Consider the following 70,126-nt stretch of genomic DNA (forward strand, 5'->3'; position numbering starts at 1 on the left):
AGGCAGCTCTGGGGGGTCACAGGCAGCTCTTGAGGGGGTCACAGGCAGCTCTGGAGAGGTCACAGGCAGCTCTGGGGGATCACAAGCAGCTCAGGGGGGTCACAGGCAGCTCTGGGGTGACCACAGGCAGCTCTTGAGGGGTTACAGGCAGCTTGGGGGGAGCACAGGCAGCTCTTGAGGAGTCACAGGCAGCCCTGGGGGATCACGGGCAGCTCGGGGGGACGGGGGGTTAAAGCCCCTCTTGCTGTTCCAGGGGGGATTTCCCATCCCCTCCAGGCCATTCCACAGCAGCTCCTGTGTGAAGCAGGGAAGGGCAGACCTGGAGTGCCCAGTGTGGCTTTTCTCCAGGAGACCCCAGAATCTGAGATTTCAAGTGAAACACGACCCAGTTTTCCCCGGGATCCCCGGAATCCTTTCCTGTTCAAGGCCAGGCAGGACCGTCCCTGCTCAGCCAAGGGACAGATGCTCATGGATACGATGCCACAGGAAGGGGATGGTGGGGACTGGGTTATTCCCAGGTTTAAGGAATGCCTCTGGCAGCTGCTCCTGCTGCCGAAATCTCTGGATGTCCATAAAGGATCTTCTCCCTCCATAAAGCACAAGCCGTGTCTGGAGTGTTCAGAGCTGTGGTTTGAGCTGCAGGATTAATTCACTTCTCCTGGGGGAGGAATTGTTGCCTCTTCCTGATCTTGATCAGGGGTTGTTCTGCTGGAAATACCCCCTGCCCAGAGCTGGGGGCCCCATTCTCATGGGGGCCTCCCTGGGGCAAACACTTGGACCCAAAGAGAGGATCCCAAATCAGTGGGACTTGCTGGGCTTAACCCAGAACTGCTGCTCAGGCAGAGAGTGAGGAGAAATCTGTTTTCTCACCTCGAATCCTGGACTAAAACCACCCTTTTTCTGGGTATTTTTTTACCAGTGCTGGAGTTTAGGAGCAGGGAGGGGAATCTCTGCTCCTTTCTGCAGGATGGTTCCCAGAAAATATCGTTATACATTTGTTTATTGAATTAAAACACAATGCAATGCTCTCCTAGGCAATTCCTGCGTGAGGGCAGGCACAAATAATGGGAACCCATCTTGTGCAGTTATTTGTCTGAGGAGAAATGCCTAATGCATTGTGATATCCCACTTGAACTGGAGTCCAGGATCCTGCATTCAGTGCATTAGGCTGTAACTCAATTATCCCAGAAACTGGAGTCCTAATGAAGATCTGGAGCTGCAGGAATCAGTGGGAAAAAATCGTCTTTGTTCCCTGAGATCTCAGTCTGAGCAGGGTCTGTCCTGCTTTTGTGGGGGCAGAGAGGAGGAGCTGTTGTGACAACAGAGGGGGTGGTTTTAAACTCCAGGAGATTGATTTAGGTGATAGAAGGAAGAGATTTTTTACACTGAGGGTGGGCAGGCCCTGGCACAGGTTGCCGAGAGAAGCTGTGGCTGCCCCTGGATCCCTGGAAGTGTCCAAGGCCAGGTTGGAGCAACCTGGGCTGGTGGGAGGTGTCCCTGCCCATGGCAGGGGGTGGAATGAGGAACTTTAAGGACCCTTCCAACCCATTTTGGGATTCTGTGTAGCAGAAATGGTGTTTTCCTGCCAGGCAATATCCCATAAAATCTAATATTTGATGGGAGGGAAGAGGAAAGGAAAAGCTGCAGCAACACCCTCGTGAGATGGGGCAGTGGGGCACCTGAAATGCTTCCCAGCAGCCCAAATCAGCCTGGGCAGAGGAGCCCAGATCCATCGGGACGACACGGCCCAAACTCGGGGTCAGGGAAAAGATCTGCAGGAGGAACTGGGGTCTCAAGAGCTCTCGATACAGATCCTCTTCCCCAGCTGAGCTGGGGAGCAATCCCTGGCCCACTTGAAGGACAAGGACCTGGCTGGTTCCCAGCCCTGAAAAATGTACTGCAAAGATCAGGAGGAGAGCAGAGATGATCCTGAAAGCTGGAAAAGCTGATCTCTGCTCTGCCTGCACCACCCAGCCTGTTCCCTCCTCCCTGGAAACTGGGATTTGTGCCCGGAGAGCGTGTGCACATCAGCTGCTCCTGTGGCAGCAGCCCTTTGGCCCCTTTGCCAGAGCTCAGACCCCAGAGCAACAGCAGCAGGACCTCGGTGCCCCTTCCAGGGATATCCACGTGGATCCTCGGGATTCTGCCTGATGGGAGCTCAGGGGGAGCTCTTGGATATGCTGCTGTTGAGCTGCTGTCCCAGGGTGTGAAGGGACCTCAAAGCTCATCTCATCCCACCCCCTGCCCTGGGCTGGGACACCTTCCACTAGCCCAGGTTGCTCCAAGCCCCATCCTTGAACACTTCCAGGGAAGTGGGGAAGTTTTCAGACACTGGGACAGCCAGAGCAGGTTCCTGATCACACCCTGAGGCCACTTCCAGCCATTCCTTTCTGTCTCCTCCTCACCTTCCACACCAAAGACCTACAAGAACCCCCCACTCAACACTCTGCCTCCCCTTCCTAAGAGTGTTTAGGCCAGGCTCACACTGCAGGGGGAGCAGGGGGGGTCCTCTGTCAGGCTCCTTCTCTCCTCTGCAGCTCCCCAGGCTTCCCAGGCTCGTTGGAACCCAGCTCAGACCTCGGGATCAAACATCCATGTCGGGATCCATCCCGGGCACTGCGTGGAAAACAGCTACAAGGATGGTGTGGGAAACATTCCCAAGGATGGTGTGGGAAACATTCCCAAGGATGGTGTGGGAAACATTCCCAAGGATGGTGTGGGAAACATTCCCAAGGATGCCATCGTTCAGAGTGTCTTTCTCCAGGCTGGATGCTCTGTATCCCAAAGCCTCAGGGAGGTGCTCTTCCAGTGCCTGCTGTTGCTCCTCGTGTTGCTGCTCCAGCTGGAGAAATGAGATGCTTTATTGATGACTTTTTGTTTCCTGTTGGGGTGGCATAAATATGGATACACTTGTTTGTACAAGTGGAAATGGTTGCTAAGCCCCAGCCCGAGGACGACATTGAAACGAAGCTGGAGTTGATTTTAAATAAAGACCTAGAGGGCTGACATTCAGCTGCTCCAGGATCTGCCTCTATCTGCATTTTTAATCTGTTTCTAAAGTCCAAATCCAGAGTCTGGACTGGTGACAAACTGGAAAACCGTCCCTACACGTGGTGCTCTCCACACTCCTGTTTGGCTGCTGTGGGAGAGGGGACACGCTGGGCTGGGCTGTCCTTGGAGCAGGTCTTGTCCTTTCTCTTTTTGGCTGTTGAATTCACACCAGTTTTGCTTCTTTCTGGCCAGTGGGGTGGATGTTCCTGGAAAGGGAGCTGTCGGTGGGATTCCCACGGATGGACCCTTCCTGCCTGCACCCGACCCGTGTCCCCTGGGCTGCTTTCTGCTGTCAGCACGGCTTGACTGGCAAAATGACCCCTCTTGTTGTGCAGAGAGGAGGCCACGGTGCCTTGGCCGTGTAATCATGTCAGCCTGTCTCTGACAGCAAAGAGGGCAGCAGGGATCAGCTGGAAAAGCTGCCCGTGGTCCCTGAGCCGGACCCATCAGCCCCTCCTTCTCACAGCAGGGCTGCAGTGTGAGCCTGGGGAGCTGCAGAGGAGAGAAGGAGCCTGACAGAGGACCCCCCCTGCTCCCCCTGCAGTGTGAGCCTGGCCTAAACACTCTTAGGAAGGGGAGGCAGAGTGTTGAGTGGGGGGTTCTTGTAGGTCTTTGGTGTGGAAGGTGAGGAGGAGACAGAAAGGAAAGGCTGGAAGTGGCCTCAGGGTGTGATCAGGAACCTGCTCTGGCTGTCCCAGTGTCTGAAAACTTCCCCACTTCCCTGGAAGTGTTCAAGGATGGGGCTTGGAGCAACCTGGGCTATTGGAAGGTGTCCCAGCCCATGGCAGGGGGTGGAATGAGGTGATCTTTAAGGTCTCTTCTCCCCAAACCATTCTGGGATTCAATGATTTTTATGATTCTTGAATCCTTGGAATGCTGAGACCTGCCTTGTTTCAGGACTGAGGCCTCCCTGCTCTTCTCTGATATTTTGGGTTGTATCTTCTCTCAGAGCAAAGCCACTCTTAAAGCACAGAGAGGCTTCTCTAGGGCTCTCCTCCAGGATTTTGTGAGAGAGGTTTTCTGTGCAGGTGGAGGGAGCTGTGACCCGGCTGCCAGCAGCTTTTTTTTGGGAGAGTTGTTCCTTGGGGACAGACTGACCCCTTCCAAACGTGCCAGGAGCCTGAGAAAGGGAGGGAGCAACCAGAGCTTGCTGAGATCCCTCTGCAGCATCAGCCAGGAGGGGGAAAGGCTTGGGAGAGAGGGAAAGCATAAGCAGTTATCTGGTTTCGCAGATAAATCTGTTTTAATTTTTGTCCGGCGTCATTCAGGGATTTTTTTACCATGAGGGTGGGGAGGCCCTGGCACAGGTTGCCCAGAGAAGCTGTGGCTGCCTCTGGATCCCTGGAAGTGTCCAAGGGCAGGTTGGAGCAACCCGGGCTGGTGGGAGGTGTCCCTGCCCATGGCAGGGGGTGGAACTGGATGATCTTCAGGGTCCCTTCCACCCCAACCCATTCCATGTCCTTGCCCATCTCTGGCAGCTCCAGCTCTGTCCCACCAGCAGCACGGGGGGGTCTCAGACCCTCAGCAGCTCCAGCCCAGAGGCAGCTGCAAGACTTGGGGTTCAACTGTCAGTTTAATGGATTTAAACTGCCAGGGAGTGGGTTTAGATGGGATATTGGGAAGGGATTCTCCCCTGGGAGGGTGGGGAGGGGCTGGGATGGAATTGCCAGAGAAGCTGTGGCTGCCCCATCCCTGGGAGTGTCCAAGGGCAGGTTGGAGCAACCTGGGCTAGTGGAAGGTGTCCCAGCCCGTGGCAGGGGGTGGCACTGGATGGGCTTTAAGGTCCCTTCCAACCCAACCCAATCTGGATTCTCTGTGGGCACAGTCACAAGGGTCTACTTGGGTGAAGGGCAGAACAAGGACCCAGGAGAGCCCACCCTGTGCCCAGGGCCAGCCCTGCACAGACTCAGCCCCACAAGCACCAGGAGAGTGAGAGGAAAGCAGAGGAAAGCACAGAGAAAAGCCCCTTTGTGCCAGAGCTCTGGAGGGGAGGTTGGAATGCAGCAGCTCCCTCAAAAGCTCCTTTGAGGCTCCATCTCGCTCAGCTGCCAGTTGGTTTTCAGGCCATTCACATCCCTCTCCTCCGAGTGTCTCCCAGATATCCCTGAGCAGAACAAAGCTGGGCACCTTCCTTGCCAGGGGACATTGCTGGCACTGGAGCCAGAGCAGTGCCACACACACACAGCTTCCCTCAGTGTGCACAGCCAGAGCCCGGGGCAGATGGGAAGCCAGGGAAGGGCAGCAGCCAGGATTTACCCCCTGGAACTTGTTCCAGTTCAGACAGACAGACAGACAGACATCAGTGAGCCCCTGACATCCTTCAGTCGCTTCCTTTCATCTGTTATATCATTTATTATCATTTATTATCTGTCATTTCTCCCTTCTCCTGCCCAGGATTTGCAGGATTTGCCTGTGTCACCATCCCAGCAGCCTGAAAGGGCCCAGGAAAGTCGGGATTTTCCCTGAGCTGCTCCCAGGGAGGTGGGTTAGAGCTGGGCTTGGCACTGCTGGGGCAGCAGTTGGACTCTGTGAGCTCACAGGGCTTTTCCAACCTTAATTCTTCCAGGATTCCATGATTCTGTGACTCCAGAATCTCTGCTCTCCAGCCCAAGCCACCCCAGCACAGGAACCCTCTGCTCCCAGGTTTATCCTCCCCAGGGGCCCACCAGGATTCACTTCCAGGCAGGAGCCTCATTCCTGGTGTTCCCACCAGGAGAAGGCAGGGAAGGTTGTGGGGAAACCCTTCCCACGTCCTCCAAGGTGTTCTTGTCCGGGTTTTAGGGCTGTGCAAGGGGTGGAGAAGCATCTCCTCTGCTTTTCCCTCCTCTCCATGGCTTCAGAGATGCTCCCTGAGCCTGCAAATATTTGGAATTTCAAGACTCTTCCTGCTGGAGGCACATCTGGACCTCAAATGTGGATCCCCAGCTTTCTCTCTGCCTGTTTTGTTCATGGTAATTCAATGCCATCAACAAAACACTCCCATTTTACCTTAAATCTCCCATTCCCACCTGAGAGTCTGCAGGGGAAACACACCTTGCCATGCTCTAAGCAAACAATATTCACATTTTACAGTTCCCAACCCGGCAGAATGTGATCTCCTGGAGTCCCCTGGTGAGATAAAGTAACCATTTGCTGTTCACTCCTGACCTGAACTCCCATTTATTCCACTGAAATGTGGTTATCAAGCTCTACAGAACAACTTTCATGCTAAAAATAATCACAGTTTTCCAAATGTATTACAGAATTTCTTAGAAGACAGAAGCCCAGGGAGGATTCCCCAAAGCAGAATGCAAGGCTGCAGAAATGAAAGAATAATTTAGAGCCTTAGAAAGTGGATCATTTATAATTTTTTTTTTCCCCCTTAATATTGCAAAATTCATAAAATCAATGATTCATGGGAATATTTGCCTGGCCATCGAGGCAGCTTCGTAACAGGGTAAATAATTGAGATGCCTTTATTACATTATTTATTGGAAAATTCACAGCATAAATAATTCAAAATCAGCTAATTATGTGGAAACTGAGGGCTAAAGGGGGGCAACACAGTCCATTAGTTATGGCCACACAGTGGAATTTAATTCCCTTTTTCCAGGAGCAGGGAAGAGCAGGGACAGTGGGGAGGCAGCTCCTGAGGGCACGGGGTGATGGGAGTCCTGCTGGTGCTGCTTCCAAACTGAGTCCAGAGGGTGTAGGATCCCATCCCTATCCATGGGATCTCTGGGAATCACATCCTGAACTGGTTGCAGGTCAAGCTCTGCTGCCTGGGCTGGGTGATTTCATACCTGCATGGAATCATGGAATGGTTTGGGTTGGAAGGGGACCTTGAAGAGCATCTCAATCCACCCCCTGCCACGGGCAGGGACACCTTCCACCAGCCCAGGTTGCTCCAAAACCCATCCAACCTGGCCTTGGACACTTCCAGGGATTCCAGGGGCAGCCACAGCTTCTCTGGGCAACCTGGGCCAGGGCCTCCCCACCCTCCCCGGGAAGGATTTTCTCAGAATGTCCCATCGAAACCTTTTCTCTTTAGTTTAATCCCAACCCCCCTTGTCCTGTCACTCTGCCCTTGTCCAAAGTCCCTCTCCAGCAGGAGGAGAGTCCACCTTACAGGCAGCTCTGATTCCCTCTGGAATCCAGGTCTCCCTTCCTGGTTTTGCTCATGGTCTGCCCAGCAGCCAGTTGTCCCAGAGATGGGCAAACTTTGGAATAATGAGTGGAAAGCAGGAGCCAGCGCCTTGCTGGGCACGCAGGGATGGGCCCTGGAGATTGGATGTTCCTGGTTTCGTTGTCACCTTTGGCTTTTTTGGGGGTCTCAGCCCGTTTCCCAAGAGGATTTGCATCCATCAGCTCAATTTACAGGGCTGAAACCACCTTTCCATTACCTGCAGGACAAGCTCTGCTGCCTGGGCTGGGGGATTTAATTCCTTCATGGACCATGGAACAGTTTGGGTTGGAAGGGACCTTAAAGCCCATCCAGTGCCACCCCCTGCCATGGGTAGGGGCACCTTCCACTAGCCCAGGTTGCTCCAAACCCCATCCAACCTGGTCTTGGACACTTCCAGGGATGGGGCAGCAACTTGTTCCAGTGTTCGAACCCCCCCTTCCTTTATGTGATCTAAATCTCTCCCCTTTGGTTCAAAATCATTCCCTCTTGTCCTGTCACAGCAGCCTCGGGTTTTCTGAGTCTTCCTGGAGCATCTTTGGGTCATGGAATGCCTGGAGACACTTTTGCCTTTGGTCTGAGAGCTCCAAAAAAAGAAAGAAAGGAAGAAAAGAAAGGAAAGGAAAGGAAAGAAAGGAAAGAGAAAAAGAGAGAGGAAGAGGAAGGAAGGAAGGAAGGAAAGGGGAAAAAGCAAAAGGGAAGGCAAGGGAAAGGTTTGGGAAGGGAAGGTTTTGGGAAGTTTTGGGAAGGGAAAAGAAAAGGGAAGGGAAAGGAAAAGAGAAAGAGAAGGTTTGGGAAGGGAAGGTTTGGGAAGGGAAGGGAAGGGAAGGTTTGGGAAGGTTTGGGAAGGGAAGGGACTGGGCCTTCTGGGAGCTCACACCCCCTTGCAGTTTGATCAAAATAGAACACCCCAAACACACATATTTTTCTTTATCAGAAAAAAAACCCAAAAATTTTTAAAAAGGGGTGAAATCTGGGTATTTTCCACTCCCTTCCTGCCGGAGTTTTGCCATCAGTAGCTGAACACACCTTGCAAAATGCATTTACCACTGTGTGAAATGTTGACTATGTAAGAATAGATTATAAACACAAAATTAATTTTTCTCTGCCTCTTCTGATGCTGATTTTTGACTCGCACGAGCTTCATTATTAAAAGCACAACCTCTTCCCTCCCTCTCTCCCACCTCCCCCCTTTTTCCAACCTATAAAAGCATCAGCAGCCTGAGAGCTGCTTCCAAAGCCTGGACTTCTTCAGGAATTTGGAAATAAGCAGCTTCCTCCTCTCAGCTCTGCCTGGCAGCTCAGGGAGAGGGGAATGTCTGGGGTGCAGATACAAACAGGAATTGTAATACAGGATTATGGCTCTGGTTTGGAAAAATGCCACCCAAGCAAATGAAGAGTTATGCACCTCCTATGTATAAAACATTATTTTTTTGCCACGTTGTTGTAATTGGAACAGCACAGCAATTATTCTTAATTCTTCCCTGGGAGGGTGGGGAGGCCCTGGAATGGATTTCCCAGAGAAGCTGTGGCTGCCCCAGCCCTGGAAGTGCCCAAGGCCAGGTTGGATGTGGCTCTGAGCAGCCTGGGCCCTGGAAGGTGTCCCTGCCCATGGCAGGGGCTGGAACGAGGTGATTTTTAAGGTCCCTTCCCACCCAAACCATTCCAGGATTCCATGATCTGGAATAAAGTCGTTGTGTGCACACAGAACCCCTGGGGGGGCACAAAGCTCAAACAGGGGGAAATTTGGGACCCCGTTGGAAAGAGCCAAGTGGGTTTTATCCAAGTCACCATCCTTGGAAGTGCTAAAACAACACTTGGATGTGGCACTCCATGATGTGGTTTAGTGGGAATGGGGGGATTTTTGCTGGAATTGTCCAAGGCCAGGCTGGATGTGGCTCTGAGCTCCCTGGGCTGGTGGAAGGTGTCTCTGCCCATGGGATGGGATGGGTTTTAAGGTCCCTTCCAAGCAAAACCTGGTGGGATTCTGTGTTTCTCAACCTGCAGAGATCCCACCTATGTCCAGGAGCTGCTGGGAATCCCCCCAGTCCCACCTCAAAGCCATTCCTGCAGGGCTGGCTGGAGCTCTGGAGCCAAAGGATGGATCCAGCTGCTCCTGCAAGCCAGGCAGAGCTATTTTTGCTGCAAACATGGTGCTGAATTCAGCACAGGGGGGTTAAACTGGGGGTTATACTGGTGATCATCTGCTGCTCGGCTCGGGAGGGGTGACAAGCCCAGAGAGGGGGGGCTGCAGGTGTTGCAGGTTGTGTTGCAGTTTTGCACTGTCCCTCTGGCTCCACTTCTCCCTGCCCTGGAGCACCCAAAGAGTGCCCAGAGCTGGCCTGGGACACCCCAAGGAGCCCTGTGGATCCCAAAGGTGCTCCCAAAAATAGTGGGACTGTTGCTTTGGATGAAGCTCCTGGTGAGGCACAAGTGCAATCAGGAACCTTGAGAGGGCTGGGGAGAGGGCAGGGCCACCCAGCTGGGGATGGGACAAGGGACAGGACAAGGAAATGGCCTCAAGGGGCATCAGGAGAGCTTTAGGTTGGGTATTAGGGAGAATTTCTTCCCTGAAAGGGTTATCCAGACCTGGCACAGCTGCCCAGGGCATCCCCCCATGCCCAGTCCCAAGTGTCCCTGCCCCGTGGGGACCCTGCCAGGCAGGGGGTGCTGTCAGAGCTGCCCTGCTCTGCATCCTGCCACCCACCCCCGTGCCAGGGGGGCAAAGCTTTGGAGGTGTTTTCCTTGCCAATACCTTTGGAATCTCCGCTCTGCTCAGCATTCCAGGCCGTGCTGCAGCCAGCACACGTCCCCTGGTGCTGTCCTCTGCCAGAACACTCCCCCTTCCCCCTGGCCCTGCACAGAGCTGCCTTTCAGCTCCAGACCTGCTTCTGGCTCAGCCTGGCCCGTCCCCAGAGGGGTCATTAATTCCAAGTCGTGGTTGATTTGCCACCAGCAGCACGAGGCTGGTGGGACAGCCCCTGATGGACCTCGTGGGTCCCTCCCAGCTCAGAATATTCTGTGAAAAAGAATCTGTGATCACTGAACCCTGTGGGTCCCTCCCAGCTCAGAATATTCCGTGAAAAAGAATCGGTGAAACTCCGACCCCTGGACCTCGTGGGGCCCTCCCAGCTCAGAATATTCCGTGGAATGAATCCGTGGAGCTCTGAGGGCTCAGCCTTCAGTTCTGCAGCTTTTGGGGATGTTGGCTGTTGGTTTTGCCTAAGCCAGTTGTGTCTGGGACTTGTCAGCCCGAGCAGTGCTTCCATCTGGGTGCAATCCAGACCTCGTGGCACCCTCAGGAAGCTGAGAGGAAGCCGCTGGTTCTGGCAAAGGAGGAGCTCAGTTATTCCAGGCTGGCTTCTCTGGGATGCTTTCCACCTCCTGGGAACTGGGAGAGTCAGATCCTGGCCCCTGGCTTGTCCTGCTCATGGAGTCTTTGCCCACCCACCACGTCTCCATCTCAGCGGGGTGAGAGCCCACGTAGGATCTCGGGTTTGCCTCTCACCTTTCAAGCTTGGACTCAAAAACGTGCCTTTGTCAGGCCAAGGGACTCCCCCAGCCCAGGGGGAAGGTGCAGCCAGGAGGGAAAAAACAAGATGTGGGAATCCCTGGGAGACAAAAAGGTGCTGGTCCTGCAGCACTGGAGCAGCCCGAGGTGTCCCTGAGGTGCAGGAAGGATGTGGAGAGATGCAGCTGAGCTCCCACAGCCTCTGGAGAAGGCACCACCCTCTCCTCAGCCCAGGGTGGGCCTGAGCACCCTGCTCTTCACCTGCCCCTCATCCAAGGGTGCTGGGAGCTGGGAAGGTGCTGGGAGGGAAGATGACAGTTGTCCCTGCTGAAGACAGGGCTGAAGAACTGGGTTGGCAGTGGTGACCGAGCTCCCTGCTGAGCTGCCTCCCACCCTGAGTTGCCTGTGCGGAGATAATAAAAGAAATAAAATAAAATAACATAAAATAAAATAATATAAAATAAAATAACGTAACATAAAATGTGATTGTGCAGCTGAATTTGACAGCTCTGCCCATACCACAGCCACCTGCCCACCCTGGCCCAGCTCAGGCTCCTGGCACAACCCAGCCTGCTGTGGGGAAGGAGCTCCCCCAGAATCCTGCTCCTCCCAGCACCCCAGGAACAGCACCCCCATCTTCCCTGGGCCTGGGTGTGGCCATTAATCTGGGCTAAAATTCCCTCCAGACCTCACTCCAGGAATCCCAGAGTGTTCCTTTCCCTCCCTGCCGAGGTGGGCAGGCTGCACACCAGGCTTTGGAATTGGCTCAGCAACCCCTTCCCTGGCCAAGAGCTCCCCCTAAAACCCATCCCAGGTGATGTGTGAACCATTCCCACCATCAGGATCACTTGGAAGAGGGATCTTTTTCTTTATCCAATGGCTCCACGTGGTAATGGATGCTCTCTGATCCTCCTTGGAGGGTTTGTTGTGCTCCTTCCACCACAGATGGGGAAAAACTGAGGCACAAAGGGTTGGAAAAACCCTCTAAAATCATCATCCCACAGACTGGGGGGAGAGTCAGGTGTGCTCTGCCTGACCTTGTGAAAATACATCATTTTGGGGGAATAAATCCCTTTTTTTCTGACAGGTTTTGTGCTGAGTGTGTGTTTTATTTCCTGGGTTTGTTGGGGTTTTTTTTCAGGCAGGAAATCGTGGATAATGAATTGGGATTGAAACAAATCGCTCTGAGCTGCCTGGCCAAGACCAAAATGTCCTTGTTTGTGGGGCTGAGTCAAGAGTCCAACCCTCCCCAAGGCCACCCCTGACCCCAAGTGCCACATCCACACATTTTTTTGAACCCTTGATGCAGCCAGACAAAGGCACAGCCTCTCCAACCTCTCTTTTCCTGGAGAGCAATTCAGAGGGGACTGAAAAAAAAAATAAAACATGGCCAACTCCATTTATTATAATAAACCAAGCCTGTTGAGCAGCCCTCCCCAAATTTACAGCCGGCTCAGAGCTTCACCCAGACATTTTATGAGCACAGTGTGACACTCTCCATGGAGACAGGAATGTTTATTTAGCCCAAACCCGAGCTGCCCCTGCTCAATGGGCTTGTCAGGGGTTTTTTCAAGCAGCCCTGATTTATGGAGGAGCCAGGGAAGAGCTCAGTGCTCCCAGCCCGGCCTCCCTCGCCCTCTCAGGGGGAGTTTTCTCCCCCAGTGCTGGGTGTTGGGAGCAGGGCAGTGCTGGGAGCCCTGCCCAGGGTTGTGGAAGCACCAGAGCTCACTCAGTTGAAAGGTCAAGGGATAGAAATGGAAACATGCCCTAAAAAACCCCAGAATTCCCAGGAGTGGGCTCTGGGCGAGCAGGGATTGTTTGTCTGGGGCTGTTTGCAGGGGGCAAAGCTGTCGAGGTTCCCACCCAGCCCCGGCCAGGGCAGAGGGTTTTACAGCCTGTGCCTGCAGTGACCTCCTGGTTGTGACCTGCCCAGGAGATTTAATGTCTGGGGGAGGCCTTGCTGCCTCCCCTGCTCTCCAGCACTCCACTCAGCCCTTTCCCACGTGGGAAATCAGCATCTCCTCAATGCTAAAATCTGAATGTTTGTGCACCAGAGTATATAGGAGTTTAATTCGAGTGACAATGGCACCTTAATTAGTAGTCTCTGCTAGACCCTAGAATCTTTTTACTATGTCTGCTTATTAAATAGTTCTTTCCCTACCTTTTGATTTATGGATATACTCAGGTCTCTGATGTTTGGCAACTTGGATGATATTTCAGTATCTACAGCAAGAAAAATATAAGCAAAAAACAGAGAATGATTTTTATTGTGTGATATAACACAGGGATATTTACAAATAGAACAGATCTTTCTTCACTCCTGGGTTTTATTAATAGGTTATCAGTATGGTAATATCCTGAAGTTAACGGCTGCTGGCATTGAATTATCAGTGTCCATCAGGTTTTCTTCAAATATACACTGTTTAACAGCTTCCAGGTACATTCAGCTGTTCCTCAGTTCGTTTTAGGGAGATCCTCTCACTCAGTTGTCTGGAACTGAGAGGGTATCTGAGTATTTTGGGACAATCATGGCTAAGCATAGTTTTTATAGATTTTACTGTCTATAGTAGAGCAGGCCCAGCACAGGGGCTGGGGGGGTGTTGGCTGTGAGCAGCATGAGGTGGGGAGGAGGGGAGGAGGGAGAGGTTTTCCTGCCATCTCCCAGTCAGCCCGTGCTCCTGGAGGAGCAATCCCTGCCCCAGCCAAGGAGGAGCTGCCCTGGATGGGGGAGGGCAAACTGAGTTGTGGGGATGGGGCCCAAAGAGGGGTTTTGGTGCTTCCCTGGGATGCTTCGAGGAGACTCTGCCCTGGATCTTGCAGGGGGAGAGGTGAGCTGGCTCTCCTTGGCTCCAGCCTGGCTCTGCAGCAGGACGTGCTCCAGCCCCTGGGGTCCCTCCCAGCCCCACCTCACGCACCACTTGCTGCAGATTTGCAGAGGTCTCCCTCCCAAAGCAACCTCTGCAGCTCCTTTCCCAGGTCAGACCTGCCTGTGGGTGGAAAGCAATGCAAATTCGGGTTCAGCTGAGCCAAAGGTTGAGCTCTGGAGCATCCACTGGAGACAGAGGTGATAAGTGAGGGAAATGAAGCATTAAACCCCCGTGGTGTGGAACAGGATGTTCCCATGTGGTTGTTTTGATCCCTTTCCCCTCAAATCTTTGCAAAACACACCCTTTGACACAGGGTGACAACTCGTGTCCCAGCAGGGCCACTTCCACCCCAGCCATGAGCAAACCTGATTCCCGAGGGGGGAATTAATTCACAAATGTGCAGTGGGCTGTGGGTCATTCCTTGATGGATTCACAGGCTGGAAACATCCCCTGGCTCAGTTTTTGCAGATGATCTGATTTGCTCGTGTGGGTCAATGAAGAGAAGCAACTCAGCAACCTGAGGAGCTGTGGGAAATGAGGGCTATGGGTTTTCCAGAGAAAATGGGTTTTCTCCTGATTCACCTGTGCTAGAGCAGGTTGGGAGCAGTGCAGGTGTGGGGCCATTAATGGGAGGCAGAGCTGGCTCCAGACACCAGGAAAGCCCCTGGTTTGGGGAAACCTGGAGTCCTGGGTGATGGAGAGCTGGCCAGGAGTCAGCAGTGCCCTGGCAGCCAGGAGGGCCAACCCTGTCCTGGGGCAGCAGGGAGGGGATTGTCCCGCTCTGCTCTGCCCTGGGGGGGCCTCACCTCGACATTGGGGCAGTTTGGGGGGACACAACGGAGGGAAGGGATTGAGCCATTGGAGAGTGTCCAAAGGAGGGCAAAGAGATGGGGAAGGGCCTGGATTTGAAGGCGTGGGAGGACACTGAGGGCACTTGGTGTGTTCAGCTGGAGCAGAGGAGACTGAGGGGAGACCTCAGTGCAGTTCCAATTCCTGGGCAGGGGCAGAGGAGGGGCAGGGACTGAGCTCTGCTCTGGGGGAGCAGGGACAGCAGCCAGGGAACGGCTGGAGCTGTGTCAGGGCAGGCTCAGGGTGGATCTCAGGCAAAGGTTCTTCCCCCAGAGGCTGGTTGGGCACTGCCCAGGCTCCCCAGGGCAGTGGGCACAGCCCCAAGGCTGCCAGAGCTGCAGGAGGGGTTGGCTGATCCTCTGGGGCACAGGGGGGGACTCTTGGGGCTGGGCCTGTGCAGGGCTGAGGGTTGGACTCCATGATCCTTGGGGGTCCCTTCCAGCTCAGCACATCCTGGGATTCTATGATTGGATTTTTAAGCCATTCCCCCCCATCTCCTCTGCCACACTCCCATCCATGCTGTTAATGGCTCTGTTGCTCAGCTGGCCCAAATTTTGGGCTGTCCCCGCTTAACCTTGACCTGCAAAACCCTCCGGGGTCCTCGGATGAAATGCAGAAGAGCTGCCCAGGGAGGGGGGAAAAGCCGCGGCAGCCCGTGCTCGGGTGACAGGGGCATTCAATGAGCAGACAGAGAAGGGGATGATAGCCCAGCTCAGGAAACAATATCTCCCCTAACCCCCAAATTGTGTCTCCTGGGGATCGTTAACCAAATATCTTGTCCACAGCTTAATTGTAGCCAATTATGCCAGCAGGGAAGAGTTCACCTTCATTGTGTGGGCACAAAGAGGAGCTGAGCAGGAGAGCTGGGATCAGTCTACTCAGAGAAAATTCAACAAATGAGGCTTTGTGAATAGCTTTCCTCGTTCTTTTTTGCTTTTATTTTCTCTCTTTTTTTTTTTCCCCTTCTTTTCTGGCTTATTGCCATGTAAAAAAAAAAAAAATCAATCTGGGGCAAGGGGTGACGAGGAGACTGAATTTAGGTCAATCAGAGGGAAAAAAACCACCAGACAAATTAAAAAGGAACGGGTTTTGTTCAGATTTGAAGTGTTCCTTTAAACTCCTTAAAAATGAAAGGAAGAAAAGCCCTGACTGGGAAAGGTCATGGTGAATCTGCAGAGCAAACAGCAGGGTTTTTCTTTCACAGGATTTAGGTGGGGGAGGAGGGAGGTGTGCTGGGGGCAGGTTGGTGTCTCAATCCATGCTTTTACGAGGAGAGCTCCTGGAATGGCAGAACAGCCTTCAGGCTTCCCACTGCCTCACATCCCAGTGCATCCCAGCCCATCCCAGGGCCTGGTGGCAGCTGGCCCAGCCCCTTCTGTATATGCATATATCCATGTCTTAAGTAATTTATTATTATATACAATCCCATATATACATTTCTTAAGTCATATTTCTACCATCTGAACCTGCCCTGATAGGAGAAACTCAGATTTGGGGAGAGCAAAGAATCCAATCTCCCCCCCAAAACGCCCCTAAGGTCACTTGGTGACGTGAGGGAAAGGGCAAGAGGGTTTGGGTTAGGAGCTAAATATTTACAATTGATGTCATTCCTTCAGAAAGCCTTTGGGAAGCTCCAGGAATCTGCTCAGGCTGTGTGTGATGAGCATCCAGCCAGGAAATCCAGCACACCCAGTGTCCATGCCCTTGGATTTGCCAGGTAACTTTTCAGGCCTCGGGAAGCAGATTCCAGTCTGGCTGATGCCCATCTCACCTGCCCGGTGCAATGGGGGATTTATTCCAGGCAGGAACCACCTTTTCCATTGTTTTCAGGTGGCTCCAACCCCTGGCAGCTCTGAACTGGGGCTCAGATGCCACACTGGGACCACTGGTTGGATGCAGAAGGTATCGGAGAAGAGCTGGAGTGGGTCTCCCTCACTGGAAGAGGAGGAGTCTCCATCTGATCCATCCATCCAGGAGGATCTGGGAGAGGAACTCGTGGTCCTGAACCTCTAGATCTCCCCAAGAAGCTGCAGGTCACCAGAGCACGTCCCAGGCACTTGGAGCTGGTTTGCAGAGCAGCTGGAGCTGCTGGCACGGCCTCGGACCTCCGGGCTGAATAAAGGGAAACACAGAGGGAAACTTCTGGAACAGGATGAACAAGAGCAAAAGAAATAACAAAAACGTGTCTAGAAAGAGGAAAAGCAGACTCTGGAGCAGCAGAGCCAGAGCCCAGCCAGGCCAGCGAGGGGAGGAAGTGTCACAGGATGAATCTCCGGGTGTTTTCCATCCAGGAGCTCTGAGAGGCAGAGGATCCGTGTGTCTGCCTCATCTCCCACCCCAATTAATTCAGGAAGAGCAAATTCTCACACACGGACTCATCAACCTTTCCTGACTGCTTTCCATCAGCTTATACATATTTAAAATATCCCTGCTCTGGGTTGGCAGCACTGAGAGAACTCCCTGGAAAAGGCCCACACCAGGAGTCCATCCTTTAACTCCGTGACAAGGGACAATCTGAGGTGGTTTGCAGTTCACATCCAACCCGGGCTGGTGGCAGCCAAGAATCACCATTTTCCTACAGGTTTTTTTAATATTTTTTAACATTTCTTACAGGTTTTTTTTTTTTTTCCCATGAAAGGGTTGAGGAATAGGGTGGGATATTTTAATCCAAAAAATCACCCTCCCTGGTGGATCAGTCCATGGTGGCACAGCGAGTCTGGAACCACAACGGGCACGGAAAGGGGTTTGTGCAGCTCCCAGGCAGGAGGTGATGCTGAGGGAGGTCCTTGTGCCCGGCAGGATGCACACAGAGAGCAGCCTCCTCCCTCTGGAGCTGCCAGATTCCAGGGATTTCCAGTGGAACCAGCAAATAAACCAAGCCACCCATCGAGGGGGGAGCTCTGAGTCCTGTGTTGGGCAAGTCCTGAATCTCCAGCTGGAGCTTGGACCTTCAGGCAGAATCCAGGGAGCTGCCAGGAGGGATGTCAGCAGGTGGTGCTGTGCCCCGGAGGGTGGATTGAGGGAATCTCCTCGGGCTCCGGGCATTCTCCGTGGTGCTGAGATGGGAAGTGGAGCTCGGGACCACTCCTGGCCGTGAGATGCTCAGAGAGGGGACTGCAAAGAGCACCCGGCTCAGCAGCTCCAACCACTCTGGCATGTCCAGCCATGGACAGAGGCTGGATTGCTTTTAATCCCAGAGTCACTGAGGTTGGAAAAGACCTCCAAGGTCGTCAAATCCCCCCTGTGCCCGATGCCCACCTTGTCCCCCAGCCCAGAGCACTGAGTGCCACGGCCAGGCCTTCCTTGGGCACCTCCGGGGGGGGGACTCCAAACCTCCCTGGGCAGCCTCTGCCAATGCTTAACAACCCTTTACAGGGAGAAATTCCTGCTGATGTCCAACCTGATACAACCCTGGCACAGATGGAGGCCGTTCCATCTCCTCCTGTCCCTTGTTCCCTGGGAGAAGAGGCCCATCCACAATTCCCACACAGGGAACTGGTGGGATGGATCTGATTCCCTGGGAGAGAAGAGGCCCATCCACAATTCCCACACAGGGAACTGGTGGGGTGGATCTGGTGTCCTGGGAGAAGAAGCCCATCCACAATTCCCACACGGAGAACTGGTGGGGTGGATCTGGTGCCCTCCTGCCAACAGGAAAACAAACGATCCAGTTGGGAAAGGGGGAGCAGGTGCCTGCCTGGCCTCTTTCCCAGTTGTTCCCAGCTCGTTGCTGGGTCAGCCCCAGCTCCCCAGCACCTCTCAGCTGGTGCCTCCTGAAGGCACTGACACCGTGCAGGTCCCGAGGCTGGTGTGTGTGTTCCTGCAGGGAATTCCATGGCCGGAGCAGCGGGATGCCCCCGGCACTCCTGTCACATCCCGGCTGTGGGGAGCAGCAGTGATGCTGACAGGTGGAGACAGGCAAAAACCAACCCTGCAAACCCAGCCTAATTGCTCTGGAGCTCCTGGGGAGGTGGGAATGGCCAATCCTGCCAGTGGCAGCAGCGAGGTTTCCTTGGGAAGACTCCAGAGCTCCGCATTCCAGGCTCCGGGGGGGTCAGTGCTGCTCTCGGATCTGCCCAGCTGCTCTTTGAAGGTGTGTCCACCACAGCCCCAAACCTGAATTTGGGGGCTCTGCAGACCAATCCTCAGCTGGGATTTGCCCAGTAGGAAGCCCTGGGAAATGTGCTGCTTTTTCCCAGATTTCCAGACCCACTGCTATCCCTGGCCTGCTTTTCCAGCCCCCTCCTGGCCAGCTGACACCTTTTGTTCCCGGGTAGTGTTCAGCAAAGGGAGGGTGTCTATTGATGTTTGATTAGGATTTAGCCAAGGGGTCAAAAAAATGTTATTAAATAAAACTCTGTATTTATTATAGATATCTACTTATTATAGGAAAGAAAAAACTACACTGCTCTCCAATATAGCCCATAGAGAGAGAGAGAGATCTCCAATATAATAGAGATATATCTATCTATATATCTCTCTCTCCAATATAATAGAGATAAATATCTATATCTATCTATCTATCTATATATCTAATATAATAGAGATATATTTCTATATTTCTTAAGTCATATTTCTACCATGTGAACTTGCCCTGATAGGAGAAACTCAGATTTGGGGAGAGCAAAGAATCCAATCTCCCCCCCAAAACGCCCCTAAGGTCACTTGGTGACGTGAGGAAAAGGGCAAGAGGGTTTGGGTTAGGAGCTAAATATTTACAGTTGATGTCATTCCTTCAGAAAGCCTTTGGAAAGCTCCAGGAATCTGCTCAGGCTGTGTGTGATGAGCATCCAGCCAGGAAATCCAGCACGCCCAGGCTCAGCCAGCAGGATTTGTGGGCTGATAAAACACTGTTTTCACCCTCAGAGCAACACTCAGGGAGAAAATGGTGTCACTACATCTTTTTTTGGGGGGGGGGTACCAGCATCTGGGGATGTGCAGGAAGCCTCTGCCAGGAAAAAAATTAAGACCAAGAGCTCAGTGGACAAAGTAAAAACTTTGCTTTTTGCTCTGAAGAGCCGAGATGCTCTTTGCCTGCTCTCCAGACACTCTGTATGGACTGTGCAGTGCCTCCACTCAGCGAAAAAAAGGCAATTTCCACGTGTCTTTATTACATTTATAATTAAGAGGCACCAGCAGCTGAATTGCCTCGGTGGCTCAGGGCTTTGAAGAGGATGCTTTGAAACGAGGCCTATTAGTGTTCAATTGGTTATTGATCATCAGCCCATTGCCATTCCTCAGGAAAGGCAGGCACTGAGACAGGAATCTGGGATCTGAGACCTTCCAAAGGCTCTCAGAAAAGCAGGGATTATTTATGGAAGTGCTGGGCCGGTAAAAGCACTGATGGTGTCTATTGATCTTTGATTAGGGTTCAGCCAAGGGGCCAGAAGAATGTTATTAAATAAAACTACTGCTTATCAGAGGGAAGAAAAAATAACATTGCTGTCCAGTGTGGCCTAGAGAGAGAGAGATACCCCATATATTTATATATCAGAGAATTATGGGATCATTTAGGTTGGAAAAGCCCTCTAAGATCGCCAAGGCCAGCCAGCACTGCTGAGGCCACCACTAAACCATGGCCCCAGGCACCACATCCACGTGTTTTTGGAACACTTCCAGGGCTGATGGACAGCTGTGCCAGTGCCTGACCACCCTTTTTGGGAAGAAAGTTTCCCAGATATCCAAACTAAACCTCCCCTGGTGCCCAACTTGAGGCCGTTTCCAGTGGTTGCTCGGCGGATGAGGTGGGGAGGAGAGGAACAGTCTTTTTTGGGGGGGTGAAATCTCTCTCATTTCCCTTTATCTCCCCCAAATTAGGTGTCATTTTGAGACCCCTGGAGCAGACATTGGCACAGGTTGCTCAGAAAAGCCCAGACATCTGTGCCAGGGAAGATGAGGAGCATCCAGGGCACCTCTGCAGGGCTCACGAGGGACCTTCGGGAAACTTCTCCCTTCTGTGGGATTCTCCTGCACACCTGGACACCCCAATCCTGCTCATCCCATGGCAATCCTGTCCTGTGGAGAGGAGGCTGCCATGGCCCAGGTCACTGTTAGGGAGGACTGTTTATCCTCATGGCTCCTGGGGCACCTCGTTGGACAGAACTCACCTTATTTCATCTTTATTTATGGATAAATACCTCTCACTTATGGGCACAGATACATGGGATGGGTCCTGTCCTTCAGGATTTCATGGGAAGACACGGAATTGGATTGCTCCAGTGTTCAATAGGTTGAAAACATAGATTCTGGCCCTTTTCCAGGTGTTTTTAGGTCTGATTCAGTCCATGCTAAGCGAGGTGACAGCAACAACAAGGAGAGCTATCCACAGCCATGGCAGAGCAGAGTTTCCCAAGGGAAGAGCTGCAGAAGCTGTGCTCTTGAAGGATAAAAATTTTGGGGTTTGGGGAGAGATTACAGCAGCTCCCCCTCTCCTTGCCCCTCCTTTTCCTTTGCCAGCCTGTTTTTTGCCCACAAGTTCTCCCTAGACAGAGAGAACAACCCAACTAAACCAAGAGCTGCTGGGTTTCAACTGCCCTGGACGTTGCAGGTTGTTGTTCTGGGTAGAACAGCCCTAAAACCAGCCTGGTTTCTTCCCACTGAATCCACTGAGCTAGGAAAATCATGTCCTTGTCCAGGAAACCAAGATTTTCCAGAGCTGTGAGTGTGTGCCCAGAAGTACAAACCCACAAGGAGCACAGTTCTCCGTCACGTGAGCTGCGGTGTCAGTGTGGAATCTGGCAGCGGAAAACCAGGGATGTGAGTGGGAAGAACACCTGCAATCCCCTGGGCAGGCCAGCTTTGCTTTAGCCAAAAATATCTGCAGGAGGCTGGAGCACTCCTGAAATCCCCCAGCAGGGCCGAGGACGCTCTGCCAGGATCTGGGGTGGGAAGGCAGCAGGATGAGCCAGCTCTGAGCCAGCAGCAGCTGCACAGCCCGGCTGGCAGGAGTTGGGAGGGGGCTGGAACATTCCTGGCCCATCCCACCTCTTCAGTATTCACGGGACTGCTGAATATTTTACCAGGCTTGAAATATTGATGGTCGGAGTTGACCTTTGTTGTCGCTGATCCATCACGGGTGGCTGGGTTGGGATCATTGCAGGGTGACGTTCACTGAGCCATGAGAAAGGCACAAACACCCCCAAAGCCACTCCCCAAACCCCAGAGGGACAGCTCCAAACACATCCAGCAGGTTGGTGTCCCCCCCCTCCGTTCCCTGAGCGTGTTGTGGGAGCTCATTCCAGGCCTTGGGAAGGGGGGTCACCCCATGGAGTGCTCAGAGCTATCCCTCTGCCCAAGAACTTCATTTTAAGTTTATTGTTTAAGTATTTTTGGTTTATTTTAATTACAAGTATTTTAAATTACAAGTATTTTAAATGCCAAGGATTTCAGCAGGTGCTGGAGCAGCACATCCCGAGGGTGGGGAGGCCCTGGCACAGGTTGCCCACAGAAGCTGTGGCTGCCCCTGGATTCCTGGAAGTGTCCCAGGCCAGGTTGGATAGGGCTTAGAATCATAGAATCAGCCAGGTTGGAAAAGACCTCCGAGATCATCAAGTCCAACCCTTGATCCAACCCCGCTGTGGTTCCCAGCCCGTGGCACTGATGCCACATCCAGTCTGTCCTTAAACACCTCCAGGGATGGAGAATCCACCCCCTCCCTGGGCAGCCCATTCCAATGGCTGATCAGCCTCTCTGGAAAGAATTTCTTCCCAATATCCAACCTAAACCTCCCCTGGCACAGCTTAAGACCCTCTTGTGGAAGGTTTGTCAAACTCTTGTTGTTCTGGTCAGCACTCACAGAGAAATCATCATAACCTGAAACCTGGGATGGAGTCTGGTGAGTCCAGCTGGGCTCAGAACCTTTCAGATCTCAAAATCCCTGTTCCCTTGAGGATGGCAGTTTGTGTGGATCCATGGTGAGGCCTCAGCTCCTGTGCTATGGTTTGGAGATGGGTTATTTCTCCTGGCTTTGCTGTTTCCTCTCCTGTCCCAGGGCTCAGCACCAGGGGGAAGGCACAGCATCAGACGGTGCAGGATCAGCTGCAGTCCTTGGTCAGAGCTTCCTGGCAGCTTCTGCTGGATTCCTGCAGGCAGCAGGAACTTCCCCCTGACAGCTTGGAATGGCAATGGCCAGCCCAGCCCAGCTCAGCTCAGCCCAGAGCAGCTCAGTCCAGCCCAGAGGAGCTCAATCCAGCCCAGAGGAGCTCAGGTCAGCTCAGCCCAGCCCAGCCCAGCTCAGAGGAGCTCAGTCCAGCCCAGTCCAGAGGAGCTCAGCTCAGCCCAGCCCAGCCCAGAGGAGCTCAGCTCAGCCCAGCCCAGTCCAGTCCAGTCCAGCCCAGAGGAGCTCAGCCCAGCCCAGCCCAGAGGAGCTCAGTCCAGCCCAGCCCAGCCCAGCCCAGCCCATCCCAGCTCTGCCTTTCCCAAGCTGCTCTCAGCTCTGCCCATCTGCCACTCCCTGGCACGGAAGCACAGCCAGGCAGAGCCTTGGGGAGCTGCCACCCAGCCCCACTTCACACTCACAGCCACCCCGCCAGTCCTGAGCTCCCACTCAGCCCAGAGCAGCTGCAATTCCTAAAAAACCCCAATAATGTGTCAGAAGATGCCACTTTAGGCAGAGCTGAGCACAGGTGGCCAGGCCATGCCCCAGCCAGGGCTCCCAGCTGGACACTCCTCAGCTCCTCTGCCCCAAATCCCAGAGGGGAAACTGCTCCCCCTGAGCTGCCTTTGAGCTCATTTACATCGAGTGACAACAACTCCTCTTCTTTTTTCCCCTCTGATAATTTTTCCCCTTTTCCAGCCCATTTCTTCTTCTTCTCCCGCTGTTTTCTCCTTCCCTTCCCCCCCTCCCATCCTTTTCTCCCAAAGAAATGAACTGGAGATGAGAAAGGATCTGTTTTCTGTTTGCTCTGTGACTGTTATTGCTGCTCCCCGTGCCGGTGCTGTCGGAATTCTGGAGACAGGGAGCAGTAAATGGGATGTTTAATCTTGCTGTCAGGGCCATATATCATCCCCCAGGCTCCTTCTGGGGTAACAAAAGCTGCTCAAAAGTTGGCAAAACGAGCCAAGGAACGAATAAACCAACAGAAAACATCCAGTTTGTGCTTTTTTAATACTCCCAGAGACAAAGGAAGACACAGGAAGGAAGAACCACACACCGGTGATTCCTGGTTGGTGCTGATTCCTGGGAGAGTTTTGGCCATGAGGAGTGTGAGTGTGGTTTTCCCACAAATGTGCTGCTCCATGAATCCCACCGGCTTGGGAAGCAGCAGCACTTTCCCCTCCTCCCATGAGTAATTTCCAGGGTGAGATGGACTTAATTTGTGTCTCCTCCAGGGCAGGCTGTGGCTCCTGCTGTTCCTTGGAAGCTCCTGGTGGGTTGTGAGGTGCTGCTGTCACTGGGATCGGGGAGTCATTAAGGGGATGGAGGGCTGGGACTGGGAAGCCAGGGCTGCATTTTGGGGGCAGGGCAGTTTGCTGAGACTGCTCACAGCCAGGCCAGCCTGGGAAGGGTGCCCAGGGTGCCCAGGGGCAGCAGGTCACACGGACACCACGGGGGATTTGTCTCTGTGCTTTCAACCTGAAAATAACCTGTCACACCGAGCTCCTCCGGCAGGAGCTGATCCGTGAGTTCCTCCTGCCTCCTGTTCCGAAACAACCAGCCTGCCCATTTTCAGGGATACTGAGGGTGATGCTGAACCCAGAGGTCTCCAGGGTGGAGTTACCCCAGCCATGGGGACCCCCTGGGTGTGGATCCAAACCCCACAGCTGCCTCCCCACCTCAGGGACCATCCTTGGAGACCTTGGCTTGGCCTTGTCTGGGGTGAAGTGTGAGGAGATGGACAAGAAGGTGCTGGGCTGGAAAGGATGGGCTGAAAGGCATTAGAGGGTGTCCAGAGAAGAGCAACGAGGCTGGGGAAGGAACTTGAGCACAAGTGCTGTGAGGAGAGGCTGAGGGAGCTGGGGGGGCTCAGCCTGGAGAGGAGGAGGCTCAGGGGAGACCTCCTGACTCTGCAACTCCCTGACAGGAGGGGGGAGCTGGGGGGGCTTGAGCTCTGCTCCCAGGCAGCATCAGTAAGACAAGAGAGCTCGGTCTTAAGCTGTGCCAGGGGAGGTTTAGGCTGGATTTAGGAAGAAATTCTTTCCAGAGAGGGATCAGCCATTGGAATGGGCTGCCCAGGGAGGGGGTGAATTCTCTGTCCTTGGAGGTGTTTAAGGACAGACTGGATGTGGCATCAGTGCCATGGGCTGGGAACCACGGCGGGGTTGGATCAAGGGTTGGACTTGGTGATCTCGGAGGTCCCTTCCAACCCAGCTGATTCTATGACTCTATGACGGGTCTGGAGGGGCCATGAGGAGCAGCTGAGGGCACTTGGTGTGTGCAGCTGGAGCAGAGCAGGCTGAGGGCAGAGCTCAGCGGGGGCTGCAGCTCCTCCCCAGGGGCAGCTCCGATCTCTGCTCTGGGGGAGCAGGGACAGCCCCCAGGGAACGGCTGGAGCTGTGTCAGGGCAGGCTCAGGTTGGATCTCAGGCAAAGGTTCTTCCCCCAGAGGCTGGTTGGGCACTGCCCAGGCTCCCCAGGGCAGTGGGCACAGCCCCAAGGCTGCCAGAGCTGCAGGAGGGTTTGGACAACGCTCTGAGGGACAGGGTGGGATTGTTGGGGTGTCTGTGCAGGGCCAGGGGTTGGACTGGATGATCCTTGGGGGTCCCTTTCAACTCAGGATATTCTCTGATTTCCCACTTTCCTGGTGCTTGACATATTCTGAACACAAAAATCCGACAAAATCAGGAGTGGAGGTGATGGATGTCATGGTGTGCTCGAGGTTGAATCATGGAATCATAGAATCAGCTGGGTTGGAAGGGACCTCCGAGATCATCAAGTCCAACCCTTGATCCAACCCCGCCGTGGTTCCCAGCCCATGGCACTGATGCCACATCCAGTCTGTCCTTAAACACCTCCAGGGATGGAGAATCCACCCCCTCCCTGGGCAGCCCATTCCAGTGGCTGAGCACCCTCTCTGGAAAGAATTTCTTCCTAAATCCAACTTAAACCTCCCCTGGCACAGCTGAAGACCCTCTTGTCCTACTGCTGGTTCCTGGGAGCAGAGCCTGACCCCCACCTGGCTCCAACCTCCTTCCTTGAAGGGCTGGGCACTGGCAGAGCTGCTTTGCTGGTAATATTCAGCTGGGCACCAGCACTTCTGTGTGACAGATGTCACCCAGGACAGACCTGCTGGCCCGAGGGGGTGGGAAATGCCCCTCTTGAGAACGATGACGTCATTTGGAGATTCCTGGATGGGAATTACTTTTAGGATTAACACTTCTGACCAGGTCCCTGTGCCCGGAGGAGGCTCCCTGTCCTTTTTCTGGGAGGGGGAACAGCCCCATCTCCAGAGGCACGTGCTCCGCGGGCCATTCCAGCCCCCGGGAGGATGAGGATGTTTGTTAATGGAGCTGAGGGAAAAGGCTGAACTCATCCGACTGCCAGAAGATTCTGGAGGTGCCCACCAGAATGATAATTGCGGCATTAAAGCATCCGGAGGGTGCTTAGCAGGGCTCTCCCGGCAGGCAGGACTGTGGGATGGGCGATAATGCGGGAGCAGCTCCGGTGGGAGGGGAGGAGGGGAGAGGGAATTCGGAGAGGGGAAATTCTCCGGCCGGGGGGAGGGGGAGGGAAAGGGAGGTTATTTCAAAGGTGAATGGAAATGCTTTTAAAGCGTGAACAAACGGGGTATCTGAGAGCCCGGATCATCACGGGAATGGCTGTGGGGATGAGGGAGGGGATGTGGGGATGAGGGAGGGGATGTGGGGATGAGGGAATGACTGTGGGGATGTGGGGATCAGAGAGGGGATGTGGGGATGAGGGAGGGGATGTGGGGATCAGGGAGGGGATGTGGGGATCAGGGAGGGGATGTGGATATCAGGGAATGGCTGTGGGGATGTGGGGATCAGAGAGAGGATGTGGGAATCAGGGAATGGCTCTGGGGATCAGGGAGAGGATGTGGGGATCAGAGAGGGGATGTGGGGGTCAGAGAATGGCTGTGGGGATGTGGGGATGAGGGAGGGGATGTGGGGATGAGGGAATGGCTGTGGGCATCAGGGAATGGCTGTGGGGATGTGGGGATCAGAGAGGGGATGTGGGGATGAGGGAGGGGATGTGGGGATGAGGGAATGGCTGTGGGCATCAGGGAATGGCTGTGGGGATGAAGGAATGGCTCTGAGGATCAGGGTTGTAACTCTGGGCATGGAACTGGGGAACATGGGGGGTGGGGGTAGGACAGAGCCTTCCAGGGAATTGCTTTCTCTCCCCTGCAGGACTTGAACAACCTCCTCCCACTGTGGTTTGGGCAGCCCATGTCCCCCTGCTGCTGATCTCCAGGGCCTGGCAGGAGCTCACAGGTGGGGTAAATCCTCCCTGTGGATCCACGTGGCAGCACCCAAAGTGTTGCTCCAAACATCCCCAATTCCCTATAAAAAAAAAAAATCCGTAATCCTCATCCCCAAAAGGTTGCAATTCCTCTTTTTCCCAGTTCTCCATCTCGGGATTGGAAGATTTTGGGGCGGGTTTGGGGTGTTTCGGGGCATTTTAGGGCAGATTTGGGATATGGGAGGGAAGGCCAGAGTGACTGCAGCAATTTAGGGTGGGTTTGGGGCATTTTAGGCTGGGTTTGGGGGGGGTTAGGACTGGCTTAGGGGCATTAAGAAAAGCTGAGCATGATTGTGGCATTTTAGGGTGAGTTTGGGGCCTTTTGGGGCAGCTTTGGGGCATGTCCAGGCAGGACACTCAACATACCAGGATGAAACCTTATCACTGCCATTCTTCTTTATGTGGCCACTTGATGAACAGCCAGATAAAACTGTAAGAGGTACAGCAAGGAAGGCAGGACATGGGGAAATGAGAGAGAAAACCTGTTTGGAGACATTTAAAAAGGATGTTCAGCTCAGCAGGAACTGAACCAGGAGTTCTGAGCTCGCCCTGCACAGTCCTGGGATGGCACAGGGCTGGCAAGGCCATCCAGAGAGCAGGGTGGGACTAAAAAAAAATAAAGTCAAGAAACCCATTAAAAATGCAGCTGTTCCTTCCTTTAAGGAGCCACTCTCCCAGTTCTGTGTCTCTCCAGTGTGGGATCTCCCACATTCTGGGTTCTTCTTACTCATTTACAGTCAAAACCCATTTAATTATTAGCCCCCTCTTTGCTTCAAAAGCAACAGCAACTGCAAAGTTGCAAACCCAAGGCCAAGGAAGGAGGAATGGCCGATTTTGCCACCTTTTTAACCCAAAGCTGGCTGTAAAATGACCCAACCAGCAGCCTGGGACTCCTGCTTTCCTTTCAGGCCTCATTGGAATTGCAGCAGGCTCATGGAAAGATCTCCTTCAATTCACACCTCTGAGATGTTGGGGGTGGCTCTGGCACCTTCAGAGGAGCTTCCTCCATCCCAAAATACTTCTCTGAAATCACCAGGATGATTCATTGGTTCCTTCAGAGAGAGGACCTGGGATAAACCCAGCTTTGCTGGGCAGCAGGGAGAGGAATCCTGCCCAGTGTTGCTGGGGGGTCCTGGTGTAGTTTAGATTATTCAGAAAATAAAAGGGAGAATAAATGACTCTGGATCACTTAAACAGCCTCAAAAAACCCAGAGAACCTGGGCTGGAAACACCCAACAACAACAAGGGTGTCCCAGAGCTGAGGAATAGGTGTCACACGAGGTCTGGCTCAAGACAACTGCAAAGAAAACAACTTTTCCTGGGTGTTTTTCCTTGCTCTGAAGAACAGCAGTCCAGGCATGTGTGAAAGCCAGCAGACAATCAGTCTGGATTAGGGAGACAACTGATTAAACCCAGCTCCAAGAACAATGGCTGCTGATGACGAGCGAGATTGGATTTAGGTCACGTTAAAACGCTGTGAATAAATCATCCCACTAAAGACCAATTACACCAGACCCCTTGATTGAGGGGTGGAAAGGGAAAAACATCTTCTGATGCCGTTTCTGGTGATTCCTGGGCTGCCCTTTAACCATTCCCTGCCCAGAACTGAGCAAACCCTTTCCCAACAAAAGGCTGTGAGCGACCTGCTCGCTGCCAGAGGCAGGAGAGAGTGGGAAAGGAGTGGGAAGGGTGGGGTGGGACAGACCAGGAAGGTTCAAACGTCCTTTTTCCAGCATAACCTGAAGCAGGTGAGCTTGTGGTTGTGTCTGGTGGAATAAGGACCAGACTCTCCCCTTGGGCAGGGAAGGTTCACTGCTCCCCGACCCTCACTCAGCCGAGCTCCCCTTTGGAAAACTCACTCTTAAAACCCAAATTGTAGGTGCAGAACCTGCACCTGGCTGGAGTCTTCCCCAAGATCTTTCTCAGCTCGGGACTCCCCTTTTCCAGATGTTCCTGTCCTTCCCCAGGCAGCTTTTCTCTCATCCCTCCTCTGCCTCATCTCCTCCCTCTTACAGACTCTGTTCCTCCATTTCCAACAACTGTCTTGACTTGTATTTAAATCTCAGGAGGTAAAAACTGGCCCCCATTCAACTCAAATATTAAACCACCACTTTCTTTTTCTCTTTTTCTTTAGCAAAGCCAGGATTTCATCTTCAATCACCCTGTAAAATAAAGGATAAGTCCCAGGATCTTTAGGCTGGGCAGTCCACCCTCAGCCTGGCTTCTCTGTGCTGTTCCCCCCAGCCAACAATTTCTTTTCCATCTCATACATAAAGTGCCTTTTTTTTTCTTTGCCTTTCTCTTTTCAGTTATTGGTGCCTCGATCTGTGTTCACTGAGCTCTTAAATTATGATTTTAGAAAATAAGCTCCCCATTGTGTCTCTTGAAGATACAAAGCCCAGGAACAAAAGGAGATTCCCCCTCTTAACGGTTGGTTGAGTTGGATACAAAGCTCAGCCTGACAAAGCCCAAGGGGTTTGCAGAGGTTTCTACCTGCTCAGAGCAAACTTTTTAACAATTATCCTCGTCCTGCAGCCTCCAACCAAGCCTGGCCACAGCCCCAGCACCCCAAAAACTCTGATTAGCTGGTGTAGCTTTGAGGGCAGCCCTGAAATTCAGGGTTAAATAGGGCAGAAACTCTTCTACATCCCCACACGTCCACACACACAAACCCAGAACCTGCTCAGGGCAGCAGGTCTCCTTTTGGAGCCCTTGAATTACAGAACTGTGGAATTGTCTGGGTTGGAAAAGCCCTCTGAGGTCATCAAGTCCAACCATTAACCCAGCACTGCCAAGGCCAAGAGCCAAGAGCCAAATCTGCATCTGTGGGCAATTAATATTCCTCTTGATAAGGGAGGGAGGGGAGGAAGGGAGGAGGGAAGGAAGAAAGAAGGAAAAAAAAGAAAGGAAAGAAGGGAAGAAAGGAAGAAAGAAAAAAGGGAAGGAAGGGAAGGGAGGAAGGAAGGAAGAAAGGAGGGAAAAAGGAAGAAAGAAGGGAAGGAAGGAAGGAGGGAGGGAAGGAAGGAAGGAAGGAGGGAAAAAGGAAGAAAGAAGGGAAGGAAGGAAGGAGGGAGGGAAGGAAGGAAGGAAGGAAGGAAGCAAGGAAGGAAGGAAGCAAGGAAGGAAGGTTTACCCGAGCACTGCCAAGGCCACCACTAATCCATGTCCCCAAGTGCCACATCTACACATCTCTTAAATCCCTCCAGGGATGGGGACTCCACCCCTGCCCTGGGCAGCTGGGCCAGGGCTGGACAACCCTTTCCAGAAAGAAACTTCCCCCATATCCAACCTGAGCCTCCCCTGGCACAGCCTGAGGCCGTTCCCTCTCCTCCTGTCCCTTGTTCCCTGGGAGCAGAGCCCGACCCCCCCCAGCTCCCCCCTCCTGTCAGGGGGTTGCAGAGCCAGAAGGTCCCCCCTGAGCCTCCTTTTCTCCAGGCTGAGCCCCCCCAGCTCCCTCAGCTGCTCCTGCTGCTCCAGCCTCTTGTCCCTGCATCCTTGAGCTCCACACCAATGTCCCTGGGTCTCTGTTTCCCTGGAAGTCCCAGCTCACGTGTCCTCCCCGGGGCAGGTGCTGGTGACATCTCTGCCTGCAGGGAGCTGTGGTTCCTTTAATGATCCCCCAAAAGCTGCTGCAGGAAGGTTCCTACTCTGTAATAAACATGCCTGGCCTGCCCCCAAGGTGAAGGAGAAAGGATTAGTTACTAATCTTTCCTGATAAAGAAGAGCGAGTTAACAAGTGTATTGATTTGGGTAAATAAAGCTCTTTATGTCGCTGCTTTGTTTGTCTAAACACAAACATATATTTAGGTAAAGTTCTCTTCCCCAAACCCGTGTGCTGGGGCTCAGCAGCATCCCTGGAGCACTCTGGGGCCAAAAACTTGGAAGCTCTGGAATTTGGATGCCTCGGAAGCAGAGAAATATCGCTGGAATATTGCTAAATACCTGTGAAACACTTCTTGCTTCTTATTTCCAGCACAAAATACGAGAAGCTGAGCGGGGCTTGGAGGCAGCTTGTTCCAACCTGCCTCACCACGGGGGCTCAGAATCAGTGGCAGAATCCATTTTGCTCTCTCTTGCAGCACTCTCTTCCATTTAATCCACGAGGGCACGGTGGGTTTGGTGCCAAATCAGTGCTGGCACAGGATTTGGGCATCACCTGTGCCTGGGAAATCACCTCCCCAGGTCCCTGCCCGCCCCACGTTTGGCAGCACTCACAATGCTGAGGTTACACAGAGTTTAGTTCCAGCTTTGCCACCAGTGGGAATTTGGGTGCCAGCCTGACATAACGGCAAAAATGACTTTCCTTCCTGCAAGGCTGTGAATTCCGTGGATCTCTGGGTATGTCCTTCCAGCTGGTGCAAGAATAAACATGAGCAACCACTCGCATGTTCCTGTATTTGTATAAATTCACCAGGGGCAGGAGTTGGGAAACGGCAGCAAAACCATGGAATGGCTGAAAAATAGGATTGAAAAATGTATTATCCAGTGCCCAGTGCACTCTCTCCCACCCCTCCTCACCTAAAAACCTCTGCTGCTCCAAAAAAGAACCACTTTCAGAGCTTGGCCAAATTTACACCCCGCCACAAACACATCCTTGATTAAGGATATTCTTTATTATCCAGTGATCACCGATTTCTGTTTCATAAACTGGTGGCCAGATAAGGTAAAATAAAGAGAGGATAAAGATAAGCAAAAAGAAAATCAATAAAGAGATTAAGACATTTCTGCGAGTCACTGAAATGAGACAGCTACAAAGGAAAAGAGCAGGATTTGTCTTTATAACACCAGCAAAAGGGGAGATGGTTTCCTGAAGTGTTTCTTTAAACAGTGAACTCATTGGAGGAGTCCAGACATTAAAGCCTCTCCCCCAGCAGACGCCTCAGAAGACCAGCAGGGCTTCCAGCAAAACCAGACTCAACTTTCGTGGAGCCCAAACTAACACAAATATTTAAAAACCGTTCAGGGTCTCTTTGTGCGTCGCAAAGAAATCACAGCCCGGCTGAATCCGCTTGCTAAAAGGCATCCTTTGAAGGTCACCTTAAAAAAACCCATCCCTGGAGAATGCAAAGCAAGACCCAAATGCCTCAAAAGGAGCTTTCCTGCCCATCAGTTGAGCCCTTGCTTTTGCTGGCAGCTGCAGAATGGGGCCTATTCATGAAGTTCAAACTCCGTGGGCTCCTCGCTGCTCCTGCTGCAGCCTGTTCCAAGAGCTCACTCCTCCAGAGCTTCCAGACCTTCTCATTTCCAGGCTGGGTTAATTGATGGCTCTTCTGGAAGTCTTTGGGCAGCGCTGTCCCTTGGTGCTGTGCCAGCAGAGCTCCAGGAGGGCCAGAGCATCACTCCCGAGCTTCCATGGACCAGCAGAACGGGACCTGGGGTGGGCTTGTGGCACAAGGGCCCTCCATGGCCCCTCTGCAGCTGATGAGGTGAAAAAAAGGCTTTTCCAGAGGGGGACTTGGAGCAGCTACTTGGCTTCTTGCCCTGAACCACCAACTACAGGAATCCTTCTCTTTTCATGCTCAGGGTAGATTTTAGAAATTAATAAAATATCCTGAGCTGGGAGGGACCCACAAGGATCATCCAGTCCAGCTCCTGGTTCTGCACAGACACCCCAAGGAGTCAGTGCTGTGGGATGTGTGTAATGTGCCACACCCATGTGTCATACAGAGGTGCTGAATATTCCCAGCAAAGCACCTCTGGCAGTGCCCAGCTCTTGGACCTGGAGCACTCCGTGATACCCAGCACCACCACTCCTGATTTTGTTGGAGTTTTGAGTCTAGAACCTGGTATCAAGCACCAGGAAAGTGGGAAATCAGAGAATATCCTGATCTGGAAGGGACCCACAAGGATCATCCAACCCTGAGCCCTGCACAGGCCCAGCCCCAAGAGTCCCCCCCTGTGCCCCAGAGGATCAGCCAAACCCTCCTGCAGCTCTGGCAGCCTTGGGGCTGTGCCCACTCCCCTGGGGAGCCTGGGCAGTGCCCAACCAGCCTCTGGGGGAAGAACCTTTGCCTGAGATCCACCCTGAGCCTGCCCTGACACAGCTCCAGCCGTTCCCTGGCTGCTGTCCCTGCTCCCCCAGAGCAGCGTTTGGAGCTGCCCCTCAGGTGGATGTTGAAGAGCACAGTTAATCTCCCTTCAGTCTCTGCTCCAGGCTGAATAAACCAATTCAGCTGCTTAAACTGATTTATCCTTTTAAGAACAGCTGCCCCCTCTCTGCTTTGAGTGTCCCCTTCCCTGGTCATCCCAGGAACCCTTATCCCAGATCCATCTGAGTTCTCTGTTCAGACAAAAGGTTCAGAGAACACCTCTGAGTTCAGTCTGTCATATAGACCCAGGAATTAGCCTTGAAACAAGGAGAGAATAATATTTCTGTGCTAGGCAAGCTCCAGGCTGTCCCCAAATCCATGCTGGTGCTGTAACACTGCACATCTTCCTGCCCCCAGAGGAGAGAGATCTGCTGGGATATGGAATAGAGGCAACTGTCCTACAGGATCTGGAGAGGAGACAAGCCCAGGCAGGTATTACCTGGATATATCTCCCTCCCCAGGTTCTACATCAGGTGGGGATGTGCAGCCAGAGAGAACAGGATTCATCTCCTCCAGCAACATCAGAGCAAAATCTACATTTTCCTGGTCCCCTGTAGGGTTTTGCAGCAAGGCAGGTACCTCCAGAACAGGAGCTGATGAGTGTGTGACATCCCACTGAACAGCCCTGGGAAATCTCCAGGAACAGCAAATAATTGAAGCAGAGACAAAGATCTTCAGGAAATTCTGGCAGCTCCAACAGCACTTCTTGTGTAAACAAAACCGAATTAATTTTGCTTAAGAAAACGTTGTATTTGATTATTTTTTTTTTTGCTTTTAAATTGAATTTTTTTTTTTTTTTTGCCTGGGGATTGTTTTAATTGTCTGTGGGTTTTCTTATGTTTCCTGGTGGTTAATGACAGGATTTTGGTGACAGGACATAATCTGACATGCCACTCCACGTTAGTGGTGACACAGAGAACATGATGCACTGCCTGCTCCTCCTGCCATCCACGATGTGACAGAGCGTGTCCGACCCGGAGAGGCAGGAACCAGCACGAGAATTGTCCTTTTATCCTGACCATTTCCCACTTTTTAAGCCTTTAAACCACTTTCTGCTTGCTCCTAATTGAGAGAAAATTTTCTAAGGAGCAGCTTGTTTGTTCTGTAATGAAAATGTGACACTTCAAACAAGAGAAGGAGACAAGTACTTAGCAGGGTAATTAGAGCAGAAACTGTTTTCAATATCCAGGGCAGGTGATTCCAGTCTAACACCAGCAGCACTACAGTTCTCTGCTGCCAGGCCACCTCCATTTGAAGATCTAAAACACTAATAAATAAAAATTGGTTTTTATTCTATCTCCATTGCAAAGGAGGGTGTGAAAGGAGGGAGGAGAAGGAGGGGGATGACGAGGCTGCAGCTGGGAAGGAGCTAAAACGCTTTTCCCAAGGCACCCTGAGCAAAACAACCCGGTGTCTTCTGCCACCTCAACCCCACTGCTGAACCCCAGGAGCTGGGAAATGGCAGGAAAACCAAGAAATGGCTGAAAAATAGGATGTGTTATCCCACCCTTCCTCACCCAACAACTTCTGCTGTTCCAAAAAAAGAGCCACTCTCAGAACTGCCCCAATTATTCCTCTCCTTTGGTCACTCGAACAGCTCCAGGAAATGCACGTTTATGCCACTTTTGGTGACAAATTTAGCACGCTAAGGAGCAGTTACATGACTGTGTACTGAAGAAAATCACTGTTGCCATTTTTTGCAGCTCCCAGCCGGTGTTTTAAGTGTCACAATATTTTCTGCTGTGAGTTCAGGGCAATCCTTCAGCTCCTTGTGTGGCTGCAGTTGTTCCGTGCGTCCCAGCCCTGTGTTCTCCCAGGCACAACAAGCAATGGGAAAAGAGCTGTTAACAACAGGGATCTCTCCTGCATTCCTGGGGCAAGAGCCGGTGGTTTTCCAGGCAGGAAAATCCTATTTTCCCTTGAAAACCCGCGTCTTCAGAAGGTTCTTGCTCACCAGGACACGCGAGGAAGCCTCGAGTAGGAAAGCCCTGATTGCCATGGATACAGCACTGGAGCTGTGGAGGGATTTGAGATAAAACAGGACAGTGGGAGCAAGGTCAGAGGAGCAAACACAGCCCCAGCCTCCCCTCCAGGAAGAGCTCTGGCATCAGGATGGAGCCCAACCCTTTATTTCCAGCCCAACCCTTTATTTCCAGCCCAACCCTTTATTTCCAGCAAACCCTTCGGTGTCCCAGGGTTATGGGGTGAAAGCCACGTGTGCAGCTGGGCCCCACAGCTCGTCCTTCGCTTCCTCCTCTTGGCTGGCACAGCCCAAATCCTTCAGATCAATGTCCCATTTCCTACCCTGAAAATTCCAGAGGACCAGCACAGACTCCTGCTGGTGGAGCAGGAGGTACCTGGGGCAGGGATCCGGGTTTTTGTCCTCCAGGTTTCAGCAGGAGCCTCTTCTGTAGGTTTTGAGGCCTTGGCTCAGTGCAGAAGTGGAAGTGGCATCACCAACAGGTCACAACCCTCCTCCAGACCTCTGGGTGATGCCATTGCAGCCACAGGAGCAATCCCAGGCCGGAGGGATCCCCAGCCCTGATCTCCAGTGCTCTCAGAGCAGTGGTACCCGTCCTCTCCCCCTGTCTCATTTCCCTTCTCCTTCTGCAGGGAACATCAGAGCTCACCTTCCATCAGATCCATCCCTGAGGGGCTCTAGCTGCTCCAGACTGGACCAGGAGCCACATCACATCATCTCTGCCACGTGTACCCATGGCTGTATCCCATGGGAACTGTTGGTTCCTTGCCCTTTTGCACTCAGGGCTTCCGTGGGGACACTCAAAATGCTCAGGGCGAGGGAATTTGCTCCCAGCACCATCTGACCCACAGCAGGTCCTTATGCTGGGAAAACCCCTGGAGGTAAAGGCAGGTGTGAGCACAGGGCAGGTTCTGAGCAGAGCCAGGATCCTCCCTGTCTCCCGTGTCACTCCGGAAAACAAGCTGATTTTCCCAGCTCTGGACTTTGCAGAGGGGACCAAAGTGCTTCTCCTTCAGAAGGACATCGAGAAGTGAGGATGAGAGCCAGGAAACCCTGGAGCTTGTCTGAGCACCAGAGCCTGAGAGACTTCTCCCTCTCCATTGATTTCCTTTTCTCTTTCCCCATAAATCAGCCTCTTCAACTCTTCTGTCCTTTCCTGTTGCTTTTCCCTGAACAGGCTCCAATCCCTCAATCCCTGGTGCCAAATGCCCACGGATGAACATCCTGTGCCATTCCTCACATTCAACACAGCTGTCCAGGAACAGGACTAAATTCCCTGGCATGTTTGGAGTTGGGTGACATTTCTAAACACTCGACAGTGGAAAGTCTTCAGTTCTTCCCATCTGTATTCCAGGACTAAACCAAAGCTGGTGGGGACTGAACACGAGGCAGATAAGACTCGACACGGCAGCTCTCTGTAAATCCAGACAGCACCAACATCACTTTAAAACACAAATTCACCTTAAATAACACAAATGAGGACTGATGTGCTGATATACCAACATTTTAGAAGACATCTCATCTGCCTATTTGCAGTCACAACAGGTTCACAGATGAATACTGAGATCCAGGGTAGTTCTGTGATACCTTTTCCAAGTTTTCCCGTCTCCATCACAAAGCTGGAGGTGACAGAGTGTTCACTGCTGAGCCAGGGCTGGGAGGGGAAGGTGTCATTTAGAAAGAGGGCTCTAAATGTCAGCTCTGGCAGCTCTGGCATTAAGATGTCAGGAGTGGACTCTGGGTGCTGCATGGGAGGTGAACGTTGTGAATGGAACAAGCTCCATGTGCAATTAATATTCCTCCTGGAACCTCACCTGTGATGTTTTAGAGAGGCTGGGAACAGGGAGAGCTGGGTTAGGGGTGAATGAACTGAAGGGAAGGGGAATGGAGGAGGGAATTGAGGGAGGAAGGGAGGGCCTGGAGAGACAGGACAAGAGGGAGTGGCTTCACACCGACAGAGAGTGGGTTTACATGGGATATTGGGAAGGAATTCTTCCCTGTGAGGGTGCCCAGAGAAGCTGTGGCTGCCTCTGGATGCCTGGAAGTGTCCAAGGCCAGGCTGGAGCAACCTGGGAGAGTGGAAGGTGTCCCTGCCCATGGCAGGGGGTGGGAATGAGATGAGCTTTAAGGTCCCTTCCAAACAAAACCACTCCATAATTCCATGAAAACAGCCAGCCAGATCTCCCGTCTGAGCTTGCTTTGAAGACAGAGGGTTAAATGTTGTGATCTCCCTGGATATAACCTGGCAGCTCCTAAAACCCTTCTCAAGACAACTCAATCATGCCTTGTGACACCCTGAAAGCAACAGAGAAAATGTTAGACAGTGCAAACTTGTAAAATCACACCTCTGACCCCTGTTTAGAGAAAACCTGGGAAAACTGTGTCTCGGGGATGAACAGAAACTGCAGAAAGATCATGGTAAGGATGGAAAAGACTGAATCCCACAGGGGGAAAACTGGGAGGATTGTTTTGGCCTGTCCCTGGGTGATAGTGCTGGATAAAAATAGAGCAGCAAGTCAACAGTGTAAATAAAAGATGAAAGGCTGGCAGTGAACACAAAAGGCAGTGGGAGCACCCAGGTAACCCAGGTAATGAGCCTGGTGCCCTTTAGAGGCCAGTAACGATTCCAGCACAGGAATTTCTCATTTCCCAGGCCTCCCCACAGGAAAAGCTGGCAGTATCCATGCTGTGCCTGCCCTCTGGACAAATTAGGGACTGTGGTGTCCGTAGATAAGAGCCCAGCATCTCCCACCAGGATAAATTCACACCAAATGCGACAGGGAAAAGCAGCGGGAAGCGTTTGTGCTCCGGGTGAGTGACAAACCACTGCTGACAGCCAGGCCCTGCACTGCCTTCATGCTCTCTGAGCACACATCCCAGAGGATTCCCCTCCGGATAGGGCCTTCCACAGGCTTTTCAGGGAGGTTTGGGTCAGAGAGGGCCGTGGGGGAGCAGAGAACTGGTGTGAGGAGCAACTCTGAAGGAAGACAGTCCTCGCCTTCTTCATGCCTGGAACACCCTGGGCCTGCATAAACCCCACAGACCCAGGTGGGTCAATCCTGAGGAGGGGAAATTTTCAGAGCCAAAAGACTCAGGACAGTTGTGTCCCTCCTGGCTGGGTTGGAGGAGCTCAGATTCGAGGTGGTGTCTCTCTTTTTGTCCGGGTTCCTCCCCCCCGGACACACCCAGGGTGTTGGGCACCATCAAGGAGAACCACTTCCCATGGGAGGCCCCCTGACCCCCTAAATCATGGTCAGGGAGAATTTATAAAGACCATGCAAATTCTCAGTCCCAAATAGCCCCAAAAATCCCACAGGACCCAAGAGGAGAAAGGGTCACACAACCCCTTTCCATCACCAATTGGCACAGAAAAATGGGTCAATCCAGAGGATTCCGAGTCTGTCTGGTTTGCATATCTCCTCCAGGCTGGAAAGCTTGGCACCCAGAGCGTGGATAATCCTGGAGTAAAGTACCCAAACCCTCCAAGTGTCACAGAAAGACAGAGCAGGAGTTCCTCTCCCATGTGCCCTTCTCTCTTGCAGCTCATGGGTACTCTGGGAACGGCCTTGATCCATCTTCATCCCTGAGACAAACACACACAGCACGACATAAAGAGAGGAAAAAGGGGCAGGAAGAACCTGCAGGAGATCAAAAGATCAAAAGGAATACCTCTGGGACCCTGCAGCAGGAGCAACCACTGCCCAAAGCTCTCAGAGGGGCATCCCCAGCACCTGGGGTGGTTGTGGGGTGGGAGCAGAGGAGTGAATTCCACACCACCAGGCCTTTCCCTTAAAGGTGTGTCAGGGGTCCTGCAGAGTGTGATCAACCCTGCTGCTTCTCACCTCTCTGAGCCAAGTCAAACATCCCACAGAATCTGTGGACAAAGGAGGCCAGAACTGCAGGGAGATGAACTGATGATGCTCCATTGACTCACCCCCATCCTTCAGTGGTTTGGAGGTGCTGAGGGTCTGCTCAGACTCCTCTGGGGAGGAATCACTTAAAAAACAAGAGGGTTTTTATACAATCACAATGGAACAAGAGCCCACCTTCATCTGATAGTGCAAATTGAAAATTAACTCCGTCCCAGGCGGATCCAGCAGAGTCTGAAAGCGGAGGGAGCAGTTTGGGAAAGTGGCATTGCCAGTGGAGATGATGGGGGAGAGAGGAGGACCCACCCCATGGCTCCCAGCTGGCTCAGCCCTGAGATGCCCCACCAGAAACTGAGACTCTGACCTGCTGCCTCCCCTGGATCCCTCTGGAAGAAGCTGATGGAGGCTGGACCCTGGGATCCAGCAGGAAAAAGGTGCTTTGGCAAAAGAAACCTTTGGACAATAGGCTCAGGCACATGGGGTGACTCTCGGGGCTGGGCCTGTGCAGGGCCGGGAGTTGGACTCAATGATCCTTGGGGGCCCTTCCCAACTCAGCATATTCTGGGATTCTGGGAAAACACTGACGGCTTTGTTGTGAGGTTGGGGCAGGAGGGGGGAGCAGTGTCACTGTGCAGACAGATGAGCTGGACTTTTGGCCTCCAGGAAGTCAGATGAGGTGGACTAACAGCCTCGGGGTTATGAATGTGTAAGAAGAGACAAAATGCAGAGAAATCCTTCCCTGGTGAAAGCCACGTTCCCAGCAAAGCATGACTAACACTCCTCAAGGCCTGGCTGGCTGCTCTCCTCTCCTTCCATTACCAGGAGCCTTCTGGGAGCTTCTCTGAGCACGACTCTCATTTATTCTTCTGCTTCCAGGGACTGGTCATTATTTACTGAAGCTCCTTGATGCCTCAACAGCATCTGAAACCCGTGGGAAGTGCTGCAGCAGTACAGAGACGGAGCTGACAGAGAAGGAAAGGCCCCAGGAATTGTTTCCATCTGTCACTTGGCTCCTCTGCTTTGCCCACAGGCTCTGGTGCTGCCCGTGGTGGGCACTGGCTGCACTGGCATGGGCTGTGTGCTCCTGCCTTCCCTGGATCCTTGTCTGGCACCAACACCCCGGGGTCGGACTTTTCTCCTGGGGAACAAGTGATAGGACAAGAGGAAACGGCCTCAAGTTGCACCAGGGGAGGTTTGGGGTGGATCAAAGGAAAATTTCTCCGCTGAAGGGGTTGGTGGAGTCCCCATCCCTGGAAGCGCTGAAAACCTTGAAATTGTGGTGGGTTAGTGGTGGACCTGTTCATGGTTGGACTTCGTGATCTTAGAGGTCTTTTCCCACCTTAATGACTCTGTGATTGTGAGGTGCAGGCAGAGCCTGACTGACCCTGAAGATGGACCTTGCAGGGAAGGGGGGCCAAGGGAGAGGGGTGGGGGCAGGAAGGAGGCCCAAACTCCCCCCCGCCCCAGCACCCGTGGGAATCACACCCACACCTTCCCACAGGTTCTCCTGGAGTGTCCTGTGCAGGGACAGGACTGGATGATCCTCGTGGGCCCCTTCCAAACCGGGAGATCCTGTGACTCTTCCCAAACCCTGCTGTTGTTTGCCAGCTCTCCATAAATCCCACCTGTGGCACAGCCCAGGGCAAGGCTGGGAGTTCCTCAGTCGGGTCTGAGGGATGTTGGAGCTGCTATTCCAGCAGGGAGGGGGCTCCGGGAGCTTCCTGCAAAAGCCTTCTTTGTGACAACACTGAGTCCTGAAGCTCTTCTACTTGATGACTCTGCTGCAAAACGCTCCCAGAAGGATGCAATTAAGAAAGGTTGGTGATAATGGGAGTTAAAGAGGTGTTTTATCAGCTCTCTGTTGGGTGGTAAAAAGCTGCTCAATTCAAACATTCCCCAAGTTCTCTGCAGCACCTCTTGCCCAAACATCTCCAACCTGTGGTTTCTCTGGTTGCCACCCCCAGTGCTCTCTGTGCAGTAACTCCCTCCTGCAGCAGGAGGCTCATCTTACCCCCCCCCCCCCACTGGAGCCCCCTGTTTGTTTGCAGTAGCAAAGAAATTTTATAAAAAATAATTTTATAAAAATAATTTTATAAAAACAATTTAACAAAAAAATAATAATTTAATAAAAATAAAAAATTAATTAAAATAATTAAATAAAATTAATTACAGTGACTTACTCCTTTAACATATTTGAACAAATAACAAAGGGAGTCGTGCAAGACTGATATCCAACATTTACGTTATTTTTTTTTGGCCATAACCCAACATCCATCCACTCACTACAAAAATCAAAGACAAATCACAGTGACCTTCCTTTAAAACTTCGATCCCTCCCTGGAAGAAGCAAGAAGGTGTTGATTTAAATGATAATTACTATTTTGCTGGTAATTAATACAGTTATTGAACAGCTGAAGAGACAGCAGCCATAGAGAGCACTGCCTCGTGCAACTTCGTGGGCATACAAATATATCAATATTTCACAGACAATGGATGCCAAACTGCACCATCCTTTGTAAGGTCAGGGTTAAAGGATTGGCACCAATCCATTGGTATAGGAAAGTATGTGTGAATATATCAATTCTTCTTCCTTTTTAGGGGCAGTTAAAACACCAGAAGTCAGGCCCAGAGGCTGAGCTGTTGTTGAGGGCGTGTGGCACATCCAGAGGGATGTTCTGGAGCACGTGGGCAGCACTCAGGGCAGGACACACAGCTCCATGGGAGATCTTCCACGTCTTCTCCCAGCTGAGTGTGGGAAAAATCCCTCTTTTGAATGTAGAAAGACAGCCCAAACTCAGGGAACAAAGAGACAAGGAAGAATTTATTCGGCGCGCCCGGTCTTTCTCTCACCGAATTTCTGGGGAAAAAGACCCTTTGGGTTTAAATCTTATACATTTTACAGTTTCACAAAATCCCTCCCTTTTCCAGATAAGTTTAACATATTCATTTTTGCCTAAAAAGGTTTCTTTTCTCTGAAAAGGGGCTTTCCCTCCCTTCCAATTGACTGTCAAAGATGATGGCTCTTCCCTTGGTCTTAGCCCAAAGAGAGAAAAGAACCCCTGTGTACAAAATGGCCCCAAAAGATTTTAATTTTTAAGAACTTCTGCATTTCTCTTATCTGGCCTAAAAAGACCCTGATACTCAAGTCTAGTTTTTGGAACTTGGATACCTTACAACTTTGCAACACATCTATATATAAAAACCCCTGTATTTTTATTTCTCATATGAGTGTCAGACAGGCCCTTCCAGAGAAATGAGCTGTGTCTTTGTCTGTGCTTGTTCCTGCTCCTCCTTTCAGCAGTTCTGCTGTTCCCTCACCTCTCAGCACTCCATGGCTGGTCCTGAGGGTGCTGGGATTCCTCCCAGCTGCATCCTGAGCCTCCGGAGCTGCTGGAGGGTCTCAAGGCCTGCTGAGATCTTGTCATCCTGAGACCAGAGAGTAGGGAAGGAAAAGAAGGTCCACAGAGAGGGAGGAACTGAGCCAAACCCACACAGACAACCAGCAGCAGACTCGAATCTCTCTGTTTATCCACCTCAGTCGTGGTTATTTGGGGTTAATTTGGACTCTGAGGACACTTCAGGTGTGTTATTCCACGAGTCTGCTTAAAGTGAAGATGAAGCTTTTTGGAGTCCACTGTTTGTCTCTCCAGACCACATAATGCATTTAGAGATCTGGATTAGATGGAGGCATCTAGTTTTGGGGGATGGATGAGGGCAAAATCTTAATTCCTCTGTCTGTGGAAACTGGGTGAACCACCATCTCCCACAATAACAGTATATTCATTAAACCTCAAAGATTAACTGTAACTTTATGTCACAGAATCACAGAATGGTTTGGGTTGGAAGAGACACCAAAGACCATCCAGTTGCAACCCCAAGGGCACCTTCCACTAGATCAGGTTGTTCTAGGCCCAGTCCATCTCCCAGTGCCTCTGTTTATCAGAGCCCTTAAGCTGAGCAGGTATTTCCCAATCCCAGTGCAATGGGGGGTGTGGTGCAGAGGTGTCAGACTGGATGTCAAAAAAACACACAGTGGACAAACCATCTGAACCTTTTGACATCAGCACAGGCTGGGGTTGAACACAGGACCCAGGACTAAAGCAGCAGAGGTTCAGGGAGAGCATAAATTATTGTGCCCACCACCCTTTCCCTGCAGCTGGTGACAAAGAAACCGTCTGTGCACATCTTCAGTTTGCCTTCACCTCTGGCAAACAACTTCTTCCTGATTCCTAACGCGAGCCCCAGCTCCCCAAAATGTTTTCTTTGAAGCAGCTGCTAAAGAGTGAAGGGTTAAAGCTGCCACTTTGTGTCTCTGACAGGGCAGAGGATCAGCAGCAGGTAAATCACAGCAGGGCAGACAGGAGGGCAATGAGTCTCTGCAAGCCTGGCAAAAAATGGCCCAGGTGCACTAATGCATCTTCCTGAGCAATGCCTCCTCCACGAAATTCTGCTGGCTGAGGTGCTCCTTAATCACAGGAGTAGCTATTACCTGTGACACGACCAGGAATTTGATGGTTCCTCTCATCATCAGCAGGGGAAGGAGAAATGTTTTACCAGAGTGGCTAAAAAAAAACCCCTCTGTAAACCCACAAAGAGCAAAGGTCTGTGAGAGCAGCCCTGGAAGAGGAGATGTCTCCCCTTGAAGAAAAGTGATCAGAAGAAGAGGTTTCATGTGGAGCATTTTCCAGCAATTCCTTTTCAGACAGCCCCCAGGCAGAGCATTATTAGCAGGGATGAGTGATCCTTTGCAGAAATCTTCCATGTCAATGAGCCCGAGGTGGTAATTTAGTGTTGAAAAGAGCTGGGAAACTCTTTAACTGGCCATGGATTTGTTGGGGGATGAACTGGCCACAGATGCCTGTTCTCCTTCCATCCCCCCAGCAAGCCCACCTGGGAAAAAAGCCTGGGGGGTGTTGTGCAGCACTGGGGTGACAAATGGTCTGAGGGAGAGTAGGGATGTGCCACAGATGTGTGAACACACAGGGGACAACTTCCCCAGCCCTGCTGCAGCAGCACTTGTAAGAAAACTTTGGAGACACACACAGTGATTTCTTTAGGGAGAAATCCCTCCCTGGGAGGGTGGGGAGGGGCTGGGATGGAATCCCAGAGAAGCTGTGGCTGCCCCATCCCTGGGAGTGTCCAAGGCCAGGTTGGACGGGGCTTGGAGCAACCTGGGCTGGTGGAAGGTGTCCCTGCCCATGGCAGGGGTGGAACTGGATGATCTTCAGGGTCCCTTCCACCCCAACCCATTCCATGTCCTTGCCCATCTCTGGCAGCTCCAGCTCTGTCCCACCAGCAGCACGGGGGGGTCTCAGACCCTCAGCAGCTCCAGCCCAGAGGCAGCTGCAAGACTTGGGGTTCAACTGTCAGTTTAATGGATTTAAACTGCCAGGGAGTGGGTTTAGATGGGATATTGGGAAGGGATTCTTCCCTGGGAGGGTGGGGAGGGACTGGGATGGAATTGCCAGAGAAACTGTGGCTGCCCCTGGATCCCTGGGAGTGTCCAAGGGCAGGTTGGAGCAACCTGGGCTAGTGGAAGGTGTCCCTGCCCATGGCAGGGAGTGGGACAGGATGAGCTTTAAGGTCCTTTCCAACCCAAACCATCCTGGGGTTCTGTGTAATGAGCCACAGTGGACACAACGTGTGCACTTCAAGGAATTGATTTCCAAAAAGAATCTGGTTTTTAGTGTGGCCGTCAGCAATCAGGATGAATTTGGTTTTCAGCAGCTCTTCCTTCAGCATTCCCTATATCCCTGGCAGAGCTCCTGCAGGCAGGCAGAGCCTGGGGACACGAGCCCCTGGCTCCACACTGTTGAACCAGTGACCTACATAGAGCTGTGAGCAGGGGCTGCCAGGCAGAGCTAACAGGAGAGACTCCCCTTGGCTGGGCTGCAGAGATGCTCCCACAGCAAGGTTTTGAAGGATTCCTGCCTGGGCACCAGCAGAGACCTCTGGGGAGGTGCTGTGGTGGGATGGGCTCTGTCTCACAGCTGCCACCACCCCAGCTGGGAGTGTTTCACATCACAGAATCATGGAATGGTTTGGGTTGGAAGGGACCTTAAAACCCATCCAGTCCCACCCCCTGCCATGGGCAGGGACAGCTTCCACCAGCCCAGGTTGCTCCAACCTGGCCTTGGACACTTCCAGGGATCCAGGGGCAGCCACAGCTTCTCTGGGCAACCTGGGCCAGGGCCTCCCCACTCTCAAAGGGAAGAACTTCCTCCTATTATCTTACCTAGTACTCTCTCCTAGTTTGGATCCTTTCCCCCTTGTCCTGTCACTCCAAACTCTTGTAAAGAGCTGTTTGAGAGCAGCCTGTGTTCAAGAGGTCACAGCCACCCACAGCTTGTGACACCCCAGTTCAGCCAATGGTGCCCTTAGTGAGTGGATTTTATTGGGAACTCCACATCCCAGAATCCAAAAATATGCTGATCTGGAAAGGACCCCCAAGGATCACCCAGTCCAACCCTCAACCCTGCACAGGCCCAGCCCCAAGAGTCCCCCCCTGTGCCCCAGAGGATCAGCCAAACCCTCCTGCAGCTCTGGCAGCCTTGGGGCTGTGCCCACTGCCCTGGGGAGCCTGGGCAGTGCCCAACCAGCCTCTGGGGGAAGAACCTTTGCCTGAGATCCACCCTGAGCCTGCCCTGACACAGCTCCAGCCGTTCCCTGGCTGCTGTCCCTGCTCCCCCAGAGCAGAGCTCAGTCCCTGCCCCTCCTCTGCCCCTGCCCAGGCACTTGGAACTGCACTGAGGTCTCCCCTCAGTCTCCTCTGCTCCAGCTGAACACACCAAGTGCCCTCAGTGTCCTCACAGGGCTTCAAATCCAGGCCCTTCCCCATCTCTTTGCCCTCCTTTGGACACTCTCTGATGACTTTAGATCTTCCTTACATTGTGGTGCCCAAATCTATAACCCCTCCCCAGCCCACACTCCCTGGTTTAGCACCCCAGGGGTGGTTGCTCTTCCCTGCTCCCTTGGTCCTGGCAGAGCAGGATCTGCTCCAATCCTGCAGGATTCTGCCATCTCTACCAAACCCCTTCCTGAAACAGCCCACTGAGCAGGCCAGAGGCCCCCAGACACCACTTTTGACAGTATTTGATCTTTAAAAATGGTGTTCACAGCCTGATCCTCCTCCTGGGGGCTTCACAGCCCTTCCCCAAACCCCACTGTGCTCCCCAAAAGCAGGGACCCTCCCTGCCTTCCCCCCCAGCCCAACCCATGCAGACGCAAGAGCAGCAGGAGGGGAGATGAAGTGTTATGTCCAGAGTCATTTTGGGAAGTAGGAGGTGCCCATAAATCCTCCAGAGGCAGATCTGTGTCCCTCCAGCTCCATCCTGAGCCAAGTGGGGGTCCATCACTTTTGCAGGGGGTGTCTCATCCTGTCTGAGCCCACAGCAACACACCCCGTGTTCCTGTGAAATCACAAAAATCACACTTTTCAGGCAGATCTAATAAAAAATACGGGGAAAGGGAGAGACAACAATAAATATCACTTAACAAAAGGTGATGTTTCATGGTTGGCTCCAACCACACATGACGGGGGGACCCGATAGAGATCGGGCAGCAATAGAAACATCACCTCGGAACAAAATACTTTATCTGCTAAATCAGTTCCCTCTCTTGTCAAATTAAATCCGTAGCCCATTTAATCAGGAAAGGCAGAGCCAGATCCAGTGTCTCGGGGGAAGTTTTATTGGAAGCAGGTTCTGTCTGTGTGAGGAGGAAGGCAATATATATTTGACAGTTCAGGCTGATGCTGAAGGATTTGTCAGGAGGACAAAAAAAAAAAAAAAAAAGAGGGAGCAGTTCAGGTTCCCCACAGAAAAACATCTGGGTCGGGGAACGATGAACTGACTCGGGTTTTAAATCTCTTTTTTTAAGCAGAGAGAAGTAAACGTTGTTACTGATGGTTGTGACCTACCACAGGAGCTTTGGAAGGCACACCCAAATCCTGAGGAACTGCAAGCAGGAGGGAGACAGGCTGGGATGAGGGGTGATATCCTGTTGGATCTGTCTGGTTTTGAAAATTTGGGTCAGTCCCAGTTCTTGCCTTGATCCTTCCCAGCAGCACGTGGTGGGGAAACCGGAGCGGCTGCCGAGTCCCACCTCTGGAATATGCTTCGAGCTTGGAAGAATCCTTTCCCAGGGAGAATAATTCCCAACATAACACAAGCCAAGCGATGCTAATGAGGAGCTAGGAATGGGGGAAACAAACAGGAGAATAAACCAGGGGCAAAAAAGAAAAATCCAACCCACCAGCAGGAATCACACAGGGAAAGACGCTTTGCTGCCTGAAAATCAAACCAACCTCTGGGAAAGAAGCAGCTGAATTTAAAGCAACCATTTTGGAGATAAAGACCATGCTAAAATTACTGTTGAACATTATCCAAAAAGGCAGATAATGCCCAGATTACATCTTCAAAGTTTTATCTCCTTAAGCTAAAGGAGAAAGGGAAGGGGGAGCTCGGGCTCCCAGGGAGACAGATTTGGTTTCTGGGACTGCCATGAGCCACAGTGACTCGGCCTCCAGTCTCTGGTATGTTTAATATGTAGATTGACTTAGGCTTTCTCAGTAAGTAATTTAAGGAAACAGCATCTGGGAAAAAAAAAAAAGGCAAAAAAAAAAAAAGCCTTAAGTAATTTAAAGTGGCTGCAAGCAAAGGCAGCAGAAGGTCAGGTTTTTGAACATGGGCGAAAAGTGATGACATGGTGGCTGGAAAAGGGCCAGGTTTGTGCAGGGCAAGAGGATTTCCTGCTTGTATCCCCATCCCTGGTAGCCTGCTGCTTCCCTTTAAATGCCATCTGTGTGGGGATGCACATGGCCACCCACCCACCCCTCCCCCAGAGGCTGGAGCCTCCAAGGTTTTCCTCTCCTCCCAAGGTTATGGAAGCACCGGCAGCATCTCTAGGAGAGGAAGGATCCCACCCAGCACAGGCAGCAAGGGAACGATTCAGGGAGGTGGATTCTCCTTGCTGCCACTCCCAGGAAAAAGTCAAAATCTCTCCTTCATCTCCTCTTTGTCTGCTCAGGTGCAGCCCAGTGAAGCATTTGAGGGAATGCTTAACTCCCTTGATTCCGGGGGCATTCCACACACAGCCTGGTTTAAGCATCTCTTTAAATGCTCTGCTGAACCAGGGCCTGAAAAATGTCTCTTGCAAGAGGCAAAGGGCTCTCCTTGTGTGTCTCTCAGTGCCTGGCATAGCAGGCCCCAAAGAAAGGCAGAAATCGTTTGAAAAGAACATTTTTGAGGGTTTTCTTGACCCGTTTTTCGTCGATGTGGGGTGTGAGGCTCTGCCCGTTCGCGTGCTGACAGCCAGCAGGGACGGGCTGAACACAGGGATTTGTGGTGTCTGCCGGTCACAGGGACAGATCATGGAAAAGGAGATGACAAAGCCAGCTAGAAGCTAGATTAAATCCATGAAAATTGTGCAGCCAGAAGCAATTCCAGCTCCAGGATCCCCACTGAGTGTCTGGACGAGCTTGGGGCTGTGTCTGGGTGAGCTCTCTACCTTCTCTGGGGAGGTCCAGCAGCTCTGGCACCAGTGTGGGCAAGTGGGACACCCGAGCCACATTTAGTCAAGGCTTAATTAACACTAAACCAACCTCAGTTCCTCCCATCCAGAAGCCAAATCACGAACCTGAGGCTGGAATCATTCTTTGAACTCGGAACAGCAACAGGTTCACGGAGCAGGAACGTGCAGAGCTGCCAAAACACTGAGCTCAGCACCCTCAGGGCCTCCTCTCACCAAACCTGGGGTTGTTTCACAAGGAGCAACAAAAGGCACCTTCCTGACCTCCGAATTAACCTCCCACCAGCCCCTGGGATCCCTTGGGTTTGCTTTTAAAAACCCACAGGGTCACCAGGGTGGCCTGACCCGTTTGATTTTTTTTTTACTCCACAAAAGCTGAGCTGCTTTTTCTGAACATTTCCCCCAGTTTTCAACCTGGGACACTTCAATCCAAAGGTGAAACACTTGGCTAAAGGAGAAACAATCCAAATTAGAGGCTCATGGTGAGAGCTGGAGAGCTGCAACGGGAGTGCTGCCACTCCTCACCCGTATCATCTCTGCTTCTCTAGATTTCTTTGTGATCGCTCGTTGGTGCTAAGTAACCACATTTTAGTATTAAAAACACAATTTGTTCCAAGTGCAGCAGCTCCAGGAATGCCACATCCCATTCTTAAGCACCCTCGGATGTTCTGACAGCGAGCCAAATCCTGTTCTCAATTACAGCAGTGTAAATTCACAGGAACTCAGCGCGGAGCCCTCTGCGAAGGGAGGTGGCAAATGCTCCCAGAGCTCTTGGAAATCTCATTGCAAGGATTTGCATATGCAATGATGCCTGGAAAAGCTGTCAGCGAAAGCGCAGGACTGGATCTAGCAGGCGCTCCCCATCAGCTCGGTGGTGGTGAAACCATCAGGTGTCGTCGGATGGCAGAGATTTGGCAGAACGAGCTCGTCAGACAGTGCTCCCTTTTCTTTTCTGCTCCCACCCACATGGGAAAACACCATTTCACAGCTGCAGAAATCCAGGAGCGGGAATGGGAGCTCCCAGTGCTGTTCCTGCCACCGTCCCGCTGCCAGGCATGGGATGAGTCCCTTCCTCTCCGCATCCACAAGCGTTGGCTGCTCCAGCTGGGCGACACAAGGCTGAGCCTCAGCATCAAAGGGCGGCTTAACAGAGCCCTTGAAAGCTGCACTTGAAAGACAAAATCCCTGGGAAACCCCCCCCCCCCCCCCTCCAGCAACATCCAGGGACTTCAAACAGAGCCATCAGCGCCCTTGTATGACTCCCCTTTCATGCACGGGACGGAGGCAAAGCCCCTTCTCCAGCCCCTCTCCGGCGTGACAGGCGCTGGGTGAGGACCTGCTGGGGCTTTCCCGGCCTCCACAGAGCTCCCATTGTGGAGGGAACACAATGGAGCCACCACAGAGCTCGTGGCCAGGGCAGGGCTGCGGGAGAGCAGCGCTTGGCTGGGCGGGAGGAGCCGCGGGTGGGCTCGGTTAACCCTCGGAGCTGCTTCCCCGGAGCCCTCTGCAAAAGGGGCTTCGATTATTTGCTCCCATCCGACGTGGGAGAGCCTGGGGAGAGCTGGGAACCAGGTGTCAGGATGTCTGTGGTCCCCTCCAAGCCCCAGGACACATCCCCATCCTCCCCAGCAGGTACTGGACACGTTCCAGCCTTTCCCTGCTGTTTTCCCGTCCTTTTCCTGAACGCTTCAAACGTTACACTTGGGAAAACCCCGTTTGCTGAGCTTCCCTTATTCGTCTTTATTCCAAAACCCAGAGGCTGCTCTTGAGGCTCCAGCCACTGCTCAAAAGCTTCCTGACATGGAATTATCATGGAATGGTTTGGGTTGGAAGGGACCTTGAAGATCATCCCATTCCACCCCCTGCCATGGGCAGGGACACCTCCCACCAGCCCAGGTCGCTCCAAGCCCTGTCCAACCTGGTCTTGGACACTTCCAGGGATGGAGCAGCCACAGCTTCTCTGGGCAACCTGCTCCTGCTCCATCCCAGATCCCTTTTATCCCATCTCATACACTTCCCTTTGGACCTCTCCAACTTCCTGCAAAACATGCCATGATGTAAAGGAGCCCTCACGACCTCCATGGAGAAGGAATGTGGTTCTGGGAGAGAAGGAACACCGGCTGCTCCAGGGGATGGTTTTGATTCCACGTTTTTTTCAGGTGATGTTTTTGATTCCATGTTTTTTTTTCTTGCTGACCAGCGAAAACTGCTCAAGGGGGAGGCAAGGCATGGTAAGATCTCATCCCAATCATCCTCTCCCAATGGCACCACCCTCCCTCACAAGGTGCTGGCAGAGTGGATGCCATTAGTTACATCAACATGGTGGTTTTTGGGAAGGGAAATTCCACCTGGGCTGTGGTTCTTCTGCCACTCCAACTCCAAAATGTATGAGAGCACGAAGTTACTGAAAGTGTCCTTTGGGATTACAGGAGCAGACTCCAAAGCAAGTCTCTCTCCAAGGCTTGACATGAAAAACTGCAGTTTAAGGGTCTGATGTTCAAAGATATTTATTCTCCAGGATCCTGGCCAGGAATGAGAGGAACTGCACATGGGTGGCAGGGCCTCGGAGCCAAATGTCTGAGAAGATGCCTCTCACTCTGAGTGTCTTTGTGCCAAAATTGTGCCAGGATGCACTTCTTCCTGTGGGTTAAATCCCAGCAGAGCCAGGAGCCTGTCACTGCCACCCGAGTGGGCAGAGCCTTCTCTGCCACCTCCCAGAGACAGGAGCATCCTGCAAGTCAGTTCTGAAGACGAATCAGGACTTTGTTCCTCTTGTCTAACAAGCATCTGCCGCTTTGGCAACATCTGAAAGGAGCACAATTCCACACCAGGCACCCCGAGCATCCTCTGTCAAAGGCGGAAATCTCAGACACGTGTCTGAAAAAGACTTGAAAGCTTTTTGTTGTTGTGCTGCTGGTGGTAATTTTGTTTAAAAAAAAAAAAAAAAAAAAAAAAAGAAAGAAAAGAAAAAACTCGAGGAAGAGGCTCCTTTTTTTTTCGAGAACTGCCCCAGATGTTTGTGGTTTGGGATTTGTTTGGTGTTTTGGTGCCTGGTTAGTCTCATGTCTATTGAAACCTGCTCTGCTCAGCCAGGCCGAGGGGGCTCTGACAGCATTCAAAGGGATCTGGAGAGCAGCAGTTTATACAAAGCTTTGCTCTGCTTCCCTGCAAGAGAGGGAGGAGGGAGGGGATGGAATGGTGGGGAGGAGCTGGGAGGGTGGATGTTCTCCGCAGCAGCTCGAACCAAAATGCAAATTTGAGCTTTAAAGCAACAAGTCCCACGGGGGGGGGGTTTCTCCAGCGTAACATTCACAGTCTTCAACAGTGTGCAGGAAACTGGGGATTGAGGAGAACTCAGGTCCTCAGGACTCTGCAAGTGGTTCCTGATATGCTACCTCACCCTGGGGTGTTGTGGACCCCAGCACAGCTCTGCCCCCCGTGCCATGGCCCTGTGCCACAGGTGAACAGCACCTGTGGGGCCCAGACCTGCAGGGCCAAGTGCTGTGGGGCTGGGACCCCCCCACACTGAGGGCTCAGACACTGGGGGGCTTTCTCAGGCCTGGGAACTCGACTCCCTTCAGCCCTCTCACCTCCCCCGGGCTTGTTCACTGAATTATTAAGGTCTCCTTGCTAAGATTTAAAACATCCCCTCATTAGCCTGGTGAAAAATGGACCTACTGAGTGCCAATGCTCCCACCTGGATCCATGGCAGGTATCCCTGAGGGATGCAGAGCCCAGGAAGACTTTTCTCCTCCCTCTCTCCAGGCCCAGCCCTGCCCATTCTCTGCCAAAGGATGCTGTTCCAGAGACTCTGTTTATTTACCTTTGAGGGGCTGTGTGTCTTCTCCTGCTGAAATCCCCCAGGTTTACGAGCCATCCAGCTCCTTGGAGCTTGGCTGCCAGGATCAGCCTCTGCACACACTGAGATGACAGGGCCATGAAGATCATTAGAGGGATGGGACACCTCTCCTGTGAGGAAACGCTGGGAGAGCTGGAGTTGTTCAGCCTGGAGAAGAGAAAGCTCCAAGGTGACTTTATTGTGATCTTCCAGGGCCTAAAGGGGCTCCAGGAGAGCTGGAGAGGGACTGGGGACAAGGGATGGAGGGACAGGACACAGGGAATGGTTTCCCACTGCCAGAGGGCAGGGTTGGATGGGATATTGGGAAGGAATTGTTCCCTGTGAGGGTGGGGAGGGGCTGGGATGGAATTCCCAGAGAAGCTGTGGCTGCCCCTGGAATCCCTGGAAGTGTCCAAGGCCAGGCTGGAGCAACCTGGGCTGGTGGGAGGTGTCCCTGCCCATGGCAGGGGGTGGGGGGGAGGTGAGATGACCTTTAAGGTCCTTTCTACCCCAAACCATTCCATGGCTCTATGACACTTCTGCAGCTGTGTTTCTGCTCTGTCCTCTCCTCGTGATTCCATGACTCCATGGCTGGATCCAGCCCACAAGGCTGGAGGAAGAGTCTCATCCCTCCCCAGCTCCCCCTCCCTCGCTCCCAGCACTGGGTACCTGTCAGAGAGGTGACACTTGAGCACAAGAGTCTCTCTCTGATGTTTCCATCAAGACAGGGAGCACGAAAGGCTTCGCTGCCTCCCCGAGCCTCGCTGGCTTTGAGCTCTGACAGGAATTACAGAAGGAATCTCATTACAATCTCCCTGCTTCTCATCAGCCTGGCTCACAGCCTGCTGGGGGGGCCGTGTCCATCAGGACACCCCGAAGGGGGCTGGCGGAGCTGCTGCAAGGATGATTTTTTTCCTGTTGTAGCCATGGCACTCTTGTGGGAGCAGAGGGAGGGCTGAGGATCAGTCAGGGAATGCAGCAGCTTTGGGCAGAGTGGGAGAGAACCACGGGATCACAGAATATCCTGAGTTGGGAGGGACCTACTGTTGTAGCTCTGAGCGTTGTCCAAACCCTCCTGGAGCTCTGGCAGCTTTGGGGCTGTGCCCACTGCCCTGGGGAGCCTGGGCAGTGCCCAACCAGCCTCTGGACCAAGAATTCCTTCCCAATATCCCATCTAAATCTACTCTCTTTCAGTTTGAAGCCATTCCCTGTGTCCTGTCCCTCCATCCCTTGTCCCCAGTCCCTCTCCAGCTCTCCTGGAGCCCCTTTAGGCCCTGCAAGGAGCTCTCAGCTCTCCCTGGAGCCTTCTCTTCTCCAGGGGAACCCCCCCAGCTCTCCCAGCCTGGCTCCAGAGCAGAGGGGCTCCAGCCCTGGAGCACCTCTGTGACCTCCTCTGGACTCTCTCCAGCAGCTCCACATCCTTGTGCTGTTGTTCCCAGGGCTGGGGCAGCTCTGCAGGGGGGTCTCACCCGAGCAGAGTGGAGGGACAGACCCACCTCCCCCCACGACCAGGAGCCCAGAGAGCAGCAGCAGCTGAGCTGGGCAGATGCACATTCCCACCCTTTCCATGCCAGGGGCACCAGCAGTGCCATCCCTGCTCCCATGGACCTCCCGTGGAGTGTGTGTGGGTCCAGCTTGGCCTGTGGCCTTGGCACTGGGCTGCAGGGAAGGACCTGGATGGTCCTTCCCTCTGGTGCAAACCTCACCTCAGGAGACTGTGACTGCTGGGAGGCAGATTCCAGCTCCTCTTTGGGACCCTCCAGCTGTCAGTTAAACGTGGTGCTCCCTCTTGGAGGTGGTTCCTCTCCACCAGCAGCTGTTGTGCCAAATATCCTTGTCCTCAGGGACAGATGAGCACAGTTTGTTCAGCCTCTGATGAAGGGAGATGAAACCTTCACTCCATTTCTGAGATCCAATCGTGCTAAAATCTATCAATTAACTACAGACATTGGAGCTTGCTAATGTCAGACTAATTAAGACATGCTTCAAGCACTTCCTATTAGTTATTCCTGTGGTTATTAGATGTGGAGAGAATGTGTATAAATAGACAGGAGCTCTCTGCTAAAGCTGGAAAAACTGTTGTAAAATTAGGCTCTGATGGGGTGTTTTGAAATGAAGTTTGAGGGATATTGTTACTTAGCAAAAGGGGGATTTAATCTAAATATTAGTCATGTAACAGGAGCATCTCGAAACCTCTCAAGCAATTAGGGCCTTCTCATAGCAGGCACTGAGTGAATAACTGTACCTGTCTGAAATGGAAGGGTTTTCCCCAAAAAACAGGCAATGCCAGAGGACCTCTGAGCCCCTGGAATCTCAGGAACACTCCTGGAATGCCCCTCTCTCTTCTCAGCAAAGGACACCTCATAAAACAGACATTTAATGTTTAAATAAATAATGTTGGGTTGTCAAGGACTGGAACAGGCTTCCCAAAAAAGTGGTCAAATCATCCTTGGAAGTGTTGAAACCTGTGTGGGGGCTTTTCCAACCTTAGTTATTCCATGGTTCTATAAAAGAGCCGATTAAAAATTATGTATTTCACCACAACACTGACTTCAGCTCACAGTCCCTGGAGTCCCCCTGCCCTGAGTTTGACAGATCCAGACATCCCACCCCATCCAAAGCTGGACTTGGAGACCAGGCCTGGAGGTATCTCAGCCACAACCCTCTGGGAGGAGGGAAATGGAGGATTTCTTGGAGTGTCTTTCAAGCAGGAAGGGCAATTTAGCAGGAGTTAAACTGGAGTTGATCCCTACCCAAAGCACTGAACTAAGCCTGGGGAAGGAGAGCTGGAAGACCCCTGGAATCTGCACCTCCTGGAAATAGGGTGCATTATCCTGCTGTCCTGAGGAACTTGCAGACCTGCTGGTTGGCTCCTGGAGCAGTGAGACAGGGAAAGAAGTCTCAGGGAAATAATTCCTCCACTGGTTTAGTAAAAATAGGTCGTAGAAAATTCCCAGGGAAGAGCTGCCCTTTGGATTCAGCCTTTATCAGACTCCTGACTGTTCACACAGGCTGAGAAAGCCCCAGCCACAAGGAAACCTTCCTTCCTCTGGTTTGACCAGCAAATTGATCCGTGAGATCTCTGGGGAAATGGAGAGACCTTTGTCTGTGCTCCTGCTGTTGGAAAACACAGCTCAGGGGCTCTGAGCTGCCTGGCAGGGCCGGAATTCTCCCTCCAGCGGAGCAGAATGAAGCCTCAGACCTGGAGAGGTGCTCAGGGAAGGCCTTTTCCATGAGGAGGAGATAAAGTTCCACCAGCCAGCCCCCTTTGCTGAGCCCAGGGACACCAGTGGGGTTTTATGGAACATGGGGGAGGAGGAGCTGGAGGCTCTTTCTGACCCTCCACCCAAGGGCTCACTGGCACTATGGGCTGGGGAAGTCTCTGTTCTCCTTCCTGTGCTCCTGAGCCCTTCAAGATCCACAAAGAGCTGTTCTTTAATCAGGCAAATGGAAGAGTCCAGCAGGGAAAACAGCACTAAAGTTAAAAAAGGAACTTTCCATGAAGCCTGAAACTAAAAAGAACCCTCCCAGGAGTGTCCTCCCACAAGTTATTCTCTTCTCTATCCAGCAAAAACCTCAAGGGATCAACTCCCACTAAATTACCCCGTTCTCTGCCAGCCCAGGAACTTCCACACATCACCTCTCACCCAACCACCTCCTCTCTGGCCAGCCTGAAACTTCAGCAGCTCCTCCCCAGCTCAGCCTTCCAGCCCAGCTTTGCTTCCCACCTTCTTCTCCAAGGGAAAGATCGTGGCTCCAGTAAGGAAAAAAAAAACCTGCAGGCTTCTGGAGGTGTCCAAAGTGGCTGGGACAGGAGGCTCCTGCCAAAGCCAGGCTTTGCTTTTGCTGCTCCTTCAAAGCTCCCTGGAATGCAGCAGGAATCAGGAGTTTTCTCTCTTTTCTTGGAACACCTTCAGGGGATGGTTCCCTCCTGTCCCCACGGGCTGCAGGGGACAGGAGATGTAAAGCCCCTGTGGTACCTGGCACTTCTGTGCATTCCCTGAAAACCAGGGTGGGAACTGGGGCTGTGGTTTTCCTCTTCTCCCTCTTCCTAATCCACCTGGAAAAGAGCTTAGGGAGGGACCCCAGGCCCCGCTCTGCCAGACCTGGTGGATCTTCACACAACAGCTTGGCAAATCCACCTCCCAGCTCCAGCCTGACCCTCAGGGGCCATCTCCAGGTGCCAGGCTTAGAAACATGGCATGACAGGACTTCCTGGGAACCAAGACACACTGGGACCATTTGCATTTGAGCAAAGAAGAGTGACAAGAATTAGAATTAAGAAGGATGGGATATTATTCCCCTCTGCTCTGGAGCCAGGCTGGGAGAGCTGGAGGGGGGTTCCCCTGGAGAAGAGAAGGCTCCAGGGAGAGCTGAGAGCCCCTGGCAGGGCCTAAAGGGGCTCCAGGAGAGCTGGAGAGGGACTGGGGACAAGGGGTGGAGGGACAGGACACAGGGAATGGCTTTAAACTGAACAAGAGTAGATTTAGATGGGATATTGGGAAGGAATTGTTGTGTGTGAGGGTGGGGAGGCCCTGGAATGGATTTCCCAGAGAAGCTGTGGCTGCCCCTGGATCCCTGGAAGTGTCCAAGGCCAGACTGGATGAACTTGAGCAACCTGGGCTGGTGGAAGGTGTCCCTGCCCATGGCAGGGGTTGGAGTGGGATGAACTTTAAGTGTCCTCCCCCCAAACCATTCCATGGTTTTGTGACACCTCTGCAGCTGCATTTCTGCTCTGCCCTGTCCTCTCCTCCCCCAGGAAGGACACACTCCTGGCCCAGCACAGCCCTGAGATCTTCAGACCGTGGTGCTGAGGAAGGAGCAGCATCAACCACTTTCCTTTCCCTGCTGGATCTGTAAAATATTTGATCTGGCAGCCTGGAGCACATTTACCATGGGAGATAATCTCTGCCTTTTGGGACTAATGATAAAGAAAAGCTGCCTGTTATCAGCTGACCAGCTTGTCCCAGCAGGAGAGATCCTATCTTGGCACATCAAGGTGGATTTCATTATTAGAGGAGCTGTTTGTTTGGCTTGATCTACAGAGGAAAAAATAAAATAAAATAAAAGCAATTTCTTTTGTTCTCCACAAGCAGCAAATCGGTGTTTCTGCTCTGTCTTCATTACCTGCTCCATAATTGTCACTGCTGAGCTCCTGGAGAGGCAGCAAGAAAGATGCCAAAAGCCTTCCTTCCCCTTTTTGCTGCACCATCTGCTTTTGTCTTCTCCAGGCTGATGGAGACAGGAAACATCCACTGCTTTGAGAGGGGCAGGGGGGTGTAAACAGAACCTCTGGATTTATTTTTAACGTGTTAAACAGTAAAAACAGTAAAAACCAAGTGGGTTTTTGCCTATTTCCTGTTTATTATTGCTCTCACTGGCACTGGTAGAGACACACCTTGAATTCTTGGGGCAGTTCTGGGTCTCTCAAAGAAGGACATGGAGGGGCTGGAGCGTGTCCAGGGAAGGGGCTGGAGCAGCAGGAGCAGCTGAGGGAGCTGGGGGGGCTCAGCCTGGAGAAAAGGAGGCTCAGGGGGGACCTTCTGGCTCTGCAACCCCCTGACAGGAGGGGGGAGCCGGGGGGGGTCGGGCTCTGCTCCCAGGGAACAAGGGACAGGAGGAGAGGGAACGGCCTCAGGCTGTGCCAGGGGAGGCTCAGGTTGGACATCAGGGAAAATTTCTTCCTGGAAAGGGTTGTCCAGCCCTGGCCCAGCTGCCCAGGGCAGGGGTGGAGTCACCCTCCCGAAATGAGCAGATGTGGCACTTCATGATGGGGTTCAGTGGATGTGGGGGGATTCTAAAGGTTGGATTTGATGATCCTGTAGGTCTTTTCCAGCCTTAATGATTCCATGGTCGCATGATTCTGTCCATCTGCTGCTCTCAGCATGTGCTGCAGGAGTTGATTTATGGGCAGGATCATCCTTTGGCTGGGGAGGGGAGGGTTCCCTGGACACCTTCTCTCCCTGCCCTTCACGAGGCCCAGAATTAGCAGAACCAGGTGAACTCTGAGGTGTTTCAGAGGGGTTGGGGAGCAGGGATTTGCTTGCAAGAGTTATTCCCCCTTTATTTCAGGCCAGGACTCGGCTGTCAGAGGTGTGAGGCAGCAGATTTCCTGAACAAACGCTGTGAAAATATGGAAATTCAAAGCAGAAACAATCATTCAAAGCCCTCCAAGGGCTCAGTGGTGGAGATCCCACATGGTCCCAAGTAATCCAGTCTCTGATCCTTATCTCTAGGATGTTATTATTCCCTATTGCTGCAGTGCTGGATGTCCCAGCCCCTTTGGACACCTCCAGAAGCCTGCAGGCTTTTTTTTCCTTACTGGAGCCACGATCTTTCCCTTGGAGAAGAAGGTGGGAAGCAAAGCTGGGCTGGAAGGCTGAGCTGGGGAGGAGCTGCTGAAGTTTCAGGCTGGCCAGAGAGGAGGTGGTTGGGTGAGAGGTGATGTGTGGAAGTTCCTGGGCTGGCAGAGAACGGGGTAATTTAGTGGGAGTTGATCCCTTGAGGTTTTTGCTGGATAGAGAAGAGAATAAACTCGTGGTTGTCTTCTTCACCACGGACATCCAAAATCGTGGAATCATAGAATCATGGAATCTGAATATTGCAGAGCCATTTCTCACAAACAGTTGGAATGGTGCAGGTTACCAGTTTCAAAGAGGACACAAGGCAGGTTTCCCTTTTTAAAATGACAGTTCTGGAGTACAAGGTGACTGACACAGTGCCTTCCTTCAGAGTTATCAGGTTCATCTGAGACATTCCAGAATTACTAAAGCAGAACCTTCCTCTTGAACCGGGTGGGATCCCTTTTCTCCAGCTCTGCAGAAGTCACGTGAAGGTCACATGGAGATGTCCAGTCCCACTCCAGAGCAGGCAAAACACCTCCCATCCTTTATGATTTCTCATCATCATCCTTTATGATTTTTTCTCCTCATCATCGCCCTTTATGATTTTCTGCTCTCAGCTGCAGAGGGGGGAGGCCACACCATCCCAAAGGAATCCTGGTCCTCCCCTCTTGACTTGACTCCGTGTTTTACTTCCCAGATCCTGGTCAGCAGCTTCTCCAGCCCTCACTGCCTGGATTTTTGAGGAAGCTCATAATTTCTAATTTCAATTTATTTGTGCCAGTTTATATCCACTTATTTCCTAATTATTGCCTTCAAGCTTCAGTGGCTCTTCTCCCTCCAGAGCTCCAATCCTCTGGATGTTGTAAGAAATGGGAGCTCCTGCTCAGCCCCTGCTGATGGGGTCAAACACGAGGCTTTGGGGCTCTCACAAAAAAATCTGAGGGCTCCCCAGTCAAAGACCTTGGAGGTCTTTTCCAACCTTAATGATTCTGTGATCCTGAGAACATTCCTTGGCTCCTGCTGTAGTTCCACGCTGCCTTTTTGCAGAGGTGCAGCTTGCACACAGAGGGCAGATTTTGGATCGTGGCTTTTGGTGTTTGGCCCAAGCTGCTCCTGAGATTCAACCACCCAAGGAAGGAGGGATGAATCCCCTTCAGAGGAGCCTCCCAGAGGCTCTTCACTGATGGATCTTGGGCTGATGGAGCCCCTCAGGAGGGTTGTAGGAGGGACAACCCACCCTTCTCTGGGCGTGTTGTACCACAGGTTACAAACAAAACAAGACACCACGGCTGGACAGGAAGGATTTCCCCTCCCTCCTCGATCCAAACCGATCCAAGTGGGAATTTTTTCCCCTGCCTTGGCTACCAGTGCAGAGGAACCATCAAGAGGTGTGTTTTCTGCTTCTCAAGGCAGAGTCCCCCCAGTGAGGGGGGTGATCAGATCCCCCCCAGCCCCGGGCTGCAGCTCCCTCGGCCTCCCAAACGCTCGTGCTGATTTCCACTCGTGGCACAAAACGTTTCAGTGGATTATTCAGAGCCTCTGGGAGCTCTCCAGGAGGCAGAAAGAATGCAAAATTACTAATTAGGCTGTTCTTAATGTATTATCATCCCTGACTGCTGCCACCCCGCACCAGGCTTGGCTCCAGCCAGAGGGTGGAGATGTGGGAGCTGCCGTGAGGGGATGATCCTGTTCCAGCCCTGCCCCGAGGTGAACAGGGACGTGGGAATGGGGGGGAGGTAGAGGGGCTCTTCAGGTTCCTCCAGGAAAAATAACAGCCCAGGATTTCCATGGATGTTAAATCTCCTCCCTGAGGAGTTACCTGGTCTGAGGGAGGGCAGGGTTGCCTGGATTTTGGGGAGAAATCCTCCCCTGGGAGGGTGGGGATGGGCTGGGATGGAATTCCCAAAGAAGCTGTGGCTGCCACATCCCTGGAAGTGTCCAAGGCCAGGTTGGACAGGGCTTGGAGCAACCTGGGCTAATGGAAGGTGTCCCTGCCCGTGGCAGGGGGTGGAAGGAGATGGGCTTTAAGATCCCTTCTAACCCAAAGCATTCCCTGATTCCATGATCTCACAGGAGAGGTGGCAGCAGCGTGGAGAACAATGTAAGGATGTGAGTAGGGTTTTTTATTTTCAGGGCAGAAATCCAGCCTGTGATCCAAAACCTTCTTGGTGGAGCAGGAGAACAAAGAACACACGCTGTCCACGTTGTTATCCCTCAGCAGGGAGATGTGTTATCCCTGTGGTTATCCCTCAGCAGGCAGGAGCAGGGCTCTGTGTGAAGGTCCACGGTGATGGGTGCTGCTCTCTCTCCACCTAAACCACCCTCCAACTTCTCTTACCAGCCCAGGGACACCTTAGAAACCAGGTTTCAGAGACATCCCTTCCCAGGACACCACTCCATGCAGGTGACGGGGACTCTTCTCCCAGGGAACAACGACAGCACGAGAGGAAACGGCCTCAAGTCGTGCCAGGGGAGGTTCAGGTTGGACATTAAGGAACAAATTATTCATGGAAAGGGTTGTCAAGCACTGGAAGAAGCTGCCCGGGGCAGTGGTGGAGTCACCACCCCTGGAGTGTTCCAAAAACATTCAGATGTGGCACCTGGGGACATGGGTTGGTGGTGGTGACCCTGGCACTGGTTGGACTTCATGATCTCAGAGGGCTTTTCCAGCCTGAATAATTCCATGATTCTGAAAGGCACAGGCAAGAAGTGCCTGGAAACCAGGTCCATTTCAGAGCTTTTTCCACGGTTTTTTAGCTGCTGGATTCATTGCCTGGGGTGGTTTTGAAGTGTTGGGCTGTAACAAAGGGGATGCCCTGGGGGACAATAACTTGGATCCAGACAGAAACCTGAGCCCCAGACCGGGCACAAACCTCCTGTTTCTGAGCAGGAATTACCTCCTGACTGCTCCCTGCCAAGAGGAAGCTTTCAGCCCCGGGTCAGGGAGCAGCAGAAGGAATCATTTCCACCCCCAACTGCTGCAATGAGAAAATGCTGGATTAGAGGGACTGCAGAGAAATCCCTGCCTGTGCCTCAGTTTCCCCAGTGTGTGGCCAAGAGGAAGCTAAAAAAAGCCTAAAACTCAGAAACCCTCCTGGTTCAACCCTATAATTTTAGGATCTTGCCAGAAAACTCCCTGTCTGCCTCCATTCCCTTCTCTCCCCTTCCTCCAGCAGCCCCTCTGGGGACACTGCAGGTCTCTGGGAGCACCCCTGGGTGCCAGGACAGCTCTGCTGGGAGCCAGGAGTGGAGCCCTGTCCCAGCCTGGGCTGATGAAAGCCTTGGCATCGCCCAATTACCTCGAAACCGCTCTCAACTCTGGCCAAATTAAGGTAAAATGCAAAGAAAGGCGTTAATTCCCAGCCTCCAAAAATAGACAACAGGGAGAGGGGTGTTTGCAGAAGACACAGGTGAGGGAAGAAAGAATAAAAACCACATTTCCCTGAGTCTCAGTAATTCAAAGCAGAGCAGCCTCTCTCTGTAACCCCCCCTTGGCCACAGACTGTTCCAGACAAGGCAGTGGGGAGGATTCCCCCTCCTGCTGCTCCTGATCTTCATGTCCCCTCTCCTGCTGCCACTGAGGTGGTGGGGACACGTCTGTCCCCAGGCAATGCCACCCGGGGGGGCTTCAAGCACCGTCACCACCCCAGTTTGCAGGGAAGGGAGAGGATCCCTAAATTTCCCCACCTTGAGAAAGGCATGAGGTGCAAAGCCACAACATTTCTGGCGAGAAAACCTCCTGCCCTGGGTGAGAAATCCCCTCCAGACTGTTTGATGCAACGATTTGCAGCTGGATGGAATATTTGCCTGCAGAGACCACCTCTGCCAGCCCTTGAATGAGCTCCTGCCCTGCTGTTTGAAGCCAGGAGGTTGTGCTGGGAGATGGGATCCAGCTGGATGGGGTGGAGGGGGGTGGTCATGGGGCCCAACTGAAGTCTTCTCAAGTCCTTCTGAGCTTGGGCAGTGTTGTTTTTTAAACAGAATGCAAAGGATTTCTGTGCTGGGAACACTCAGTTCCTACTGCCTGCACCCAGTTCCTATCACCCAGTTCCAGCCTGGCCTTGGGCACTTTCAGGGATTCCAGGGGCAGCCACAGCTTCTCTGGGAAATCCATGCCAGGGCCTCCCCACCCTCACACACAACAATTCCTTCCCAATATCCCATCTAACTCTGCCCTCTGGCAGTGGGAAGCCATTCCCTGTGTCCTGTCCCCCCATCCCTCATCCCCAGTCCCTCTCCAGCTCTCCTGGAGCCCCTTTAGGCCCTGCCAGGGGCTCTCAGCTCTCCCTGGAGCCTTCTCTGCTCCAGGGGAACCTCCCCAGCTCTCCCAGCCTGGCTCCAGAGCAGAGGGGAATAATATCCCATCCTTCTTAATTCTAATTCTTGTCATTCTTCTTTGCTCAAATGCAAATGGTCCCAGTGTGTCTTGGTTCCCAGGAAGTCCTGTCATGCCATGTTTCTAAGCCTGGCACCTGGAGATGGCCCCTGAGGGTCAGGCTGGAGCTGGGAGGTGGATTTGCCAAGCTGTTGTGTGAAGATCCACCAGGTCTGGCAGAGCAGGGCCTGGGGTCCCTCCCTAAGCTCTTCCAGGACCTCACACCCCCACAGAGAGGAATTTCTCCCCAAATCCACCTAACCCTTCTTTCTTTCAATTTAAAGCCTTCCCCCCTTTCCTGTGGTCCAAATCCCAAGGGAAGTCCTGTGGCCATGTCAGGAAACACCATTCCTGATGGAAGGAACGGGGCTGCTCGTGTTTTCCTCAGCAGATCATTGCCAGGGAAGAAATTCAGTGTGAGTTTTATCAGAACCAGCTGTTCCAGTTCTCCATTGCCGGTGGCTGAGTGTTGATGGGAGAGGATTACAAAAAATAATGAGAGAGGCAGGATCAGATTGGAAGGTTTGGATTTTATCTAAATGGAGGCCTGCAATGGATTGAGCCCTTATTATTATTATTGTTTTGTTACAGGCAGTAGCACAGGGTCCCTATTATTTTTAATTGGCTTTGTTCCTCGTTAGATTGAGCACAGATTGTCAGAACTCCTTCCTGAATGCAAATCCAGGCACCAAATGTCCAGGCTCCAGCAGTCCTGGATAAATAGGGATTTTTTTTTTTTTATTTTTTTTTTTTTCTGAACATTTCTATAGGGGGAAATATTCCATTAGGGAATTCTCTGTTCTCTTGGATACAGGCTTGAGCTGTCCTGTCCCTCAGGAAAAACAGCTCCTGGTTTGTGGAGGGGAGGAAATACGTCCGAGCAGGGGAGGGATACAAATCCCAAAGGTGTGTTTGTATTGTCCTGGAGCAGGTAAATAATGGGAAATGTTTGAGTGCTGGATTAGCTGCTATTAATAACTGCTGATGCTCAGGAAATGCTGTCACACAGAGCAGCAGTGGGCTGCTCTTTGCCTCAAATCCAGCACAATGGACCAAAAATATTCCGAGGCGGCATCCTGGAGCCCAGATATCCATCAGCCCACCAGAGTCCTGTCCCTCAGACCAGGACAAGGACTTGTATCCGGCCATTCTCTGCTGGGATTTTATTAGCATTTGTTTGAAAGGACTTCCTGTCCTTGGAAAGCAGGGGAAAGAGCCCAGGAGCTGCAAAAAGGTGGGAAGAAACACAGGGAGGACGTTTGGGTGAGGAGGATTCGTTGAGCCCCCGGAGAGATGGGTGGGAGTGACCTCAGAAGACCTGGGAAGAGGTGGGAATGAGGATGGGGGGGGGTTATTTATGTAGAGGACACTGAAACAGGACAGGAGGTGACACTCTGTGTCCTGGGATGGGTCAGAGCCTCCAGCAGAGCTGCCCTGGGAGCAGCAGCTCAGCTTTAGTATTGGGAAATCCTGATTATTTGGGGTGTGAAGGACAGCTCAGAAAGGATTTGGAACCCACTGAGGATCAAACTGGGGGTGGTTCCATCCCTGCCAAAATGCTGCTGGTGCTGGGGTGGAGAGCTGGGACGTCTGGGAGGGGGGTAAAGCCTTGAAGGCATTTGAGCCTGACCTTGTCCTTCAACATCTGAATGTTTAGGTGGGTTTAAGGTCTTGCCCAACCCAGGTAGAGCTCCACATCCCTCCCTGCCCTGCTTCTTCCCCAGCAGGACAAGGGGGAATGGTTTCCCACTGCCAGAGGGCAGGGTTAGATGAGATATTGGGGAGAAATCCTTCCCTGTGAGGGTGATGAGGGGCTGGGATGGAATTGCCAGAGAAGCTGTGGCTGCCCCAGCCCTGGAAGTGTCCAAGGCCAGGTTGGACGGGGCTTGGAGCAGCCTGGGCTGGTGGAAGGTGTCCCTGCCCATGGCAGGGGTGGAACTGGATGAGCTTTAAGATCCCTTCCAACCCAAACCTGGGACTCTGTGATTCCCTGGAGGAAGTCCTGCCGCTCATTTAGGATGTCCCCATCCATCATCCAAGCCCCTGCCATTGCATCCAAATATCCTCCAGCATTTGGACACCCTGCAGAGTCTGCTCAGGCTCCAGGACCTTCATCCCTGGCATCCTGTGGTGCCAGTGTCCCTGGAATGTGTCCCCCGAGTCCCAGCCTGTGGAAGCACATCCCCACAGCCAGTGTGAGGACCAAGAGCCAGACCCAGCTGACCCAGCCAGGGGGTTTTTGCAGCTGTGCTGCCTCTCCTGGCTGCAGAACTGCCCCCTGTGCCCACTGCTGCCTTGGCTGTACCCCTGCAGCAAAGCCCAGCGCCCTGGGGAGGGACACCCAGGAGCCCTGGAACCGCTTCCAGGCGCGGCAGAAAGCGGGAGCCACCAGGGGTGGGTGCCAGATGGGCTCTCCCTGAGCTGGGAAACAGCCAAGTCCTGGCAGCAGAGACATCCTGGGGGCTGGACAAGGACAGCTGGGACATCTCCGGGCTGGGCACTGGCAGAGGAAGCATCTGAGGTGCTGCTTTGGTCTGGGATGAGGTGCCGGGATGGACACGGAGCCGCACTGGAGGGGTCTGCTGGGATGGTCCTGGCTCTGCCTGGCAGAGCTGCACAGCACCACGACCTGCATCTCAATTCATAAACATTATCATCTCCCAAATTTTAGAATGAAATAGCTCGGAGGGAAATCTCTCCCCCCCCCAGCAAAGGAGCAGGCAGGACAAACTGCCTTCCCGAGGTTTCCCTGGTGGATACTGGGATGGGGAATCATCCCCTGGTGGTCCTGACCTCTCCACCATCACTTCCAAACAAAACAGATTATTCACGAGCTCACTTACCTTCCTGTGCTTTGTTTTGTAAATGATGATTTTTTTTGAGATCAAAAACAAATTTTTAACTTTCTGACCAAGTTTTTAAAAAATTTTTTTACCCTATAAAATCTGGTCATTATTGCTTTGTTTCCTGATTATTTGTTTCCTGATTATCCTGTGTAAAATTGCTGCTGGTGCCTTTCCACTTCTTCTCTACATATATTATTAAATGATACAGATGAAATAAAATAAATTGTGTTTTCCTATCAATATGGAATGTTTTAGAACCATAACAACTGGATCACTTGGAATGCCAGCCCTGTCCTCTGCTGTTCTCACTCTCCCTCCCAGCCAGGCACTGCCTGCAAATTTAATAATCATCCGCGTTGTGCCATCATTCAACTCCTAATGAAAATATGGGATAAACCTGCCCCCAGGAGAGACCCTGCCTGGATTCCCACTTCATCCATCCATCCATTCTGACAGGGAACTGCTGACAACCCTTCCCGGGTATTTACAACCAGGTTTTTCACCCCCCTACAATAAATCCATGGCAGTGAGGGAGTGACAAACTCTGGTCGTGTCTGGCACGGGCAGGTCCTTGTTTGTGCCCAGAACAAGGTCCCTGGGCACCAAAGGGCCGTGAGATGCCAAGAACTGATGTGTCCAAACCAAGCCCATCGTGCCTGATGTCCTTGTCACCATCCCAGCAGCGTGGCTGTGTCACCCAATATAATCCAGTTTATAACATAAACCAGGAAGCTTAAAGTAACCTGGTCCTTTTCCCACTTTGTTTTTTTTTTTTTGGAAGTCCTTTCACAGCTCTGCAGTGGGATTTAATGCTTCCAGGAGGCTCAGCCAGGTTTTTAAGACGTTCCTTGGGTCCGGGTTCTTTGCAAACATCCACCTTGGAGCACGTTGCTCGTCCCTGAGCTCCTGCCTTGGCTGCTCTGAGGGCCTGGGGAGACCTCAGGGCTCAAACCTGCATCAGTGTGACCTCGTGCATCCCCTGGGCACAGGGACAGACACGAGGAGCTGAGGTAAATTCCTCAATCCTTTTCCTGGGATGAATTAGCCTCGATCCCTCAATTCCTCAGCACTGAGGGCCCGCGTCACCCACGTGCCTCCAAACCCTGTGGCTTCCCCCTGGTTGATCCTTTCCTTTGGAGCCCGAGCAGAGCATCTTCCTGCTCCATCTGAAGCCTTTTAGTACCAGTACAAGTAATTTTGGTGGGTTTAGGAACCTCCTGACTTTGACTACCAGGAAATGTTGCATTTCAGCGTTTGTAGGATCATCAGGGTTGGAAAAGACCTCCAAGACCAACAAGTCCAACCACTCCTCAGCACTGCCAAGGCCACCACTACCCCATGTCCCCAGGTGCCACATCCACATGGCTTTTAAATCCCTCCAGGGATGGTGATTCCTGTGCTGGTGCCCGACCACCCTTTCCATGAAGAAAATGTTCCTAATAACCAATCTAAACTTGTTATTGCTCCTGCTTTAGGGTTATCCCTTCACCCCCCAATTTCAAGGAGCAGGGACACTGCACGTAAACCTGGATCTCCCCTCCCCAAACTTAGGTTAAGCTGGAGTTCTGACCCTAAACTGGGCATTTTTCACAACGCAGCTTTTTAGAGCATGAGCACAAGGGTTTCTCCAGGTGTTGGCTCTGGAGGGCTTTGGGGACAGTTCACTCTGGTGACAATCTCGTTTCACCTCTGGGTTGGTGCCTGCAGAGCTTTCCCAGCTGTGTGTCCCCAGGGTGGTCTGTGCTGGACACTCAGGGGTGAGTTGTGACTGTTCTCTCACCACTGTTTAAAAGCCCTGTAAGCCCAGGAGGGGGTTTAGTGCCTTTGGCCCCTTAATTTGCAAGGTGAAATCTCAATAACAGTGTTATTTTTGGACCCTTTCGCTTGTGTCACGGAGATTTATAAAGGGTGAGTCACAGGGACACCCTTTTGCTGAGGAAAACTGGACCATTTGGGGTTGTCCTGCCAAGCCCTGGGGGTCTGCAAGGCTGCTGTGGGGAGGGAAAATTCCTGTCACGGCCGTTGGGGGAAAAAAAACCCACACAAGAAATGGGGCTGGGGATATAATTAGAGGCTGTTTCAAGCCTCCAGCCTGAATACCAACACCTCAGGCAGGCAGTTCCTCACTGCTCTGCAGTGGCTGCAGCAGCTGCCAAGTGTGGGGGTTGTTTGACCACCAGCACAGTGGAGTCATTATTGGGACAGGCCTGGAAACCTGGATGGGTGGCCCTGGAAAAGCTGAGACACCTCTGTGGGCAGTGAGAGCTGCTGTGGGGAGCAGTGCTGGGGGACAAAGGGCTGGGGGGGGTTGAGATCTGCCCAGCTCTGATGGTTGGGGGGGAAAGGGGGTGATTTGAGGCTCTAAATGTCCCAGTGAAGGAAGAATGGGGTTTGCCCACTGGACCAGTTTCTAACCTTGCTAAATGCCAAGTTTTGGGTTATCCAGAGCAGCAGTTTAACTCCTTGTGGATGAAGCACTTGGTGGTGGAGCAGGAGAACCTTCAGCCGCGGGGCAGCAGGTCCAGGCTGGTCTTGAAAACCAGCAGTGCTTCAAAACACTCTTCCCAAACCCAGCCAGAGGGATGTTCCCTGGAATTCCTGCCAGGAGCACAACACCACTGGGGCTGGGGGCAGGTTTGGTGGCACGTGGAGCACATCCAGTTCATGGGGACACTGCTGGGAGCCCCCCGGGAGCCTCCAGGGGCACAGCACTGGCCTTGGCTGGGGCTGGCTCTGCAAACAGTGTGAGGCCATAAATCCCTGTCTGCTGCTGCAGGGATGCATCTGTGGAGGTCTGGCTGGTTAAATACATCCAGTATCTCCTTCCAGGGGCCAACAGCATCCCTGCCAAATCTCTCACCACGTTCGCTTCCAGGAATCACTTTGGAAAGGAGCTGTGAGAGCAGGAGCAGGGCCAAGAGTCCAGGCTGCTTCCACTTCCTGCTCCTCACAGCTGGAACAGCTTCTCCAGGTTGCTGGTGACACTGGTGGGATGTGGGGACACAGTGGTGTCAACTCAGCCAAAATCATCAACTCACAGCACAGTTTGGGCTGGAAGGGATTTTAAAACCCATCTATTCCCAACCCCCTGCCACGGGCAGGGACACCTTCCATAGCCCAGGTTGCTCCAAGCCCCATCCAACCTGGCCTTGGACACTTCCAGGGATCCAGGGGCAGCCACAGCTTCTCTGGGCAACCTGGGCCAGGGCCTCCCCACCCTCACACACAACAATTCCTTCCCAATATCCCATCTATCCCTGCCCTCTGGCACTGGGAAGCCATTCCCTGTGTCCTGCCCCTCCATCCCTTGTCCCCAGTCCCTCTCCAGCTCTCCTGGAGCCCCTTTAGGCCCTGCCAGGGGCTCTCAGCTCTCCCTGGAGCCTTCTCTGCTCCAGGGGAACCCCCCCAGCTCTCCCAGCCTGGCTCCAGAGCAGAGGGGCTCCAGCCCTGGAGCATCTCCGGGGCCTCCTCTGGACTCTCTCCAGCAGCTCCACGTCCCTGTGCTGTTGTTCCCAGGGCTGGGGCAGCTCTGCAGGGGGGTCTCACCTGAGGGGGCAGAGGGGCAGAATTCCCCCCTCCCTGCTGCCCACGCTGGGGGATCAGCCCAGGTTGTGTTTGGCTTTCTGGGCTGCAAAATCCCAGGAATCTCCCTGCTCTCCGTGCTCTCCCCCCTCCATCCAAACCTCCCCCATGGGCCAGCACAGGCACCACCAGGCTGGGCTGGGCTGGTCCGCAGTGCCCAGGGCTCCCCCAGCACCAAATTAGGACCAAAGACCACCATCCCTTCCCCCCTCAACCCTTCCCCACCATCCCTTCCCCCCTCAACCCTTCCCCACCATCCCTTCTCCACCATCCCTTCCCCACCAGTCCTCTCCTGATGGCACCAAGACCTGAGAACAAGTGAGACCTTCTCCCTCCAAAAGCCCCACAGACCCCCGGGACAACGGGCAGGAAAAAAAAAACCAGGCAAAGCCCTGGGCAGACAATGTTTAAATGACTTTATTTTTGTTTTTTTTCCTCCTTTTATAAATGGGCACAGCACAGAAATAATTAAAAAAAATAGACAGTACCATTACAGTGCTAGATCCATTGGCAAAGATTATTTTTTATAGTCTTTTTTTCTTTTTTTTTTCATTATTTTTAAAGTTTTGGCCATTGAGTAAGAACAAAAACAATTAACAAACATTTTATTTTATTTTTTTTTGTTTTTTAAACAGACACTATGAAGCAATTTAAGTACTAAACTCTAGAAGAGTTATGTACATACAAAAAAAAGTTCTGTTTAAGATATGTTTCCTATTAAAAATATTTACATGCATTTTTTTTTCCCCTCCCGTGTTCCTTGAAAGGTACAACATTTGGGAGTGTTCCAGATTTTTTTATGTTTTGTTCTCCT

General features: G+C 52.5%; 1 protein-coding gene and 2 long non-coding RNA genes across 3 annotated transcripts in view; 2 read left to right on the top strand and 1 right to left on the bottom strand.

Moving 5' to 3' along the window:
• The first annotated feature begins 5,739 nt into the window (after positions 1-5,739).
• LOC114002899 lies at positions 5,740-6,378 on the top strand. Its single transcript, XR_003546046.2, has 3 exons — positions 5,740-6,002; positions 6,124-6,162; positions 6,294-6,378. It is a non-coding gene; the product is annotated as an uncharacterized LOC114002899 (long non-coding RNA).
• A 19,521-nt stretch (positions 6,379-25,899) lies between these two features.
• Positions 25,900-27,434, top strand: LOC120324707. The gene is made up of 3 exons (XR_005566212.1): positions 25,900-25,933; positions 26,749-26,832; positions 27,281-27,434. It is a non-coding gene; the product is annotated as an uncharacterized LOC120324707 (long non-coding RNA).
• Positions 27,435-69,935: 42,501 nt separating this feature from the next.
• The window catches only part of SDC3 (syndecan 3), a 49,702-nt gene continuing 49,511 nt past the window's right edge, over positions 69,936-70,126 (bottom strand). The window contains exon 5 of the mRNA XM_039388552.1: positions 69,936-70,126. This exon is cut by the window's right edge and continues 5,801 nt beyond it. The gene's annotated coding sequence lies outside the window, so the exon portion shown is untranslated.

Source organism: Pipra filicauda, unplaced genomic scaffold, assembly GCF_003945595.2.
Source record: "Pipra filicauda isolate LSUMZ 115617 unplaced genomic scaffold, ASM394559v2 scaffold664_size391380_pilon, whole genome shotgun sequence".
Taxonomy (NCBI): Eukaryota; Metazoa; Chordata; class Aves; order Passeriformes; family Pipridae; genus Pipra; species Pipra filicauda.